Source organism: Limanda limanda, chromosome 11 (genome assembly GCF_963576545.1).
Source record: "Limanda limanda chromosome 11, fLimLim1.1, whole genome shotgun sequence".
Lineage (NCBI taxonomy): Eukaryota > Metazoa > Chordata > Actinopteri > Pleuronectiformes > Pleuronectidae > Limanda > Limanda limanda.
This window is the reverse complement of record NC_083646.1, coordinates 2,619,132-2,690,088: the sequence shown is the minus strand read 5'-3', so window position 1 is coordinate 2,690,088 and position 70,957 is coordinate 2,619,132. Positions and strand designations below refer to the sequence as shown.

General features: G+C 41.7%; 5 protein-coding genes across 5 annotated transcripts; 1 reads left to right on the top strand and 4 right to left on the bottom strand.

The window, feature by feature from the left end:
- Positions 1 to 5,653: 5,653 nt before the first annotated feature.
- arl4aa (ADP-ribosylation factor-like 4aa) lies at positions 5,654 to 8,544 on the bottom strand. The gene is made up of 2 exons (XM_061080639.1): positions 8,331 to 8,544; positions 5,654 to 7,105 (listed from the first exon to the last, which is right to left on the bottom strand). The coding sequence occupies exon 2, from the start codon at positions 7,022 to 7,024 to the stop codon at positions 6,422 to 6,424; it is 603 nt and encodes a 200-aa protein (XP_060936622.1). The 5' UTR covers positions 7,025 to 7,105; positions 8,331 to 8,544; the 3' UTR covers positions 5,654 to 6,421.
- Positions 8,545 to 11,017: 2,473 nt separating this feature from the next.
- On the bottom strand, positions 11,018 to 12,400 carry si:dkey-30e9.6 (uncharacterized protein LOC564083 homolog). The gene is made up of 4 exons (XM_061080870.1): positions 11,972 to 12,400; positions 11,657 to 11,741; positions 11,280 to 11,422; positions 11,018 to 11,104 (listed from the first exon to the last, which is right to left on the bottom strand). The coding sequence occupies exons 1-4, from the start codon at positions 12,398 to 12,400 to the stop codon at positions 11,018 to 11,020; spliced, it is 744 nt and encodes a 247-aa protein (XP_060936853.1).
- A 6,093-nt stretch (positions 12,401 to 18,493) lies between these two features.
- Positions 18,494 to 42,174, top strand: vwde (von Willebrand factor D and EGF domains). Its single transcript, XM_061080869.1, has 32 exons — positions 18,494 to 18,569; positions 19,942 to 20,132; positions 21,539 to 21,770; positions 21,889 to 21,963; positions 22,768 to 22,865; positions 22,947 to 23,078; positions 23,577 to 23,666; positions 23,779 to 23,926; positions 24,840 to 25,054; positions 25,128 to 25,201; positions 25,331 to 25,604; positions 25,767 to 25,963; positions 26,376 to 27,187; positions 28,015 to 28,151; positions 28,435 to 28,599; positions 29,004 to 29,108; positions 29,494 to 29,608; positions 30,391 to 30,641; positions 36,212 to 36,431; positions 36,640 to 36,777; positions 37,720 to 37,932; positions 38,025 to 38,035; positions 38,138 to 38,501; positions 38,754 to 38,849; positions 39,743 to 39,838; positions 39,941 to 40,036; positions 40,317 to 40,412; positions 40,602 to 40,697; positions 41,382 to 41,477; positions 41,570 to 41,665; positions 41,856 to 41,951; positions 42,038 to 42,174. The coding sequence occupies exons 1-32, from the start codon at positions 18,494 to 18,496 to the stop codon at positions 42,172 to 42,174; spliced, it is 5,238 nt and encodes a 1,745-aa protein (XP_060936852.1).
- A 1,440-nt stretch (positions 42,175 to 43,614) lies between these two features.
- seraf (Schwann cell-specific EGF-like repeat autocrine factor) lies at positions 43,615 to 46,623 on the bottom strand. Its single transcript, XM_061080868.1, has 5 exons — positions 46,410 to 46,623; positions 45,498 to 45,593; positions 44,968 to 45,072; positions 44,477 to 44,572; positions 43,615 to 43,727 (listed from the first exon to the last, which is right to left on the bottom strand). Exons 1-5 carry the CDS (start codon positions 46,621 to 46,623, stop codon positions 43,615 to 43,617), a joined length of 624 nt encoding a protein of 207 aa, XP_060936851.1.
- Positions 46,624 to 51,559: 4,936 nt separating this feature from the next.
- tmem106ba (transmembrane protein 106Ba) lies at positions 51,560 to 58,832 on the bottom strand. The gene is made up of 8 exons (XM_061080991.1): positions 58,761 to 58,832; positions 56,278 to 56,470; positions 54,665 to 54,728; positions 54,369 to 54,528; positions 52,632 to 52,772; positions 52,148 to 52,197; positions 51,997 to 52,050; positions 51,560 to 51,700 (listed from the first exon to the last, which is right to left on the bottom strand). The coding sequence occupies exons 2-8, from the start codon at positions 56,456 to 56,458 to the stop codon at positions 51,577 to 51,579; spliced, it is 774 nt and encodes a 257-aa protein (XP_060936974.1). The 5' UTR covers positions 56,459 to 56,470; positions 58,761 to 58,832; the 3' UTR covers positions 51,560 to 51,576.
- Between the last annotated feature and the right edge of the window lie 12,125 nt (positions 58,833 to 70,957).

The window sequence follows — 70,957 nt, the reverse complement described above, 5'->3', positions numbered from 1 at the left end:
CTTTTCAGACTGAGCCAAGTAAAAGCATTTGTTTGCAATATATGTGTTTATATTTCGTTTTTTTCTGCATTTCTACTCTGTTTCTTGTTTTTGCACAAATTGACAAAGCACATAAAACAGGTGGGAGTAACTGTAAAACCATAAAACCTACTGATATGTTACCAGAGCACATGTGTGAGACAGCTCTCCTCCATTCATCATGTTGTTCTTGTGTGCAAACACCAAACGTGACGTAACACTGTAGGAATGATGCTAATCCACAATCTGTACGACTACATAGATAAGAATACTGGTGCCTACATTATTTCTCACGGAGAAATAAGATAAAAATGTTTCCCTGGAATCACAACATCACCGAATCGTTTTAAAATCTAAAACAAATAAGCATGTGAACGTGGGCGTGAGTCTGCGTCTGTGGAGCTGGAGTTCCTCTGGCACCGCTCCCTCTGTCTCCTGGTTCCTGAGGATTAATCAAACCAGCTTCTATTCTCTGCGCCAAAAGAAAAACAGGAGTGCACTTCTCTCGCTCTTCAAACAGCGAGTCCCTCCTCCTCCTCCTCCTCCCCCCCGCTCCCCTTGCAGGTGGCCCCCTTCTCCGCTCCGAGCACGGCTGCAGGCCCGCGGGAGGAATTCACATGTAAATAGGCCACTTGCTCTCAGTAGACTGAGGGAAGAAGAAGAAGAAGAAATGGCGTCACGATAACCTTGCATAATAAGCAGACTGGGAGTGTGCACGTTCTGAAGCGTCTCCTTTGTACGTGCACGACAGGATACATCTAAAAACTCAGCAGAAGAAGAAGCCAACAACCCTCTGGAGGTGGGATTGTGGGAAAGTGCAGACTGAAAACCTCTGATGGGCTTTTTAAATGACGGCTTCTTCTTCTTAACAACACAAATGTGTATTTATTCAACTCCAGAGGAGGTTTACCAAAGGGTTAAAGGTCAAAAAGGTCATGCACCTTGTGGAGGACCTCAAACAGCCCTTTTAGCTCTTATTTATTTTGACCTTATTTCCAAATAAGCACGATTCACCTCTCACCTCAGTTCCTCCAGACAACTGGTTCCAGTATGTGTGTTCTCTTTGTTTTCCCCAGTTTTCAGAAACCTGCTGTTTTCTAACATGGAAGATTAAAAACCTCTGGAGAATGTCAGTTTAGCCTTTAGATTTATAATTTGTCTTTTCCTTCCTCTGTCTCAAGGGAAAAGTTGTGACATAATTTAATTCTTCATTCAAACAACCACAGCTCTAGTCAGTGTTTGACAGCAGCTCTGGGGCTAAGACTCATGGGACGTGTTGTTTTTGAATGCTAACAAAAGAATGATTCTGGTATCCTGAAGAAAAATGAAACACACACACACACAGACACACACACACAGACACACACACAGTTGCCAGAACAGTAACGATCCTCTTCGGTCCTCCTGGGTGAGAGCAGGGAACAGAGCAGTGTTGGAACAGGAGGCCGGACTTGGTTTTGGCAGCTTCAGCGACACAGATATCCACATTGTTTGTCCTCGGCTCCCCAGTCCTCCCGTCTGCGTGAGCTTTCTAATCCCCGACATACCTGGGACATCACACACACACCCACTAAACACACACTGCTGACAAAAAGACAGGTTTTTCCTTATGTTGATAGTCGAAAAGTATTGAAATGTGACTTTATCTTCATTTTATTCTTTGTTTTCAAGCCAGAAACGTCTTGTTTTCTCCTGAAACAACTTGTAGTGGCTCGATTATTATGTTACATTAGTGATGTTTGTTTTAGGAGTTAATATTAAAGCAGAAATTTGTTTTGAGCAGTTTTTATGACAGCTGATCTTGAGGAGGTGAAGCTTGGCATCACCCCGGGAGCCTCAGGGTGATATTCATTTTCTGCAAAGATTAATATTGGCGATAGTGACTGTTGGAGCACGTTCAAGATTTTGGATGAACAAGAAAATCTCCCGGTTGAGTCATCGTGTTATGAAACATCAGCCGTCCTTGATTAAAATGTAAAAAGCAACCCGAGTCCACTTGTAATTCCCGGGAATCCAATTACAGAGCCTCCTGTTATCTGTCATGCGCTGCCAGCGGCTGCTTCATGTTTTGTAAGAACTTGCACATTTGGAATTTTCAGTGCGGTCATTTCTGGAAAATGATGCTGGATGAATTCAGAAAGTGTGGCGTCATGTTTTGTTCTTGATGACAGTGGATTCCTCCATCAAGGCCCAACAGTCCCCTTATGAAACGTTTAAATCCGTTAGATCCGGGTCTTTCAGTTGGATCTGCACCAAACTGCACAAACTCATAAATATCAATCCCTTAAATAATCGTTTTCTACCATGAATAATTCCCTGGGAAAGTGGAGAAAATGTCAAAATAAGTGAATAACATTCCCATCTCTCAATCTCTGGATTCATGCCTTAATTTATCGAATTCTCTCTTCCATCCTTCCACTAAGTTTGGTGGAAATCCATTGAGTAGTTTTTGTGTTAATCCTGCAGACACACAAGGAGCTGAAGTGATTTAAACCTGCAGCTTTGTTCCTGTTCCTCGTTCGACGCCCTGATGGTTTGTGCTCCTGCAGTAAACTCAGGGAGTGTCCGGGTTGAGAAACACGACGTTTATCTCTGGGAGTAAACTTTGACATTTACAGCCAGCAGCTCCTCCCACTTCACAGCTTACATGTTGTTAAAAAAACAAACTCACATTGCTTCACACGTCTTCACCAAACACACACACACACACAAACACACACACAGAACATTTTGTACAGTAGAGAAACAAAGTGTCCGAACCTGAAGAGAAACTCAGACACAAACTGCTGCTCCTGAGCTGCGTTAAAGACACAAAGTCTGGGATTCTTCTCTGGATGAGCTGCTCCGAACAACACATGCACTGCACTGGGCTTTTATTTCATGTCGCTGAAAGCCTCTCGGTGCTAATGGGTTAATGGACGGCCCCTGGACAAGAGGTTTATTCACCCTAATCCACCTCACACCGAGGATTTCAGCAGAGCAAGGAGGGATAAAGGGCGGAGGGGGAACAGGAGAGAAACGTTACAGCAGCACTGGGCGGCTTTTTATACTTTAAATCAGAAGCTTCACACTGATTTCAACTTTAACTTCCACTCACGATTTATGTTTATGGTTTTAATCTAATTTAGGTGAGCGGGTTCGATCTCCTGTGTGGAGCCGACCCACTTTCAGACGTGAACTCTGGAAAAATTGGGTCAAGACAGTTTGTCTTTCGGTTTTGAAGCAGCAGCAGCAGCAGGAGGTTGAATCCTCGTTCACAACAACAGGAACATACAGGTGAGGGGAGGAGCTTGGGTGGAATATGCAGGAGGAAGGAAACGAAGTATGAATCCAACAGTGGAAATCAGGGTTTTGCTTTGTTTATGTTTATCTCATCGTCTCTCCAAGTTGACGTCTGTATGGATCCTGGTTTTCACCCTGAGATATTTTTATTATTCACATCTGTCACGTGTGAGAAACGTCAACAACACGTTAATATCAACATTAACTGACTCGTAGGAGGCTTCAACAACAACATGTGATCCCTGCAGCTTGATGCCCTCCCTCCTGAAAACACCTTTGTTGCTTTAACACGTAAATGTGATTACGGTGGTTTCAGACTCGCCATATTTTTGTTAGACCCGTTAGGCCGAGTCAGCGAAAGCACAGCACAAGTGAGGGAACAGGATTTATGACTCCGAGAGCCAATAATTAACAGTAATCCTCTGGAGGACTCCTCCAGCAGATGTACGGAAATGACCAGAGGTAAATAAACATCGAGCTGACTCACTCACACTCACACACACACAAAGACTCTCTCACACACACACACAGACACACACACTGATAGCTGAAAAGGAAGTAGGGGAAAAGTGTGAGTTTGCTTTTCTTTGCCCTTTGTGTTTCCTTCCTCCACTCGGTAAAACAAAGTCCAGAAAGAGACACCTGCGCTTCCCGACACAAAAACACGATTCATCAACATCTGACACACACACACACACAAGGCATTCTGGGGCGATCAGCTGCCATGTGACCACAGCGCCGCGGGTTCGAGTCCAGCCAGGACCCCTGCCGCTTATCATCCGCTCCACATAGCCCCTCCTCCCCCCCCCCTCCGCTCTGAAACCACAACAGAATACTTCATCCGAGTCGTGGCGCAGCTCCGAAATCTGACAAATGTGTGAAATCCAGAGTTACAGACGTGTCAATTCTTCTATTTTTAAATGCATGACATCGCTCCTAAGATTCCGAACCACACCCCCCCACATCAAAGCTCATAATTGTCACACTGAACTGGGGCAGATATTTTTATGGTGAGTTCTGTTTGGTGATTCAGCCAAACTGGTAATCTGCTTCACACCCTGGCTGTAGGAGGCCGGCAGCTGCGACGGCCGGTTTGAGCTTCACACTCATTAATTGTTTCAAAGGGACGTGAGAGAAGCAAATGGTGTCAGAGCAGACTCACTCCTAAAGAACCCGGTAATGCCCCTGGATGCTCCTGCCCCAGCCTGTTGTACTGGGTCCTCCAGACTGCCCCGACAACATTTTCTCCTCGGCCTGTTTGTGCTGTGACGCCTCAGCGCTGCTCTTAACCCTTCACACAGCGGCAGCTCCGGTAGAGACACGTTTGTTTAGAGCTTAAAACCTGCACCTGCTGATATTCACCACATTACATAACAGGCAAACACTGGAGCACAGCAGATGGGTTTGATGGGGAAAAGCTACAGTAGAAGAAGCCAAGTTTTTGTTCATGCAGCGCTCCACATGCACGTAGACACAGTCACTCGAAGGGAGCTGCGAGTTCTGGGTGCAGCGTGAGTGTGTCGACACAAGCGTTGAGCAAGGCACTTAAAATGAAAGCAAGACATGATAATTAGAGGCCAGAGGGGCATGAAGTGTTCTCCTCAGAAAAGCCATGAATCAAAATCTGATGCAACTGAACAGTAACGTGACGTCAGCAGTTCAGCAGAAAAGGGATGTTTATATATATATATATATCTATATATAAATAAAATCTTAATAATCAGATTCTGCAGTTTGAAATAATCTCAAACTCTCACATGAATTGAAGATTAAATATTACCTTTAGAGATGTCACCTTTCATTTAAACTTCAAAGATTCATTCCACCGTGGAGGGAAAAGTTCATATTCAAACTGTAATGACCAGTTTAAATTTAAAATCTAAAGTCTAGAAGAGCATCAGACTGTCTGAAGTAGTTTATATCGTGATCCAGCAGGGGGCACTCATTATCAATATTGACCTATTCCATACTTTCTTGTTAATATACTATCAGCAAAGTAAGTTGGTGACGTTTTGGTACGAAAATGTTGGACATTAGCAGCGAAACTGTCCTGAACAAGAATCACCACTGCAAAAATTACCAATAATCGACCACTGAGGTCATTGCGAACTATTTTCTATAATCGATTAAATAGATCCTATGAATATTTTCTGGTTTCTTTGCTCCTCTAATGACAGTTTAGTGAAAATCTTTGATTTATAGACTAAACAAGACGTTTGAAGACATCTTGAGGGTTTGTGGAAAACATATCTCTCCACCATTTTCTGGAACAACCAACTAATCGTTAATCGCAGCCTTGTACCTGATTTTCTTGAATAGCGCAGTGGACATTATAACAGCTACCAATGTCAACTTTGTTCTATATCTTTTATTGAGCAAAACTTAATGCATATATGTCTAAGGACAATATGGCCGACGAGGAGCAGCCTTACCGTACAGCAGAATCTGTCGCATTTTGCCCAAACATTTCTTGTAAAGTCCAACACAATATTCTCTATTTAAAGACTGTAAACTTCATTTTAAGAAGTGATAATCTAAAGTGCGTTTTTAAAAAATCAACAGATACAGTATTAGACAGCAAGCAAGTCCATAGTAATGCGGCAATGCGAGATAATACTATTCTTCCTCAAAGAAAGTCCAGTGTAAAAAAAAAATTTACATCATAGAAAACAGTTCATAGAAAACTTGCGTTCGTCTCTCTGGCCCCCCCTGGTGTTACGATGTGGAATCATGAACCAAAGCAAAACCTTCAAAAAGTCCAAACCTTCTCTTAAATTATTTTTGGTAATACTTTTTGGAACAGCCTCTATCTCGTTAAACATAACACCACCCTTAGCACAACTTCCACCACCTTTCCAAACCCCCGAACCCTCCGTTAATCCATATAAACTCTTCATCACATATCCACACATGTCCACAACCTTCTCGTCTTCATACTGTATTCCTTTACGTGTCACTTCCTCGTCAACAGCATCAACACAAGACCACGGGCGGGAATCCTAAAAGTCACGGACTGATAAAACTCAGCGTGTCGAGTGGAAGCTCGATTCCACCCGGGAGACAATCCTTTACGTTTCCTTCACATAAAAACAGAAGACAAGTTCGTCTCGGGACAAAACAGTTATCTCTTTTTCTTCTGCTGCCGAAGCATCTTCCTCCTTTTCTGGATCATGTCGGTGAGTCTTTCCAGGCCGTCCCGGAGTCCGTCTCCGATGATGGCACAGGCCGGCTGCAGGTGCCACGGAGTCGCCGGGCCCAGCTCCTTCAGCGCCAGCAGCTTCTCCAGCTCGTCCAATCCCAGCGAGTGTCTCAAGTCCTGTTTGTTGGCGACGACCAGCAGAGGCACCCCCTGGTTCTCGGAGGTCTTGGCGATCTTATGGAGCTCCGTTTTGGCCTCCTCCATGCGCTCTGCGTCCACAGAGTCCACCACGAAAATGATGCCGTCCGTGCATCGCGTGTACGACTTCCACAGGGGGCGGAGCTTCTCCTGACCGCCGACGTCCCAGAAGTGGAAGGTCGCGGTCCGGTGGCCGCCGAGAGACACTTTCACCTTCTCCGCATTGAAACCTTTGGTGGGAACCGTGTTCACGAACTCGTTGAACTGCAGCCGGTACAGAACGGTGGTCTTCCCCGCCGAGTCCAGCCCGAGGATGGCGATGTGAAACGACTGGAAGATCGGGATAGTGGAAAGGAAGCTAGGTTGTTCCGACAATCCATTCCCCATCTTTCCTCATGGGGAAGGATTTGAGATGAGGGAGGTTTGATCCAAAGAGTCGCTTGTATTCCACAATGATTCAGCAATTACCTGAAAACACACAACACCTGTTATTGTGGGTGAAACACAGAAGAAGCAGCATTTAAAAAGTGAGACAATGCAACAGTGACGTGAGAAACCACAGCGGCTGGAACCACCAGCAACAACTGAGATGATGTAAGTTACACAAACAAACACACAACAAGCGTCTGCTCGCACAGCTGCAGCAACACACTCTTTAAGTCACGATTGTGTCAGGGCCTCAACAAGCAACACACTCTCGCTTCAGAGCTGGATTAAACAACATCATGGGATTTGTGTCGACCACAGTTGACACACAAATAAAGTTCACATCAGCTTTTAGGCAACTTTTACCTCAGATTTAGGTTTTCAGAAGGAAAAGAACATTGATCAAGCAACTGAATGACGACAGATAAAGTCCGGGACTCGATTTTAAACCAAAAAGAAAGCTGAAAGTGTGTGGAGACCAAACCAGAGCTCAGGAAAGCAACAACAATATAGTTTATACATTTGACAATCTAGAACAACTTCATAAAATGAATACTAATCCTGTTTATTGACTCCTGGTTGTGTAAACAGATAAAGGATAATGAACACATTCATTCTTAAAAAACTTTATATGCTGATGATGTGGTGTTTTAAACTTATTCAGCCGCCCTCTAGTGGTAATAAAAACCTTATTAGAGTACAGACGGTATTTGCTGTTGAGGAAATGAAACTGAAGCAAGGACAACATGTCAGGACACTTGAGGAATAACAACAACGTGTCAATGAGAAATATTAAACACTTATTAACGTGAACATCTTTATCTGTTCATGTCACACCCAGAACAAAGTCCACACGTGTGTCATCAACGCAGCCGGAAACACAACGAGGAAGAGACTGTATAAAACACGATATAACCTGGATCTACTATGATATATTCACAATATGATCAATACTATCATGACATTACTCCAACAGTACCTAAAGTAGTACTTCTACACACTTCATATTACACCACCAGTAACATTAGTGTGTTCATTTTAATTCTACATAGTAAATAATGTTCTTAAAGGACCAAAATGTAGAGAATGAAATGAATAGTATTAAGGTTTTATTCCTGTTAGGCCCTGTTGGTGGTACTACTGTAATAAAACACGTTGAATTGTATATTACAGATTCAACTGTGTGTGTGTTGTGTTTGTGTATGAATAAATACACAAATAGACGTGTGAGGTGGAATCGTGCATGTCCATTGAGCAGGTCACTTACCAGAGACTGATCTGAGGACAGTCCTCGGTCCTCGGTCCTCGGTCCTCTGCAGCGGCTGCACCTGGAAAACCAACCCGGGATCCGGCGTCTGGTGTCGGGTCACGTCCTCGCAGACAGGTCGCTGAGGACCGGAGACAGTGAGACAGCGGGTCGGTGAGACAGACAGAGACAGAGAGAGAGACAGACACACACACGCAGCCGGTGTCCTCTGCGTCCAGCGTGCTTCTGCAGCCGAGGACTCTGCTGCTGGGAGTCGGCTCCCAGGCCACGCCCACACAGACACTGCGGACGGCTGTGATTGGTCCGTGTGCCCGCCTCTCTCCCCGCTGATTGGCTGACAGGGGGTGTCAGTTAGAAGTGTGACGCGTCTGCCCCGGGATCACCTGTTGCTCAAGCGTCTCGTCACACTTCACTTTTATGAGTTTTCATTTGAAAATTATGTATATTATATATTACATAAGGTACTTATACTACACTGTAAAATAAACCCTTAAAAGATTCTCTCTTCAATTTCAAATCCCGTCTCAAAACCCATATTTTAAAATCAAACAATTTTAATACATTTTATTTAAAAAAAAACATTATCCAAACATTTCCTACTTATTTTCCTGTCAATCAAAAAATCATATATTTACTTTGCCAACAATATTGATCAGGAAAATAGACTTGAAGTAGTAGATCTATTAAATAGGGATTATATGTTAGATTATTTATTATTAGTTGAACATTAATTTAAAAGTAGAAAAGAGCTGTATTTCAATTATTAGACCTGCAATAAATGATTATTTTCAAAAAAATCAGCATTTCTGTAGAAGTCTACTCCCATGTTCTAATCATCTTTTATAAACTCTTTCATATGAAATCATACAGTCAAATAAACACAGTGGAGTAGAGATGGGTACTTGTACTTTACACGACTGTATTTTTGTGAAAGTGAAAGTATTTCTGGAAATGTGCTTTTTACATTTGCGATGATGCATTTGATCTCAAGTACAAAGCTGCATATTTTCAGCTTTTTAAACTAATTTAAATATATGAAAATACATTTTAAAATTGTAAGTAAAAGAAAAAACTCTGGTATCATTAAATGTTAACATTTAAAAGTCAAATCCGACCGTTGATTCAGCTCAGCCAGTCAGCCTTCCTGTGTTTGTGTTTGTGTGCGTGTGTGTGTTTATCTGTGTGCGTGTCTGTGTGTGTGCGTGCGTGTGTGTGTGTGTGTGTGTGTGTGTGTGTGTGTGTGTGTGCACCACCACCCCATTCAGCCTTGTGTTTTGGTTTGAACTGATTGGTCAGAGAACAGGAAGAGCCGCACAGATCAGGCATGAAGAACAAAAACACTCTGTCTCTGGTGCTTCACAGAACCTCAGTGTCTGAACTCTTCTTCTGTTTATTTACACACAGACTCACAACATGAACAATGTTTCATCAACTGACATTCAACAGATTTCATAAAGTAGAATAATGTCTCAGCTACTTATTTAAATGAAAACAATACAAGGTTTACCTACTTTAAGTTTATATTAGCTGTTGATAAGTTTAATTATAGTAAAAAAGCAAAGAACAACACGAGTTCCTCTTCTAAATGACCATAAAGTATCTTAAGAAGTTAGACTGAGACAAATTATCATGGTTTGGGTTGAAATAAGAACTTAAATTGGAAGCAGGAAACATAATCTGTGTGTATGTTTGATGTTTTCTTAACTTTTTCATCCAATTAACAATAAAACAACAGAATTTAATAAGCTGTTTGGAAAAGGTACTGTTTATTATTGGATGACAGTTACTGAAAAATGTTACTTCACTTGTTTTCCCTGTTCATGCTTCACTGTGAAGAACAAAAGACACAGGAAGATATAATTAGATCTTTAATTATGATAAAAACAAACCCCTGATGGGAGATTTAATGACATTGTTGAGAGTATGAAAGAAAAACACGTGGTTAAAAATAAGTGCAACACATGGCGGCCTGAGACATTTCTTTCATTTTATATTTAGTCCCTGAGTTGAACTCCGAGTCACGGATGACTCATTAGACACATATGTGCATCGATTACACACACGCTTCAAACATGTGCAGGCTTCACATGTTTCTCATTCCTGGGGTTCAGAGGCAGCAGCTGTCCGTCCACCGGTCGGCTTCTTCATGTCGGTGAACTTCATGACTTCTCTCAACGCCGGTCGACCACAGGGATGAGTCTGATTCTCTGCTTCTGTCCAGTTTATGATCACAACCAAACAATAACACAACTTCTGATGGTTTATATTCTGTTTAAAGGTCTTTTATTAGATTTAAACTGTATTGAGATTAATACAAATCATGCAGCTACACAGAAGATAATAAAAACACATTCAGGAAATTGTCTGTAAGTGAATTGTGTTGTAATTTAAGTAGACGTGTTCTAAAGTTAACGGACCAAATATTCATCTAAATGTTAATTTAGGGCACAATAACATTAGAATGAATAGAAATATGGACGGCCCCCCTAATGGCTGGCTGCCTCCTCCAGGTTAGTGGATGGGATGTGAAAAAAGTATGGTTCCTATCACACTACCGTTTGTTGAAGTTTATTTTTGTGATCAGTTTGTCTTTAATGAGTTATTTGATATAAAAACAGGGTGAAATAACATGATGCTGACTCACGACTGGTCAAACTGGTGCATCAGTGGAACAGAATGAATCAGAGTCATGATGGAAGGTTCCAGGATTTTGAGAGTTTCTCTTCGACCCGATCGATGAAGGCGCTGTACGCTCCTCTTCTTCTCCGATGTCTCTGTGAACCAGACACAGTCACAGTGTTGAAAAGAGAAGCTTTAATGTTGATTTAAATCAGAACTGACTTCACTGCTCGAAATGATGAATATCACTGTTTCCATGAGGTGGAGCATTTACCACCTGAGACAAACTGAGACTGATCACTTCAATACTAAAACATTTAATTTACTCACAGTGTAGGAAGCAGATTTTGGAGGCCAGGGAGACTGAGGGAAGACGAGCCTCCTGTCCCATTGAGGCTCTGCAGGTTTAAATGTGTCCATCTTCGTCCTGGTTTCCCTCAAAGTGCAGCGAGTGTCGCATCGTGGGGTCGGCACTGGAACAGAAAGACAAACCATTCAGTTGGAATAACAATTTTCCAGATGTTTTATTGTCTCTTCACTATAATTGTGTGAAGAGGTTTGGCAGGGATGCTTCAGACAGGCAAAATGAAGAAGTTATTTGTCATATATAAGTTAGATTATTATTATCTTGAAACAATAATAATATGAAAAATGAAAAAAAAGTTAAAAAAAAAAAAGTTAAAAAGTTAAAAAGTTAATCTACTTACTTGTGTCCAAATGCTTTAATTTTAAAGTCAGGTTCCCAGGATCCCTATCGTATGTGGTAACTATGTCTGGAAGGTTTTCATCCAGCTGGAGTGAGAGATTTAAGCAAAAAAGTTCAACTTTAAAGTTCCTCCTGGTTAATTTGAATGTGTTTATCTCCACCTGGTGGTGAAAAGGGATATTACAAGTACACTAAAAGCACAGAAGGTAAAATGTGTGTGACCCTGTTTGTATTTTCTTGTTTTGAGTCTGTGTCGATCAATATTTCGTGTTTCAACGTAGACAAAGACAAACAGGAAAGTGAAATAGCCACTAACCGGTCTGAAGTCGTGAGGTCGGGGGTTCACGTACGGTTCAGACGGAAACTTTCCCGTCCTGACGAACTTCAGCTGAGACTCCAGAGCGTCCGGAGGCCTGTGCGATCTGATGAACTTCACACGGTCGATCCTCTCGTAAGTCTCACATGAAACATCAGGCAGAAATCTTCCACTTGTTCCCGTTGTCTGTCGATCTGCTGGAACAGTCAGGGTCTTCCTCTCTTTCCTCTGAGGAACAGACAGAGATCTGTAGAGTTTGAGGGAGAAATCCGGCGGTTTGATGCTCCACACGTCGACCTGGCGGCTCTCCGTCTCCGGGAGCTTAAAGTATTTACTCCTGGCCAAACTCAGAGCTCGACTCGCAGAGAACTGGGCTTTGCTTTCAAAACTGACCAAGGGCACCGGATCCAACAAACCATACGGAGCCATCAGGAGATCTGGACTCTCAGCGTCCTGAGACTTTAAATCTACTGAGTGTGTAGTTGTTGTACAGTTTGTACCAGTGACACAAAGTGTTCAGCCCACAAGAGAGAAGCAGCGACAAAAGACACACATAAAAAGTGCTGCTTGGTAACGAGAAGCTTTCGTTGTCTTTAACAAAAAGACTGAAGTCGAGTTGGCTGAGCTCAGGACGACGTCAACAAAACACAAAACAGGAACTAAGCAACAACAACTGTTAGTCGTACACATCAGGGAAGTCGTTTTACTTGTTCATGTAAAGGCATCAGGGAGAATACTCATGTACTGATGCAGTAGATTGTACTTTATGGTTAAGACAACACCAGTGGTTGAAGTATTAGCAGTACAAAAGTACAAGTTCAATTTTGAGGTACTTTTTAATTGTATGTTGTTTTATACTTTTACATTCCTAAACTTCATTGCCAAAAACACTGTTTTATTTTGTTTTTACAGTTAATTTAAAAACCGTAGTTACAACTGTGTAGATTCACATTATTAATACACAATATTAGATGTGAGCTGTTAATTAAGATAAAGCAAGCTGGCAGTATATAATGTATTTGAAATTATTCCCATATTTAATCAGCACTACAGTATAAGTACTCTGGTGCTACAAGAATATGTTGATGTCACTTTTGCACTCAAGGAAATAAACTTTTTGCTTCAGGAAGTAATTGTGTGTTGTTCTTGAATCTGGACTAACAAAGTGAAAAAGCTTCTGATATCAGAGACTCTTCAGGTTGGTTGACATTACAACAGCTGATCATAATTTATCCACTGTAGAAAAATAACACTCATCATGGTGATATTTGAATTTTTAAGGATGCTGCCTTCTGTTATTTGAAAGCAGGGATTGTGTCTTGTGTATTTCCTTAAGCGAAATCATTTGGATTTGAGAATAATTTGAAGTCTACACAGTAAATGGATTTGGATTTGTATTTATATAGCGCTTTTCTAGTCTGATGAAGACCACTCAAAGCGCTTTACAGTACAGTTTCACATTCACCCATTCACACACACATTCATACAGTGCATCTACTTGCAGCACTTTGTTATTCTATGGGGGGCTATTTAGGGTTCAGCATCTTGCCCAAGGACACTTCGGCATGCAGATGGTTCAGGCTGGGGGTCGAACCCCCGACCTTCAGGTTGGAGGAAGACCACTCTACCCCTCAGCCACAGCCGCCCATATCTTTATACAGTAAAGATATGTGTAGGACCTACGTTCTCCACTAGATGGCAGCAGAGAGATGCTACCGCTGGGAGCAGTCAGGGAACAGATGATATGATTCCCTAGTTCTGCTTGTCCCATGTCCCTTCTGCTTATGACCTATACTGCAGCCAGCCACCAGGGGGCGATCCACACATTTTGGCTTCACTTATATGAAGCTGTCATGTCGTCCATTTTTATATAACATCTACAGGTGCTACCGTTGTATGATACAAAGGCTAAACAGTAAAACTTTTCATTTTTGTTTTAGTTTAACATATATATATAAATCTGTAGCATCGGAGGTCCCAGCTGTGATTTACAGGAGCCGACAGTGAGGAGGGGACATCTTTGTTCTGACAGCTGACACCAGAGGGAGAAGGCAACGAGAAACCGGAGCGCCTGTGAAGGAGCTGACCTCGCTGCCCCTGTAAAAGACCGCAGGAGCCGCCACCTTCAGGGGCTCCTCTCCACCTCCGGCCCCTCAGCGCCGCGGCTGAGGAACTTCTGCCATTGTAGCCGGTGACATTTACAGCTCCGACGATTACAGGAGGCTTGAGTCGGAGCTGAGAGGCCGAGGTGCTGCCGTCGAACCTCAGAAGCGTCTCGGTGTCACTCCGGCTCTGTGATGGAGTCTAATTGCATCGTTGTTTGGACACTAAAATAAAAAGTACTGCACATAAATCACCCAGTTACACGGGGAGGCTTGTAAGTTATGGCTCTGCGACGGCTGGAGGAAATAGACACGAGCTGAAACATTATCCGGAGATGAGCTGAGGAAGCGACTGGTCTGGTCTCTGGACTTTCTTCTGTTCCTCTCCAGCGTCTCACTGTGTGTCAGGACCTCCATCTGGTTTAAATGTTGTTCCAGAGTCGTCGCTGAGAGAAGAAACGATTCTCAAGTCCCTGCGGTCGCTCCTCGTTCTTTTTCCTCTCTTCTTTCATCCTGTCTCTGATAGAGGAGGAGAAAGACTGTAAATCAAAGCTTTGAATAAAAGGAACGACATGTAATAAATATGGAAACACGTGTACTGTGAGTTCAGAAGAACCACTTTCCTTTAAACTGCGTCATAAACTTGTGATAAATCATTTTCAAAGATGCTGATAAAGACAAAATCACAGCTTTGAATTTGTTGAAAAGTGAAAGCAAACACTGCATCTCTTCTGAGAAGCAGCTTGGAAAACTGCATGTGAACTTCATGTTGGGTGAACGTTGCGAGAGAAGAGGTCGAGAGGGTCGTCCACCAACTGGAAGGTCGTGGGTTTGACCCCGGGCTCCTCAAGTTCTGCGGAAGTGTCCTTGAGCAAGACACTGAACCCTAAATGTGAAAATAATAGAATATAATAGATAGAAAAAGTTTTTGAGTAATCTTGCTAACAAACAAACCAACAAATAAGAATACTTGTCCCTCAGAGGTAACCCTAACCCTAACTTATTTTTGTACATTTAATTTAAATTTAATGAGAAGATCTGATGATCGTTGAGAAACAACACAACAGACACGTCCTGCACATTAGTCTATTGATGCTTCTGTGTGTGTTTCCATGTATTTCTGCATCAGTCGGCAGAACTTCCTCTGCTCTTAATCTCTCTGGGTCTGTTACTCTCTTCAGTTCTTCACTTCTATGTGTGGATCAGCGTCCCTGGACTCTGTTGATGAGAGTCAGTCTGGGTTCGACAGACTGACTCTGCCGAAACCCAGACTGGGGGATGTGGAGGCAGAAATAGCTGGTGTCATGACTCAGCTGCTCTCAGGTCACATTTGTTCTCTTACGGAAACAAAACACAAAGTTGTGGACTGCAAAACCGAGCAAATACAAAGTACAAACTCTGTCCCTCTGGCGCAGATTAGATCCAGGAACTTGTTATTATTTTTTCAACATTTCAACATAGTGCATATTTAAAAATAAAGAATAAAGTGAATTTCTGTGAAATAACTAGAGAGCAAGTCTGTAAATTTCCTTTGTCTCCACATGATTCCTGAGGTGAATTCAACAGATTCACGCTCCACTTCAAGATGTAAGTTGTGCGTCCCTGTTCAGTTGTGGAGGTTTTATACAGTTCGCTTTCCTGGTATCACATTTCCCACCCGGCCACTGTGCTGCTGCTTTTTCTCCTATGAGAAATAAATAACACGAAATGAGCTGATAGATTACCCATGATCCTCTTTGTTCAGCACCTTTCTTGCTCCTTTAGCTACAAACTCGTACATGTAACGTGAACGTCTGCTCGACACAGATCGGTGTTTTCCCCTCCGAGAGGCGGATGGAGGTTTAATTGCCGGTTGTGTAAGACGAGGAGTCGGCAGATGGACGAGGAGGAAAGTGGGTTTTGTACCTGATGGTTATTCCAGGCTCTCACCAGGTCCATGGTCTCGGAGATTTACGAGGGAGGGGTTGTGTGTGTCCCTCCTCCGCCTGGGAGTCGAACACACAAGTGTCTCAACAAGACAGTCAGGCACCTTTGTGTTCCACAGACAGAGGATCAGTCTACAACCTGCACAGCTGTCTGCTTCCCATCGGCTGGACTGATCTGCAGACGCTTTACTCATCATTAATCACAGAAGATTGTCTCACTGAGTTTATAGAAACTTTATAGTTTATTGTAACCATTACATTTATCTGAAAAACAGCCGTCCTGCTTATAGTTTTAAAAATAAGTTCTCAGTCCTGTAGAGTTTAATAAACATACTCATGTCACTCAGGTCACTTACTCTGAGACGGGAAAACAATCTGAAATGTGCATTTTAATACAAATATGAGCATTTTGTGCTAATCATGGTAAATTGTGTATCCTTGGGTTCAGCACTTCAGGTCAGACATAACAAGTTTATTATTATTTATTCTTCATTTTCTCCACTAAGGAGGTTTTCAACAAGTTTAATTGTCGGTTAGTTTGTATGTTTGATTGTTTGTTTGACTGTTTGTGAGAAAGATCACACAAAAATGTTTGATGTGGATCCGTGAAGAAGTCATTCAACCTCATGGATCAGATCCTGGAATATGTTTTTCACTTTCTTCAACATTGTAAGAGGAGTTAGGATCCTGATGAAGAATCTCAGCCACATTTAAGGAGTGAAATCTATGAATATGGAAGATTTAGTGCAGCTTGGTTGAATTTAATATTGAGACTGTTGGGTCTTGGTGGAGGTTCTAGTTTTTTATCAGCCTCTTCAACGTGAGTATTGTCTGCACATCAAGATTAAACCAGTTCAGGATCAGAATCACAGAAAGAGAACAGACACAACTTAGAGCACAACTCTTCCCTGTAGACGTTTAATGTATGAAACATCACTTTGTTGAAGAATGGCTGGTATTTGCATCTATTTCTCAACATTAACTGAGTAATTCACCTCAAATGCTTTCACTTTTTTTTACATTTTGATCCATCACTTCCTCCAGATCCCATTTCGTCTCCTGTGCAGATGAGCTTCAGGTCCTTGACAGAACAACCAGCTCCTGCCAGTGAAAAGCCCACATCCGCAGCTCGGCTGCAGTTAAAGCGTGAGAATGGAAACAGGGCACGAATGTGAATGTGAGATCCGACTCGTCCAAACTCTTTGGCTGACGCCGCTTCCCTGAAAGCTGCAGCATGTGGAGCATCTGGTTTACTGGTTTGTCTGGTGACTAATGAAACATCACTGCCTGGCCAGACGTGAACCTCCATGATGATCAGTCCACTTTATTTTCCATCTTTAGAAAGAGAGAAATCAAGGTTTTATTTTAATTTGCATAACAAATAAGTCCTTTTCTGTACATAGTGTGTGGAAAGTGATATTTATTTCTCACCATATATAATATTCTGTAAACTAAAGCTTTTATGAGATGGATTGATGCTGAAGTGTTGTCACAATGTGTTGATTCAGTTTGTTGCTGAAAGAGCAAGTGAGCAAAGAAGGGAAACGATTTTATTAAGATTATAGAACCAGAAATATGAATCTAAGTAGCCAAATATAAAATGGAAAAGTGTAAACTGGAGTGGTGTGTAAGGGATTCATTAAATATGCTCACTTGTAAGGAAAATACTTTAAAATTATTGTCTAGAAAAATGTATCTTCATGGGATGATTCTCCTTAGATTCATCATCTCAACAACAAGAGAACAAAGTGGACAAAAAGAAAAACAGACAAAAGTTACAACCTGAAACTAAAAGAGAGAAAAACAAGATTAAACTATGAATTAATAAGAAATGAAAGAAATACAAGAAATCGTCAAAATCAAGCAACAGTGACATGAAACTGAAAATACGAGTGATTGTTTTTTAAATTACATTGTCCATGTATTATTAATAATATGTATTTATATATTTATGATTTTTGGTGGTAATGAATTTGATTTATTAATGTATTTATATGTATTTACACTGTTTTGTGCATTAGGTTCTTACCAGAAGATTTTTGTGTTTCCATGACACTGTCTCCAATATATTAAATTAATCTACATGATAATAAAAACTGAATATAAAACTCAAACAGACAGATTTTGCTTCTCATAAACACTTTGGATGATGCCTGTTCAGAGTCTTGTGCACTCGTCTCTGCTCGGACCCGGGTCCTGCAGCTCGGGGGCAGATGTGAGCAGATGTGTGCAGATGTTGAGCAGAGGTTCCGGAGGTCCGGGTCCTGTCGCCCCCCCCCTCCTTACTGTGATGCTGCAGCCTGCAGGCAGAGTGAGGTCAGCCGCTGCAGCCCGGAGCCTCCGATCTGCAAAGCTCCACGAAGACCAGCTCCGGGTTCCACCCTGCGTCCTGCCTCTTTCCGGGGGGTTCACACGGAGAAGCTCCTCTGGCTCCGGGTGCTAGAAGGTCTGGTCTCTGAAGGTCTGGTCTCTGAAGGTCTGGTCTCTGAAGGAAGATGAAGCTGGAAACGTTCCTGAAGCTTCTGCCTTGCGTCGTGTTTTTCCTTCCTTACGCACTGCGCGCACAGACAGGTACGTTCCAAACCCGTTACGCACCGTTTCCCTCAAGTTTCACCAGCAAACTTCTCCTTGTGTTTGTCCTCTGGTGTTGATGTTGATGTTGAGTTAATTTCTCTTCAGTTTTTAAAAGAATTGAAGCACATATGAGTTGTAGAATCTGGAATGAGGAAGATGAAGCCTCAGGTAGGATCTAGATCTGTGCCTTTGCCAAATAGAAGCTGACTCACGTCCCTCATCCGTCATGTGGCTGAGGTCCAAGGCCACAGCTCCAGTCTCATGGTCTCAGTCATGTTCTGGAAACAGAGGAGGTCACTTGCTCCTCACCCACCTGGTTCTGTAGAGTCAGGTGAAGCGGACCAGGTCCAGATGGAGGGATGAGGGACGGACGGATGAGGGACGGATGAGGGACGGACGTGTGTGGACAGCTCAGCTCTGACAGCTCCTCTCATGTTCCTTCAGCGTCTCTCGGTCAGTTCACCTCAGACTCAGTCCCGGTGTCACCTTTCACTTGACCTCTGAGGTCAGGGCCATGGGAATCAGACGCTGCTCTGCTCCCTCTCTCCTGGTGACAGCTCGGGGGGGCCCTGGTCTCTCTACTCGGTCAAACTCTATGAAACCTGTCTCCGTCTCCTCACCTCCTTAATCACCGGTCCTCCTGCTGATCTTTAGACTTAACTGACTCATTTCCCTGAAAACACAGGTGACCTGGTCCTGGAGATTTAAAGTAAAACCAAAAGGTTTATTTTTTATCATTTATAAATGATAAATTAGCTGTGTTATCAGCACAGTTACTGATCTATGAGCAGAGATTATGTTTTTACCCCCTAGACGACTGAACTAATTTCCAGGAAACTTCTTTAACATTGTGAGATAAGGCATATTTGGACATTTCCGCAATTTCCCATTAGGGAATATTTCATGTATCTTGATGAAAATGTTTGAAGAACTGATATTTTTATAAATAGAAATTCAGATACAGCTGATTTAAAAATGTTTTTAAGCCTGTAAAGTTACAAATATGTTTATAAACATATAATTGGCACTAATGTGTCTCTGAGATCATGTGAATTCATCAGAGAATCAATGTATCTTCCACAGTTTTGAACTTTGTCCAAACAAACATGATGGATAGCAGAATTGTTTATCATATGACTGTTGAATTCAGTAAAAGTATATTCATATCCTGAACAATAACACCATGCTGTCTCCTTTGTGTCATTGCACTTCATTATGTACGTTCCTGTCTCTGCACCTTGGACCAGCTGGACGATGAGCACACGTCCATTAAAACCTTCCATGTATTTCACCATTGCTTCTGACAGTGTTAGTAAACATCCAGTGTCTCTCTCTCTCCCTCTCTCTCTCTCTCTGGCTCTGCTCGCAGCGCTCCCTCCTGAATGTGCGCCGGGGGGGCACTCCATCCTGCAGAACCCCTACCGCAGCGCCACCTTCAGCTCCAGCTGGCTGCAGCAGTCTGCCCTGCAGGACTTCATCTGCGACCACTCCCTCACTCCGGGCTGGTACCAGTTTCAGATCTTTGACAAGCCGGCCAGCATGCCCACCCAGTGCGTGGAGGTAAATGATTGTTTCTGTAAAAAGGTTTCTCGAGGACGCAGGCGCTGATCAGACCTGGGAGGGAATCTGAAGTGGACAGCTCTGAGTTCCACTTGTCTAAAAGAAGAAATCAGGAAATCAGTTCAGATTTCGTCTGTTTCTTGGCATTTTCCTTGAAAACCAAATTGCATCAGATATTTGACACACTTGTAAAAGGTGTCAGACGTCATGGACATGAGATTTGTATGAATTGTCTTTATGACCCGGAGGATCTCGGTTCTTTGAGTTCTTCAGGTCGTGATCAGGCTGCTAAAAGAAGCTTGAGTGATCAGATCTCGATGCTGCTGAGGTCGATCTTATTGAAACTAAGAGCTGTCCACTTGGGATTTAACTAGATGCAACAATAATACAAAATATATTTACTGATGTTTAACATTTACGTTATTTTATGTAATGTGGGATTGAAACCTTTTTTCCTTATCTATTGTGTTAATGAATGTGTCATTGAATTTCTAAGCTGACGACTTCAATTCTGTTCTTGTTTTGTTTGATCAAAAGCTTCAAGTTTTTTTAGTATAAATTAAAGTAAAACAGCAAGTTCACATCAGGAACCAAAACAGAAGCTGGAGCTTGTTGTACAGTTTTGATTTTTGCTGAAATTGTCAGGCAAAAGTTGCATCAGGGTTTTTGATGTAATGCACGATTTCATATCCCTCAAGTCTTACTTCAGGTAACTCGATGTCTCGTAACTATGGGATGACTGTGACCTTGATTGAAGGTCGTACATTTCTCATGACCCCTGAAATTGGGCAGTAGAATCATATGGTGACGTCCAGACGTGATAAATTTAAAAAGTGTTGATCTATGATTCTTTTAATTTCAAAAACCAACTCATCAGAAACCTCTGCAGACACATCTGTAATCAGCTGTGATGTCTAAGTGTCGCAAAAAAAAGTGTGGACACATTTGACTTTGTTGTCAGGTTATTGTTGAGTGTGTGTACATATATCTGTGAAGGAGAGCTGGAATGTGTCTGATTTCCTGCGAGCGGCCGCTGAGCGGCGCCTGTGGGATCCATCTGAAGTGTCAGCCTCTCTCTTGCCTTCCCGGGGGATCACCGCCCCCCCCCCCCCCCCCAGCCCCCCCCAGCCCCCCAGGGTGATGGATCCCAGCAGGAGAGGGAGGAGAGGAGCTGTGGACGTGTGATGAAGAATAAGGAAACGTCTCTTTACGATGAGGACGTTTCAAACACACATATCCAGACCTTTAACCCTTTTTCGATGTTTTGGATATTTGGACATCGGGACCTCCTAGTTTTGTTTTTGAAATGAAAACATCACTTATATTGGGAAACATAGCAACAATAACACTATGTAATTCAACTGGACTTTGATTCTCCCCTCCTCTGTTTCCCTGTGAACTTCCAGGTGAACCACTGTGGGACCCAGGCCCCGGTGTGGCTCTCCCTGCGTGACGGCGAGTCCCTGCCCGGGCCGCTGGAGCTCCGGCAGCTGACGGCCTGCGCCGCCTGGCAGTTCTTCCCGAGCAGCAGCAAAGACTGCTGCCTGTTCCGCATCCCGGTGACGGTGCGTCACTGTGGAGACTTCTACGTCTACCTGCTGCAGCCCACACAGGGCTGCATGGGATACTGCGCTCAAGGTCGGTCATCTCCACCTGCTGCTGCGTAGGACTTCCTGCTTTCCCTCGACCACGAGTGTGTTAATAATGTTGATTTACAACTCTCTGTTATTGCCCCATCGCTCCATCTCTCCAACAGAGACGTCAGACACTTCACCCACGGCGTCGCTGACCTGTGACCCCGGCGAGCTGGACGTGGGCGGAGCATGTCACAGTGAGGATCCCGCTGCTGTGTTTACGGCCGACGCTTGTCTCCTCGTGTTAGGTCAAACTGCAAAACAATCGGGAGGTCGGGGAGTTGCCATGTGGTCAGGAATGCACCGCCGGCCCCCTCACCGCTCCTCTTAATGAGCCGAGCATGTGTCCCGGGGTCCGCTGGGCCTCGTCTCCATGGCGACGGCCCCTCGGCCGGGCCAGGAGTTATGCCAGGGCAGGTTCTAGGAAGCTGGCAGAGGTGGAGGAGGGAGGTTTAATTAGAGGGAGATGACAACCCAGTCGAGTTCCTCCACCACAGAACCATGAAAACAGTTTCTTTACGGACCGGACCTTCAGCAGAGGAGCTTCACCTCCTCTTCTGAGACTGAGATTATTATTATGATATAATAATATACTTACATTTTAAAGCACTTTTCAAAAAAGAGTTTTACAAAGTGCTTCATTGACATAAAAACAGAAGATTCATGCAGTGCAATTACAAATTTAAACAAGTTTAAGCGAAACAATGTATGAAATAAAGCAACACAATGAACAACAGCCCAGTTACAAGCAATATAAGAAGGACAATGTTTAAAAGAGATTTTTAAAAGTTTCTATATATATATATATAGAAAGTTTAGTACTTTTCAGTTGAAATAAGCTACTTGATGCTTACATTTCTATCCATCCATCCATCCATCCATCCATCCCTCCATCACTAGGTGAACATTAATGAGGATGTTAAATTAGCGTTTCCAGATTTGATCAAACCCTTGTAAGTATCTAAATCCTCCTCCTGCTCCTTCTCCCTCTTCTCTCTCAGCCGAGCAGCCTCCCTCTCCCTCAGTTCCTGTGATCGTGTCGGAGGTCAGCGGTAACTCTGTTTACCTCAAGTGCAGCTTCGACAGCAGCTCCAGCAGCTCCATCAGCTCCAGCGGCTCCAGCAGCTCCATCAGCTCCAGCGGCTCCAGCAGCTCCATCAGCTCCAGCAGCTCCAGCAGGTCCCTGGGCTTCGTGGTGGCCTGGTCCCGTCTGTCCCCTGAGGGCAGGAAGGACGAGCTGAAGCAGGAGACCACCATCCAGACCTCGGCCTTCATCGAGCTGGACGGGTTCAACCTCCGCCTGGGGGACAAGGTCTGACGCTGGGCCCTGGTCGGATTCTAGAAGAACTGTAGTTTATCAGCTTGAGCCCCAAAATAATAATCCTATCTAAATATGATTCAACCAGGTCCTGGACTTACAAATGTATTAAGTTACCCCCACATCTGGACTAAATACAGATGGACAGACACGTATTTGAAAGTTGTTAGATTGAATGTTTAAAAAGATTCTGAATGAAACATTCCGTCCTCTGGAAATATATCAAATATGTTGCTCCTGGAGTTTTAAGGAGCAGAGTCTGGAGCTATTATTGAAATCGGTCAACTTGTCATTTTGTTTCCTTTTATTCATCCTGGATTTTCTAAATTTTCTTCATTACTGTATGTTTCTTAGATTATAAATTCATCACTGCCCAAAATATCTAGGTTTGCACCAGTCACACTGATAAAGAAAAGGGAATTGATGATATGTACATTACTTCAAAAGAAAGACAAACAACTGAATCTCTCTCTCTTTCCTTCCTTCTCTCAGATTTATTGCTCCTGTTCCAGTTTCTTCTTGGAGTCTCCGGACGTCCGCGGAGCTTCAGTGGAAAGTCGGGAGTTCTTTGCTGGGATTAGGGTAAATCCCAGTAATCTGAATTTTTAAAAACTGTGTCTGTGTTGTGTCTCTATTCCCAGTGATAAAGTGTTTATGTATATATTTGCTGACGTTCCTCTTTTCCAACGTGCAGCTGATACCGGAGGTGAGCGTGGTGTCTGAGGATGGGAAGCTGTACGAGCTGCTGGTGGAGAGCACGGTTCCTGTCCCGTGTGTGGGGGGGGCGTCCTCCACTTCCCAGCAGTGCGCTCTGCGGCTGCAGCTCAGCTCCAGCAGCCAAGGTGAGAACGTCTGAGCACATAAAGACTTCTTATAGGTCCTGAGAGAGTCTGGAAACAGGTCCTATAATAAGCCAGTCTGCAGACGACTGCACGTTCCAGTCGAGCAGAGGCTGATTTTTAAAATGTGATTGAGAAGTTGAAACGGTGAATTTAAGATTCAAGATTCAAGATTTTATTGTCAAATGCACAGAGATAATATGAAGCAGTCACTGTCAATGAAATACTTGGGTCACAGGCTCTCTTTAAGCAATGCTCAGTAATTTCAACCCAAAAAAAATAAAGATAAAAATAGAAATAGTATAAAATAGAATAAAAAAGAATAAAATAGAATAACAATAGAATAGAATATCAAAAATTTAAAATAGAAAATAAAGCAAAAATAGAACAACAATAGTTCAATTTGTGCAGTAGTGCAAATATTCAAATATGCATATAACCTTTATACTGAAGTAAACAAAATCAGGGAGTAACTCGGGTTTCAGGACGAGGATAAACACATGTTGGTAAAGTTAGAAAAAATAATTTGCTATCATTTGCCTGAATTTCCATTTTGGAAAATTAATAAATCTTAAGTAACTGAGGAGAAGCAGAGAGAAATAAAACAGAAAAACTCTCCACGTACAGTATTTTGCTTTAGATGAATATACTTTATCAACTGACATCACACAGCAGTGATGTAATGATCCATTAAATTTCCATGTAAATTGAAGCTATCCTCTCCTTTGTACAGATAGAAAAGGTAAAAGTGTGTTTGATATATTTAAAAAATGATTGTTTAAGCTGCAATAAAAACAGGGCTGTGGAGTCACTTTCTTGGACTGTATCTTTACAAATCTCAAAAACAGCTGACAAAGTGTGGGTTAGTTGAAATGATCCATTTTATCACCATGTATAAAAATGAGATATGTTGCAGATGGGGGGTTGCTGGGTGCCGATGTGTCCCTGTCCTCCTGTGTGGTGGATCTGACCCGTGGCCCCTGCAGAGTCGGGGTTTGTAGCCGAGCTCGGATCCACTTCAGCCCCATCACGGACTTTGTCAAAGACGGAAACAGGACGACTCAGATCTCCGTGAAACCCATCGTCACGCAGAACTTCCTGTGGAGCGGATACTCGCCGGAACCCGTTGAGGTAAACGCACCAAACCGTCGATAGCTGCTGCATCTCTGGAAGTATTATATTTAAACTGATGTCTCCTCTTCAGATCACGGTGAAGGACGTCCCCTCGGCCTACTGCTACTCCTTCACTGATCCTCACATGATCACATTTGATGGCAGGTACTTCAGTGTCTCGAGCAGTTAATCAGGGAATATTTTTAATCGCAGTTTAACATAACGTGACATTTTCTAAATCGCAAATATCTAATACGATCTAATGACAGGAACCTGTGTTTTCCTTCCGTACAGATACTACGAGAGCTCCCAGATCGGCACCTTCGTCCTGTACAAGAGCGGCTTGTGGCCGTTCGAGGTGCACGTGCGTCAGTGGGAGTGCGGCAGCGTGGTGCACGCCGCCTCCTGCGTGTGCGGCTTCGTGGCGAGGGACGGCGGAGACGTCATCGCCTTTGACATGTGCAACGGAGAACTGGGGGAAACCAAACCACATCTGTCCGTGAAGAACCGAGACCTGAGCAAGAGCGGCATCCGCATCACGGAGTCCTACCAGGGACGGAAAGTCACGGTGAACTAGAGCAACATTCACACACTTTAACATCAATGTACATTCCTGCCAACTTCCAGAGCACTAATAGATTTATCATAAATATATACGGCTCATCTAACTGTTTCTTTGACCTTCTCTGCACTCAAACTCTGAGGATGATCTCTTATGTCTTGTCTCCAGATGACCTTCTCCTCTGGAGCGTTTGTCCGTGCAGACGTGTCCGACTGGGGGATGAGTCTGACAGTCAGAGCCCCCGGGTCCGACCGGGGTCACACTGAGGGTCTCTGTGGGACCTACGATGGACAGTCGGACAACGACTTCCACGCAGCAGGGGGCGCCACACTGAGGGATGTGCACGCTTTCATCTCCGAATGGAGGTCAGTTACTTTTTAGGATGTCTGAGCAGAATCAGAATCAGAATCAGAATCAGAAGGTATTTATTGCCAAGTAGGTTAACACCCACCTGGAATTTGCTCTGGTTATTGGTGCATACAATGAACATAGAAACATAAAAACACAATAAATACACCACACATAAGAAAAACAATAATAATAATAAAAAAACAATATATATTTACTCACTATTTACTTCTTATTTACTCACTTTTTCTAATATTTATACAAGGTAGCATTTATTTAGACATAAACATATCTATATACAAATATATAAAAGACAAGAGATATAAAAGTGAATTTCAAAATGCAAAATGCAAAACAGTGAAGGATCTGTGAAGTCGTCTCTCTTTCCTCTTCGCTGACATCTTGTTCTCTTCACTCCCCCTCTGTCAGACTCCCTCCAGGAAGCAGCCTGTTTGACACGCTGCCGTCCCACCTGAGCGCCCCGAGCCCCCGCAGGTCCTGCACCTGTCAGGCCGAGCCGCGCCCGGCGTCCTCCAGAGCTCGGCTGCAGACCCTCACCGCCTCGGACCCCACCTGCTCCCATCACGGCAACGTGCACGTCCTCAGCGTCATCCCCACGCTGGACGTCACGGCCGAGTACATCGGCTCAGTGGAGCTGCTCAAAGGCAACGAGAGGCAGATGCTTCCTCCGGGTCAACAAGCCCACGATCACCGTATCGGCTCCGAGAGTCAGCAGCTCAGAGGGCGGCGGCAGGCCCACCGGTACGTTCCCAGCTCCCCTCACCAAAGCCTCAGCCAGTCGGACTTGGAGGGATTCACCTACTTCTTCCCTGAAGACCACGAACCAGCAGCTCACCTGGACTCTTCCCCAACGTGGCCGACGCCGTCTGGCCTCACCGAGCCTCAGGCCCGGGCCCAGTGCCAGAGAGCTGTGGCTCAATCCAGCATCGTGATAGGCTGCGGCCGCCTGATAGAAAGGTCCCTGATGGACCACGTGGTGGTCATGTGCGTCAGCGACCTGCAGCTGAAGGACGAGCCGTCGTGGCTGAACGCGACGCTACCGCTGCTGGAGAACGAGTGCGAGAGGAGGCTGGTGGAGGAGAAGAGGAGAGAGAAGGAGCACCAGGAGGTTCTGGCCGCCCTCAAGTGTCCCGGTCTGTGCAATGGGAACGGACAGTGCTCGGAATGGGGTTGTGTTTGCTTCCCAGGATTTGGGTCCTACGACTGCAGTGTGCTGTCTGGTAACATACTGAACACACAACAACACAAACTCAATACTGAAGCTCATATCAGCTGGGTTTAACTTATCGATAAAGAAGTTTTCTGGTACAGAAATGCCAAAGATATATCTGAGGTGGTTTAGAAAAGATCCAAAGTGAGACATCACAGTATCTAGAAATATATCTGTGGAGAAGGAGATCCCATCTGAATCCACAGTATCTCAGCTACACGTCGGTCTAAGTAGCAGGTTTGTAACTGGCTGAAAAAACGACTTTCCATTGAAAATCCACTAAATTCTGACTCTTATAAAAATCTGCACCAAATTACACACTCAAAGATTTCAGTCCCTTAATTGTGATGTTTTCTTTTCAACGAGATCCATTCATTCTTCACTGGGAAGTTGGGTTAAATGTCCAAAAACCAAGAGATATCTCAATATGTTGAACAAAGTGATAAAAAAATGCTAGATTGACTATTTTTCTACAGGTTTTCTCTCGGCCCTTTTCCCATCCGTCTACCAATTTTCTTAGAAAGCCGTTTTGTAGTTTCTGCGTCATCCTGCTGAAAAACAAACAAACAAACAGACAGAGGTAAACATTATCTCCTTGGTGCAGGTAATGAAACCAAGTTGCTTGAAAAACAGGTGAAAAACTTTAGTTTAAATGTTATTTTCTTGAGCTGCAACAACACAAGATCAACAATTGAAGTTATCTCTGTTTCCAGCCTTGTTGTCGTTCATGTGACAGTTGCATGCACACGTCTAGCTTCCCTTTGACTTCTATTGAGACAGACGTGTGACTGTATTAGTCTCTACTCGTCTTGACTCTTTGTCGTTGATGTTGTGAAGACCAGATCCCAGAGATCACGGAGCTGGAGAAGGAGGGTCTGTGTGATGTGCGACAGGGCGACTGCTCCACGGTGCAGGTCTACGGTCACGGCTTCAAGGACTCGTACGAGCTCAAGTGTGAGTTTGTTCAAGAAAAGGTACGTTTCCTGCTTTGGTCTGTTTATTTTTATTCTATGATATCCTGTGCATGGATTTTATTTTAACTGTTTGAGTGGAATCTCAGTAGAAGTTCTAATTATCTGTGGTTTACAAGCTGGTGATCTGAACCACAGCTTATTTAACACTAACACAAAACGATTTGCTGTTGGATTAGTCTATTTCTCTGTCTTACGACCAAACCCCACTTCATTCCTCTTCCCTGGTGTCTTCTCTGATGGCTCTCTCTCTCTCTCTCTTTTCCCTCCTGTGTCTCTTGTCCAGTTTGTGGATGGAGACTGGATCCTGGACGAGCCCCATTTCATCCTGGCCACCTTCCTGGATGTGACGGCCCTGGAGTGTGCACTCCCCCTGGAGGTCAACGGACACCTCGCAGGCCTGGACCAGGAAACGGAGATGAACCGACCTCTCGCCCGCTGGCAGATCAAAGTGAGTTTCTGTAATACACAGGGAAGCTAAGAGTGATTTATTCTCTTATTCTCTCTGTGCAGGATCTATATTAATGAAAGCTCCCACAGTAAATCTGCAGTGGAGCAAGTGGAAGCTCACAATTGTGACATTTTGTGTCTCAGTTGTGGAAAGTTATTTTCTCAGCATTTTGAATCAGTATATTTAAGTATGGTGTGCTGATCTGTTTAGATTAGATCTGTAGATTAGATTTGTTAAATATCATAATAACATTTATCTCTGACGACTGTTGCAGGACGACAGGATCCTCAGTTCATCCCTTGTAATATTTGAGAGGTTGAGAATCAGCCTGTCTGAGTGATTGTAGTTCAGTTTCTTTGCTTAATGCATTTTCTTCCAGTTTATCATCTTTCCTCTGACGGCAGGTGTCCAACGACGGCTACAGCTACAGCAACGCTAAGATCCTGACTCTGTACGACGGAGCCTGTCACATCTGCAGCCTGAACTCGGAAGTCCTCTGCACCCTGAGGGTAACATCTCATTTCAATTCATATGCGGATCAAAAAGGAGAAGCTAAAGATTGTCTGTTAGTCTTTGTCCTTTAACCTTATCATCCTCAACAAGTAGATATTTATATATATTTTGGAGACGTGATCTTGTTATCACAGCCATGTTTTCTGCTTCAGCTGTAAATTGTAGCAGCACATTCATCGATCAGGCTGTGATTTAGTGTTGCAGAATGTGTGAGGTTTTCATAAACACAGGAAACAGCATGTGTTTAGTTTTTTATGTTCTGAGGGAGGCCGGGGCTGAAATGTTTGATAAGTGGCCTCTAAGCATCATGTTTCGAGAAAGAAACACAGAACATGTGTGTTTTCATATATTTATATAACAATATCTTGTTTTGCTTCCCAGGAGAAAACCTGCAACATTGAGGGCCTGTGTTACAGCGAGGGCGAGTCCAACCCCAGCAGCCCGTGCCTCACATGCCGGCCCGACTCCTCCAAACACACATGGTCCATAGCAGAGAGTACGTGCACAAACACGTCTGTGGCCATAATCTGTTTAGTCTCATAGGTTCAGATAAAACAGCAGAGAGAGAAAGTCCAAACTAAACCCCAGGTGATGTAGAACTTTTTGAACTTCCTCGGTGGAGCTGAGGCTGGATCTCCATCACGCTGTGTTCTGTGGTCGTGGTCGCTCGGGGCTGTTTGGATAATTTGTCAGCAGCTCGGTGCAGATTGGAACCATTGAAGTTGCTTCGCTCCCCTGGCACTGACAGAAGAGCTCACCTCATTGTTACACTTTCTGACCAACTTTACTCCTTCAACTTAAAGTAGGTCACACGCTGCTCTGCTCCCTTCACAGGAAAATCCACCGTCGACTTCACAGGAGTTAGAGGAATAATGCTGACAGGGCAAGGTGCTGATCAGTGATCAGGCGGATTTTATCAGCTCCTTGATACATATATATATATATATATACTGTCATTCACTCGTTTGATCATTCATGCGTTTAATCAATTATTCATTTATACTATAAAAGGTTAAGTTGGACCTGTCCTGGCTGTTTGAGGTTAACACTTATGTTTGAGAGTTTAGAGAAAGACAAGAAAGGTAACGATTTCTGTTTCCTCTTTTTTAAAACAAGCAAAAACACCACAGCTCACGTTTTTACCACAGAATGTGAACAAAGATGAATGAAGCATCTCCACCTCCAAGAAAAATAATATCACAGATTCGTATGCCACCATCTTGCGAGTTTGACGTAATTTGGACTAATTCTTTCCACTCCTTTGTATTTCCCCGTCAGAGAACAAGCCTCCGGTGCTGCAGCCGCCACCGTTTCCTCTTCGCTCATTCCAGGGTGAGAACTTCATCTACCAGCTCCGAGCTCAGGACTCCGAGGGCTTCAGCTTCAGCCTGATATCAGGTCCTGAGGGAGCGTCTCTGTCCCCAGCTGGTCTGCTGATGTGGAAGTCCTCAGCTGAGACCTCTGGCACACGGACCTTCTACTTCTCTATGATGGACGACTGTGACGCGGAGACCACAGCGTCTGTGCAGGTACTGCTGGCTTCATGTGTCATGGAGTCTAAACATCACAAATATATAATAATATGAATACAAATAAAACACTAGGGCTACGTTGTAGCACTAACGGGCCCAAGCACACGCGCGGTTCCAACTCTGTTGCGGTCGGGGAAGACAAAGTGTTCAATTACCAAGCACTCGTCTCCGCTTTGCATGCGTTTTTTTTTAACTGCGGCAACGATAAACGCTTCACTTCCTGTAGCCAGCAGGTGGCGCTGTGAGTAATGGTGTCTTTGTAGATGTCATCAGGTCGCGACTCTTGTCGTACATGTCTAGTTTGGACTTGATTGAACCAAATATGCCTGAGATACAGAAGCTTGTGTTTCGATGGCGTGTAATCAAACTTTGACGCCAGGCCACGGTCACACGCTCTAACGAATAGTTGATCTTTTGATAACTTTAGTACTCCATCTTGTTGTGATGACACTCGCCTAAATTTTAAGTTGATCCGATGACAGCCCTACGACAAGTACATCAAAGTACAAATGTGGAATATGGCCAAAATGGCCCCTAAATCCAAAATGGCGGGCTTTCTGTTGCTTTTTTCATTATGCACTGAGAGACTTTTTTGTGCATCTGGTCATGATACACAACTGTCCTAATTTTCGTGTGTTTATCGGTGAATGCTAAATGAGGGGCTTTTCCGTAGGTGGCGCTGTTGAGCTTTTTTGACACGCCCATTTCAAATAACTCCACAATACGTCAATTTTCACCACTTTCTAATTTACTGCAAACTTTAGAAACTTTTTGAGCATTGGAAAGCCCTCAAAAAGCCCTTTCACTACGCTTAGAATAATCCTTACAATTTCAATAGGGCCGAATACTAGTTGTAAAAAAAAGCTTACTTCCTGTTGCCAGTAGATGGCACCATCACTATTATTACGTACAGATCTGTTTAAGTAGGAGCTCTGATGTAGCGTGAGCTATTTTGTGTCAATTGGACAATGTTACAACAACTCAACTGTCACACTGATCAGTAGGTTGCGCTATGACCATGAACTAATATTAATATATGGAGCTGTTCAGGTCACGATTGTGATCATAGGTCAGTAGTTCGGATAATGCATAGTGGATTTACAAAGTACTTCCTGTTTCATGGCAAATCAGTAGGTGGCGCTATGACACTGAGGAAATATTGACACATAGAGCTGCTCAGGCTTGGACTCTGATCATGTGACAGAAGTTTGGTGGTGATAGGACAATGCACAGTGGAGTAATGACAACATCGTATCCTTCGCCAAAGGAGACAATGTTGTCATAGATGTGCGGCGAAAGGATGATCTGTTGCCGCACATCAATGTTTACACGGTTTGAGGAAATGTCACAATTCTGACCATGGACCAATGAGTTGACTGAGCTGTTCTGCACCCAGGAGCTGTTCATCAAAGCATAAAACATGTCACTTCCTGTAGCCAGCAGGTTGCGCTCTGATTTTGGGGGGGGGGCTCTTTTTACACACTTTTTGTGTAGTTTGAGGGAGGTTGAACCTCGAACTCCGAAGTTACAGTAATTTCGGCCTGAAAAAGCCCAAAATGGAAATGCAAGTCCTCCGAAATACAACAGGGCCTCCCACCGCTCGGTGCTCGGGTTCTTTAAAACACATTCATATCAGTGTAATTATAGATTTCTGACTTTCCAAAGTGAGAACTAAATATGTGTGATAAAGGAAGGTCAGTGTTTGATTGACAGCTGATCTCTGTGCGAAGCAGAAACGTCACCACCACGAACAAACATGGAGACAAAAGAAGTTAAAGATTTACACACAGAATCAAAATCACTGCTTTTAATGACTCAAGTCTATTTGAGTTTACAGAACTTAGCTGTGGATCCAATCCAATAAACCAAAACTCCAGCATAGAGCGGCTGAGTGAATGTGGTCTGGACTCTGTGGAGGAGAGTCATGGTGTCAGAGACGCTGTAGAAGGACAGAACACCTGCACTGTGATCCAGGTACACTCCTACTCTGGAGGACTCAGGACCTGACACTGGAGTGTCGATGCTGTTGTAACGAAAGATATAACTGTTTCCATAACAAGATAATGACCAAGATTTATCATTGTATCCAAAGACAAATTGAAGTGAGAGTCCTGCTCTGCAGATATTCTTGTATGCGACTGCTACACGAACTGCTCTACAGCTCCTCCCCACCCCCAACTCCACCTCCCAGTAACAACGTCCAGTCAGACTCTCTCTACTCAGGACCTGAGACCAATAAATGAATCTGTCTGGGTGATCAGAATAAGACTGTTCTTCACTCGTAAATGTTACTTTTCTGTTTCCCTCAGATAATAACAGATATCTGTTTGCTGTGTTTGGATCCATTGTGATTTCCTGTGAATATTTTAAGAAGTCAGCTCTGGTCTCCGGCTCTGGTTCTCGCAGTAAAACATCCACTTGAGACACAATCTGTAAAATTCTTGTCCTTGTCTCACTCAGAATGTCCTGTAGTCGACCTCTGACCTGTGACACAGCTGCTGTCACGTCCTCAAAGTTCCTCAGAGGACGGAACCTGATGCTGGATGAGTCTGTAGATTCACTGAGTGGTGACAGTGAGGGGTAGTTGTGTAGAAGCTGGTTGTGATCCTCTGTGTCTGAGAGCTGCTTCAGTTCATGGTCTTTCCTCTTCAGCTCAGTGATCTCCTGCTCCAGTCTCTCCTGAAGCTCTCTGACTCGACTCACTTCAGTTTCCTGCTGGGATCTGATCTGCTGCTCCACATCAGAGCTTCTTTTCTCCAGCAGACGGATCAGCTCAGTGAAGATCTCGTCACTGTCCTCCACTGCTTTATCAGCAGAGCCATTGACGGCCTCCTCCTCCTGTTGAAGCAGCTTTGCGTCTTTCTCTGTGTCCTGGACTCTCTGCTGGATTGTTTGTCTCCTCAGCCCGAGCTCTCTCTGCCTCTCAGTCCGTTCTGCTGCAGCTGACACTGTGTCGTGGTCTTTATGTTCATCCACAGAGCAGAGATAACAGATACACTGCTGATCAGTGCGGCATAACATCTTCATCACCTCGTAGTGACGAGAGCAGATGTTCTCCTGGAGCTTCTCCGAGGGCTCCACCAGCTTGTGCTTCTTCAATGCAGCTGACTGAAGATGAGGCTGGAGGTGTTTTTCACAATAAGAGGCCAAACAATCCAAACAGGACCAGTTTAGTCTTACCTCTCCTCAGCAGCTGCTGCCTTTATGTCAAAGCGGTTAGTGGAGAGAGCGATCAATGACCAAGCGCAAGTCTCCGCATTGCGTGCGTTTTGCGCACTGCAGCAAGGATAAACGCTTCACTTCCTGCGTCTGTCATGCACCGCTGGACCACGCTCACTAATCACACATTAAGTTAGACCCCATAGTGAAAACTTTATCTTAATCAAATTTAGTTTTGAAATGAGGCTTACATCCTTTCGGCAGTAGGTGGTGCTATTGCTTTCACTTTACTAGAATCATAGATCTGTTCAGGTCAAAAACACTTGTTTCTCTCTTCAGATCTTATAAATCTTTCACCTTTACATGTAAGACATCAAAGGATTATAACATCACTGACACTGTGGCATTAAAGCCAACTGAAAACAAATATCTTAATGAATCCTTTGAAGTGTGCTTTTATATGTACAGCTGAGTTGAGCTGTATATTGTAAAGCAGCCAAGAGCTGTTCATCAAAGTTTAAAACATGTCACTTCCTGTAGCCAGCAGGTGGCGCTGTAATGATGAGTCAATATTGATATAGATCTGATCAGGGTGGGACTGTGAATGTGCGAATGAGGTTTGAGGCTGAAAGAACAATGCACAGAGGAGTTATAATGAATCCCTCTTTATTGGCGAAAGCCCAAGAACAAGTTCATCAGACGTATTTGTTTGTCACGAAAAGACAAATGTCCCTATCAATTTTTGTACATGTCGGCCAATCTTAGTGCCGGGGCTTCACTTTAGGGGGCGCTAGTCAGTTATTTTGTCACGCCCATTCCTTAAAACCATATAAATGTCTTCAGGGGGGTGCTGTTGTTACACAAATATATTTTGAGGGAGACTGAAGCATGAACACTGAAGTTACAGCAATTTCGTGTTCAGGTTCTGGAGGTGGAATGAAGCTCAGCTGAGCTTTTTGCTTTCGGCCAGCACACGACAACAACCTGCTTCTATAAGCTGCAGAGGAGGTTTTAGAAAACAACATAGAAACGTGATTGTAAATGTCTGATTGTACTTTGCTCTTAAAACCATTTTGTCAATAAAATGTGGATAGAAGACGATTGAAAGAAGTTAAATTACAAATTGAATTAAGTCAGGATTCCTGTGTAGATGTCATCAGGTCGCGACTCTTGTCTTATGTGTCTAGTTTGGACTCGATCAGACCAAATATGTCCGAGATACAGACGCCCGTGTTTTGATGGCGTTTAATCAAACTTTGACGCCACGCCACGGTCACACACTCTGATGAAAAGTTGATTTTTTTGATAACTTTAGATCTCCATCTTGTTGTGATGACACTTATCAAAATTTTAAGTTGATTTGATGAAAGCCCTACGACAAGTACATAAAAGAAAAAATTGGAATATGGCCAAAATGGCCACTAAATCCAAAATGGCGGCCTTCCTGTTGTGTTTTTCATAATGCACTGAGAGACTTTTTTGTGCGTCTGGTCATGATACACATCCGTCTTTTTTTCGTGAGGATCGGTGAATTCCAAATGAGGGGCTTATCTGCTGGTGGCGCTGTTGAGCTTTTTTTCCACTCCTTATTCCAAATACTCCAGAATATGGAAATTTTCACACATTTCTAACTTACTGCTAAGTTTAAAACATTTTTGAGCATGTTAAAGCCCTCAAAAAGCCCTTTCACTACGCTCAGAATAATCCTTACAATTTCCCTCCCACCGATTTCGGTGCTCGGGCCCTAATTATCAAAACATAGAGACATGGTTTTGCTTTGACTATATAAATACATTTTTAAGTCTAAAACACATTTACTCTGGAGGTTGTCGGCTTGTCAGTAAAATTTTGGTGATTCCAAAAGCACCAAACAAGCGTCTGCAGCTTTTTACTCTCTGTTGACGTGTTTTACTGCTGCCGGCCACTAGAAGGAGCTGAGGGCATGTTTTCTGGTTTCTAATGTTTCTAGTGAAGGTTCTGTGTCACAATTCTATACTTCACACCACATATTGATTCTCTGAACATTGTTAACACTGAAAATGTGAAAAAATATGAGAAAAGTAGATAGAATCAAGTTTTAAAACGTCAAGAAACTCTTTTTTCTTTTTATTCTGATAGGTACTGATAATTTAAAGTCTTCTTGTTTGCTTATTAGTATGTTTGTTCATTTATTTACTTGTTTTTTTCATTATTTGATGTATTTTGATTTCACAACCAATGCTGCTTTCCATCTTTTGCTTTGTCACGTGTACGTCCATAAACCTGCCTGAGTGTCCAGAAACTCTAAACACCGCACATGTGTAATACCAAAACATTATTTCTACATCGTAATCCAGGGAGACTGAAGTCCAAATAATGAATCAAATAAAAAGCCGTGCATATAAGACAGAAATCTTTGTTTCTCCCAGGTGTCTGTGCGATCCTGTGATTGTCTCAACGGAGCTTCCTGCGTTTCCAAAGTCAACCTCCCTGTCGGCAGCGGAGAATACGTGTGTGTGTGTCCCAGTGGATTCAGAGGGGAAAGGTGTGAGGTGGATATCGATGATTGTAAACCGAACCCCTGCAGACTGGGTCGCTGCATCGACGGACCGGACTCCTTCTCCTGTGTCTGCCCACCGGGGATGACAGGTACGACTCTTTAATAAAGTGGTGGCCTTAGATCAGCAGGACTAACTGTTGTATGAGGGTTTCCTGGGAGTGAATGTTGAAAAAACAGCTGTTAACTTGTAACTTTGTGATCCTTTAATATGCTGAACTATTTTCTTTTCATTTGTAATATTTTAACCTTGGTTTATAGGTCCCACTTCATGCTGCTTTGTGTTCCCTGTGTTTTCAGGCCGTACGTGCAGAGAAGATCTGGACGAGTGCGTCTCTCGGCCGTGTTTCCCTGGAACGAGCTGTAACAACACGCTGGGCTCCTTCGTCTGTGGCATCTGTCCACAGGGATTCACCGGGGATGGAAGAAACTGCTCTCGTGAGTTCTCTTCCTCAGATTTTGTTTTTGGAAAGCAGTAGTTAAATTTCTCTCAAAACTTTCTCCAGCTCTCAGCTCCAATCTCAGAGTTCATACTAAAGAAATAAAAGCTTACAAAGGGTTTAAATATATAGTTTCTTTAAAGAAAAAATAAATGATATTCCTTCTCTACCCAAACTCTGTCGTTTTTGGCAAATAATATGTATCTGTAATATGTTCTCCCTATGTATATGTGATTTATGTATGTATGTCGGTGAGGCCTATACGTGTATACTTGTATAAGCTAATGGATGACCTACATTTCCCACAGGATTAATAAAGTATCCATCTATCTATCTATCTATCTATCTATCTATCTATCTATCTATCTATCTATCTATCTATCTATCTATCTATCTATCTATCTATCTATCTATCTATCTATCTATCTATCTATCTATCTATCTATCTATCTATCTATCTATCTATCTATCTATCTATCTATCTATCTATCTATCTATCTATCTATCTATCTATCTATCTATCTATCTATCTATCTATCTATCTATCTATCTATCTATCTATCTATCTATCTATCTATCTATCTATCTATCTATCTATCTATCTATCTATCTATCTATCTATCTATCCATCCATCCATCCATCCATCCATCCATCCATCCATCCATCCATCTATCTATCTATCTATCTATCTATCCAATGAAAATTAAGGAAATAGAAATGTGATTTATTTTCATCAGACGTGTTTACGGCAACAGATCTATTGATGTGGGATTATGTGATCGTTATATTATATACCACAATGGATCTCAATGGCACAGATCACAGTCTTAACTACTCAGACAATATACAAATTCGTTTTTGGTTGTGTTCATTTTATAGGAAAACAAGTAAACTCTTGTCGTCCAGTTACAGCCTCTCGCTTCCTTTTTCGTCTCCAAGGTAACGCTGAGTCCACGGCGAAGGTTGTAAACACACAATCAAGAGTCCCGCAGGTTTTCCTGAGGCCCAAACCCTCGGGTCCGTCTCCGTGCAGCAGGTCGCCGTGTCACCCGGGGGTGCAGTGCTTCGACAGCACCCACGTCTCCGCAGGGTTCGCCTGTGGACCCTGCCCAACGGGTTTCCATGGAAACGGACGAACGTGTACAGCAACAGGTGAGAGTGAAGCAGTAAAAACATTGATGGGACAGGAAAATGTTTAAGTTTTAAATTTTAAGTCATATCCTCTAACTCCCAGTGTTTTACAGGTCAGGGAACAGTCACCAGATCAAATTCCAGCAAGGAAACGAGTCCCACCACCTCCTCCTCTTCCTCCTCCTCCTCCTCCTCCTCCTCCTCCTCCTCCTCCTCCTCTTCCTCCTCCTCCTCCTCCTCTTCATCATCTCCCACCTCAGCCAGACGACCCTCAGACAGGAGGTTCAGACCAGAAGCCACCATCTCCACCGTCAGGAGAGTTTCTGCCACCGACCGGAGGACGACAGCGACTCCACAGAATCAAACTGGAGCAGGAGTGTTTGTCTCCACTGTCCTCAGAGGTCAGCCCAGTGGGGGGGAGCTGACCCCCGCCCTCACCGCCGGGGTCAAGTGGGGGAAACCGTCTCACCGCGTGACCTGCGCCGACGCTCCCTGCTTCCCGGGTGTCCCCTGTGAGCCCAGCGCCACCGGGTCCTTCAGGTGCGGACGCTGCCCGTACGGTTTCACTGGGGATGGAGTCGTGTGTAAAGGTAGAGATTCTAATAACAGCTTATGAGAGTATTAATCGTGTGAAATATTTGGTTATATGTTCACTAGAGTGAGATAGGAATTCAAATGTCTTTGTGCTTGAGATTCCCTGACTTTTATGTCAGTTAAATTCAAATTACATTATATAAGTGACACAACATTATTTACAGGTGAAGCCGATTGTTCCAAATTCAGCAACAGAGCAAAGTTTATAATCACGCCTTGATAATAAACATGTGATTTACGTGTTTCAGCCGTGTGCAGGTATCAGTGTGGGAGGAACATGGAGTGCTCTCTGCCCAACACCTGCACCTGTAAGGAAGGTTACACCGGATACAACTGTCACATAGGTGAGGAGAAGACAGGTTGGATTCATTTGAATCACATGTTGTTCCACGAAGCTAAACCTCAGAGTTCACTGTACACAAATTGTGATCAGCTATAAAAATAATAAAAATGTGGTAAATATCTTAATTTATGTTTATATCCATGTGGATAAGGCTCATATTGATCATTGAGCTCAGGTGCAAAAGTAAATGGAGATAATAAGGAGAGCATATTATATCAGGTTCTGAAAAGTCCCCATAAATACTAACTACATAGAGTGTCTCTGTATAAATTATCTGTTAATGCAGGGAGTAAAACCACAGACAAAGATTAAAGTACGATATATAATGGGACATATAGAGAAACACGTGTAGATGCATCGCAGGAAACATCTAAAATTAATTGTTATTATCAATTTTAAGCCACTTCTGAAGATGACTCATTTCTCCTCTCGCAGCCGTGTGTCGTCCTGAATCACATGTTGTTCAACGAACCTAAACCTCAGAGTTCACTGTACACAAATTGTGATCAGCTATAAAAATACATGTGGTAAATATCGTAATTAATGTTAATATACGTGCGGATAAGGCTCATATTGACAAACCATTAAATTCAATCGAGCTAATATGCAAAAGTAAATTAACCCAGGTTAGATATATACAAAGTACATGAGGAAAACATGTTATATCAGGTTCAGACTGAATAATCGTCATTAATACAAACGACTGAAGGTGTCTCTGTCTTATTATCTGTTAATACAGGGAGTAAAACCACAGACAAAGATTAAAGTACTATATGTAATGGGACATATAGAGAAACACGTGTAGATGCATCGCAGGAAACATCTAATATTAATTGTTATTATTAATTTTAAACCACATCTGAAGATTAAACTGCCTCATTTCTCCTCTCGCAGCCGTGTGTCGTCCTGACTGCAGGAACCAGGGGAAATGTGTGAGACCCAACGTGTGTGAATGTCCTGCAGGCTACAGTGGACCCACCTGTGAGGGAGGTAAACCCAACTCGGTTCACTTTGCTGACACACAAACATACATACACTCACAACACAATGATGAGTGTCTTTGTGTTGCTTACATTCCGTGTCGTTGTGTAGCGAGCTGCGAGCCGACCTGTCAGCACGGAGGAACCTGTCTGGCCAGAAACCTGTGCACCTGCTCCTACGGCTTCGTGGGACCACGATGTGAAATCAGTGAGATGTTACTAAACTATTATTACTTTGACCTCTGACATTACAATGTCTATAAAGTGCAGTATGTGAACAGTATGATGAATAGTTTCTTGTATTGATTCTGAATTCCTACAAACTGGAATTGAAATTAAAAAAATGGAATAACTCAAATCTAAAAATAACCAGTGCTCACACATTTAAAACATCTGTAACTTCAGTTCTCTTGAATTCAGTTGATTTAGGTTGTGTACTTGTATTTAGAGGTTTCTGTGTGTGTGTGTTAATCCCGTGTGTGTCTCAGTGGTGTGTAACAGGCACTGTGAGAACGGAGGCGAGTGTGTGTCTCCTGACGTCTGTCGATGTAAACCCGGCTGGAACGGACCGACGTGTAACTCAGGTAGAATCATGTGTGTTCACTCTCTGAATGTTTTTATTTAAATTAATCATTTTTATACACAGGCTGCATTTTCCAGGCGTCACGAAATTTGATATTAAAGTGCAAGATATATATCATATATACTGTAGATTTGAAATAAAGGTTTTCAGACTGAGGTTGTGTAACTGTCACTCCTCTTCTTCTCTGCAGCTCTGTGTCGCCCCGTGTGTCTGAACGGAGGAACCTGCATCAAGCCCGACTCCTGTGCTTGTCCCAGCGGCTTCTACGGCTCCCAGTGTCAGATCGGTGAGTTGTCATGTGTAATAACAACAGACACACGTTTGTACAAGATATTTGAAAAAGCTAAAACTGAACCTGTCTCCGTTTTAATGACTTTGAGCCTGAAGAAGGATCTTTGAGTTGATTAGATGATGAAAACTCTTCAATACACTAATCAGGGTTCCTGGCTTATTTTGTTTGAGGGATTAAATCTTTAGGTAAATCAATTATTATTTTTAGATCATCATGTTATTGTTGAATCCACCAGGACTTAAATTAGCTTCCAAATTGGAAGAATTTCATGAATCTGGATTTAAAAACAAAGTTAATGGAGATTCTTCCATAATGATTAAAACAAGTAGTTACAAAGGCAAGAATGATACTATTGGAGTATTTGATTCTTATTGATTTTGATAATAAAACATCAGATTTAAGTGGGTAGACATTTCTATTTCCAGTGATTATTCCCTGTCATCACAGAGGTTAGAGGTCAGGGCCCGGTCACACAGATCCAGATCTAGTTAAAGCGCTTAGCTCTGAATTATTACATCACCTCAGCGCACCAGGAGAGGAGCTGAGGAGAAAAGTCAATCACTTACAACCACTGGAGAATCTCTGTATTACCCATGATCCTCGGCTTCCTGAACCTTCTAACCGTGTCAAAGCAGACGTCTCTTGAAACCTCCAGTTGAACGTTGTTGTGTGTTTCAGCCGTGTGTAATCCTCCTTGTAAGAACGGGGGTCAGTGCATGAGGAACAACGTGTGCTCCTGTCCCGAGGGCTACACGGGGAAGAGGTGTCAAAAGAGTGAGTGAGTTTCCTGCCCACCCCCCCCAGCACGTTGCTGCAGAGATCATTGTCGCCTGCAGCTCACAGTTCAGAAAAACCATGTGTTCCAGGTGTGTGTGAGCCCATGTGCATGAACAAAGGAAAGTGTGTGGGACCCAACACGTGCTCCTGTGCATCCGGATGGAGAGGCAGCAGGTGCAACATACGTGAGTGTGTCTTTAAATCACAGGTGATATAAAGATCAGAACTTTGTGTGTTTAGGTTTAAAATCAAGATTTAAACCGGCCACAGGCTTGTTGAAGCTTCAGTGTAAATTCATTTTAACCAGATTTCATGTTTGTGCTGAGACTGTTGATCGAGCTGCTGCTGTGTTCTCCTTCCTCTTCTGACTTGTAGCCGTGTGCCTGCAAAAGTGTAAAAATGGCGGCGAGTGTGTTGGACCCAACACCTGCCACTGTCCCCTCGGCTGGGAAGGCCTGCAGTGTCAGACCCGTGAGTGAATTCCTGATAAAAAAACAAACAGATTGATGTGTTTATGAATAATTAAATCATTGCTTTGATATGAATTCCCTCCTCAGCGATCTGTAAGCAGCGCTGCCTGAACGGAGGGAGGTGTGTCCTACCAGATTACTGCCACTGCCGTAAAGGCTTCAAAGGTCAAACCTGCACAGTGAAGGTCAGTGGGAGGCGACCTTCATGTAATCTGACTCAGTGAAGCTCATTGGGAAAAGTAACCCAACGGCTCTAACACCTCCAGGGTTGAAGGTTCTATTCCCTCAGAGGTTCTGCTTTCTCCCATTTGTGCCTCATGTAAAATAATTGAATCCAAGCATCCATTTGTCTGAAAGGTAGAAGGAGGAAGTTTTTATTTCTCATGGTGCAACAGATGTAACGTTTTTTTTATCCAGATGTTTAGAGGAGTCTGGAGATTTAGAGACTGTTTAACGAGTTTCTGGGTTTTTATTCTGGACAGAAAATGCTTGGCTCTGTTACTTGATACATGAGGCGCAGACTGCAGCTACAAAATAAAGACTCAACAAATACTGTAATACTGTAACATGGAGATAAAAGAAGTTGTGTGAAATCAAATTTTATTGAATTTTGTTTTACATCTTCACAGGCATCACAAGCATGATGGGAAAGAAGAGAGAGAGAGAGAGAGACGGAGTGAAGGAAGGAAGCTACAAAATGCACAAAGCAAGATGAGGCACCACAAGTTGTTGTATGTATGGGTGTGTGTATGTGTGTGTGTGTGTGTGTGTGTGTGTGTGTGTGCGTGTGTGTGTATTTGCATGTGCTTGAATGTGTGTCTCTGTGCACACTTGAGCACGAACAGAGGGATTTGATGTGTTGCACTTGTCTTTGCGTCCCCGTGTGTTTCACTACCTCAAGGCTGAAAGTCACACACATCTGGTCCAGTCATCAGCAGAGATCTCACACAGATGTGAGATGTGTGTGTTGGTGCAGAAAATTGTGTAGACAAAGTAAATGGTTCATTCATAAGATGGAGGTTATTACTATTCCCACCTAATTATAGTCTTGTTTTAAACGTTTGCCAAACTGATGATGTTTGTTTCTGACTTTAGAAAGAATAATAAATGTAAGTGTACTTTCTCATTCTGCTTAATTTAGATGACACACACGTTTATATGAATATGTTTGAATTTAGCTAAATTACATTTGTACGTTTTCTTTACTGCTCTCTTTAATATATTGTTTGATCAGGCCCAGTTAACTTATGGGCTGTCACTTATTTACACTGATAGTAAATCTCAGTATTAACGTAATGACCACCTGTTTGATTTAGGCTGTTTGTTAAAAATGTTTTCCCAGCACCAGGTTACACTGTGGTACAAGTCTCATTTGACAAAATAAAGAAATTGATCTATTTCTATGTTGTTTTGTTCTTTTAAATGAGCTTCAATAATTCGTGCGATTAACTATTTTATTAGTTTAATGACATAAATCACAGTAAAGTAAATAACATGTTTGCACAAACAAGAACAAAACACAGACTTGGTGTTTAAGATAAAAAAAAAAAGAAGAATTACATATCACACGGTTTTTTAAAAATGTAAAAACGACCAATGTGTAGCTTAAACCACAGAGTCCCAGATTGGGCCCCGTTGACCTTTGACCCCCGGCCTGAGTCCCACTAGTGTAACTTCTTCCTCTCCTCGCAGCGAAGGCCGGAGTACGGCGGGCGACAGCGGCACTTTCCAGGAGAAATACACTTCCCTCCGTTCAGGCAGGGCTTCGTGCACACGGCTACAGACAAGAGGGGAAAACAAATGTGTAAATCACAGTTGCAGTTGGCCTTATCAACAAGGCCCAGGACCCCCACCTGACTTGGACTCTTATCCCGCACCCACGTCTCAATTCTGTGTTACATTAACACACATAACATAACATAACATAACATAACAGTATATTGCATATTGCACATCCCCATTTCTCTCCTGCTTTGCATTTTACTTTTTATTTAACTTTTTATATCTTGTATATATCTGTTTTTGCATTTTACTCTTTATTTAAATTTTTAGGTCTTGTATATATATATATTTGTTTTATATACAGTTATTTCTTTCTTATGTGAAGTACTTATTGTGTTTTTATGCTTTATGTTCAATGAATGCACCTATTTACCAAAGAAAATTCCAGGTAGGTGTAAAGCTACTTGGCAATAAATCCTTTCTGATTCTGATTTAAAACCCTGAGAAAGTGGAAGAGAGTTTACAACTGATGTAAATCCTGACATCGCAAATCTAGAAACTGGCCAAGACGTGTTCCAAAGTCTCGCTTCGGTCACATCTGGAAATATCAGACTCAAACTTCCCTAAATAAACACATGAGAATTTATATTTGTCTCGTAAGTAATAAGTATTATTCCTCTCAGTCAGTTAGAGACTTCTCGGGATCTCAGGAATGTACGAACAAACGGAAAAGAGGTTGAACAGGTGGGGAGGAAGAAGATATAGAAAATAGCTCATGGATGTGTGGGAGCAGTTTGAACTCACCAGTGTGACAGGCTCCGCCCAGCCATCCCTCCGGACAGCTGCAGATTCCTGGAGCCACACAGACCCCCCCGTTCCTGCAGCCTTGAGGACAACTCGCTGCAGGAGAAGAACAAATGACAAGAGACATTCTCAGCAAGTCAGGAACCACGTTGGAGTCAGATACCGATGAAGACGAGCGCTGGAACCTCCTTAAATCGCTGTGTCATATGGAGTTGGAATAGAATTGTGTTCTGTGAATGTTCTGCTTCCATCTAGATGCTGTACATTTGCAAAACCGAATTTAATTTACTGCCCAAACCGGCTTGATTATCATGAATAAGCTATAACATGCCGTTAATAACCATTACCACAGATAGATGTTTATGAGGAAGAGCGTTAGAAATGTGTGAGTGGGCTGATTCTGACGAGGAGCTGCAGCTGAGACACAGGCTCCATTCAGACACTTTGACCCTCGGTGTTAACGGGGTAATTAGATACGGATATAAACAGACCCTCTTGGCATTTGGAGCCGCTCCAGCTCGAGGGGCAGATGCACTTGGCCACTCCGTTAACAGCAGTGCACTCCCCTCCGTTCCAGCATCCTCCATCACACGTCACTGCACAGAGACAAACATACAGATCACACCCGTCAGCAGGGAGGTGGATAACAGACTCATGTCCTCAAGTGTCTTTAAGCAGGATTCACTTCATATTTTACCATTTTTTGATTAGAAATTGGTCCTTGTTTGACTTGCGAGCCCTTAAATGAAGCAAAGACTCTTTGTCATTAGTTGCAAATGCCTCCCAGTAGTTATTAGATTTGATTTTAATTTTCAAACCACTAGGAGATCAAATTATCACAAATCAAAAATAAAGGAAGTCTGGAGAAGATAACATAATTTGTGAATTTCTTTCTGGTTTCTGTCCAGGACCTTCCAGATTTATTTTACGACCCAATCAGACAGATGAATTTAGAATGAATCCATGACAACTTCCAAATCCCACGCCCACTGTTTCATTCACCCCTTATAAACCTTTGTACCTTTGTGACAGTATCTTCCTCCGAATCCTGGGGGACATCTGCATTTTCCAGGGCGAAGACAGTCCCCCCCGTTCTTACATTTGGGAAAACAGTTGGCTGCAGTCACACAAGAACACATGGGATATTTACACTGCTGGTTAGAGTCTGGTGGGGGGGGAGTTTCAGTCACAGAGTATTTATGACATTTTTTTAAAGGCATATTATTATTATTATATATTTTTGGCAGATTCTGCAGAAGGTTTAGTGACGAACACAAGTAAATATTCAACAGTCTTTCTATGTCTTTTAATAATTATGTTCACATCAAGGTAGAGCCAGGTTTGACCTGATTGAGCAGTAAATTCATGTTTGTTGCATTAAAACAGACTTTAAGTGGGAAGCATATGATGTAGAACTGCAGGGATTAGTCACCTACTAACATGTATTAAACACTGTATTAATATTCACTTCTTTCAGTCATTTTCAAGCAAAAAAAAAACAAACATTTGCCGCATCCAACTTCTCAAATTAAATAATTTGCTGCTTCTCTTTGTTTTATGTGATTATAAACTGAACACATTTGGATTTTTGGACAATAATTAAGTCAAACAATCCACCTGGAGATTCCAGATAAAACACTTAAGGAGTAATAAGGATAAATGTTTTTTCATGCACTCTCAAGTTTGATAGTCTACAAATAAAGTTAGTTTACAAGTGATGGAATATAAACTCAATATTACATTGAAAAGTTTGTTCCTGTACTATTCCTGAATCTATATTCTCCTGACGACCAAAGTAAGTAAGTACAGTTACACCTTCAGAATAAAACCATATTTACACTTTATCACAGTTTTCTACCAGCACAGGGCTCACATTTAGAATTATGTTTTTTAAATCACATTATAAGTATTTGTATTAGATGTGAATCCTCACCGAACTGGCAGGTCTCCCCCTCGTAGCCTGTGGCGCAGAAGCATGTGTGGTTGCGGATGCAGACCCCGGCGTGTTGGCACGGAGGGTCGCACTTCGCTTTGGGGTCGAACACGAATCCGAGCGCGACCCCCCGCGGAGCGTCCGAGCCCGCGGAGCAGACACCGACCACGGCCAGGAGGAGGAGGAGCGGCCCGCAGAGACCCACGGAGCCCATGATGGAGGTGTCCGAGCCGGGAAGAGAGGGAGAGGAAGAGAGAGGAGGGAGAGAAGGAGAGAGAGAAGGAGAGAGGTGGAGGAGAAAGGACCGAGAGTTCTCCACTTCACCCCGGAGGCTTCAGGAGGGGAAAGGGCGACACCTGCAGGTCAGAGCCGGGGGGAGGTGGAGGTGAGGCGGGGCGGGAACAGGGTCCTGTGGAGGAGGGAGGTTATGGAGGAGGTGAAGGAAGTGGAGGTGGAGGTGGAGGTGGAGGGAGGTGAAGGAAGTGGAGGTGGAGGTGGATGGAGGTGTAGGAGGTGAAGGAGGTGGAGGTGAAGGAGGTGGAGGTGGATGTGAAGGAGGTGAAGGAGGTGAAGGAGGTGAAGGGGGTGAAGGAGGTGATGGAGATGATGGAGGTGGAGGAGGTGATGGAGGTGGAGGAGATGAAGGAGGTGGAGGTGGAGGTGGATGGTGGTGTAGGAGGTGGAGGTGAAGGAGGTGGAGGTGGATGTGATGGAGATGATGGAGGTGGAGGAGGTGGAGGAGGTGAAGGAGGTGGTGGAGGTAGAGGAGGTGATGGAGGTGGGGGAGGTGAAGGAGGTGGAGGTGGAGGTGGATGGAGTTGTAGGAGGTGATGGAGGTGATGGAGGTGAAGGGGGTGAAGGAGGTGATGGAGATGATGGAGGTGGAGGAGGTGGAGGAGGTGAAAGAGGTGGTGGAGGTAGAGGAGGTGATGGAGGTGGAGGAGGTGAAGGAGGTGGAGGAGGAGGTGAAGGAGGTGAAGGAGGTGATGGAGGTGATGGAGGTGATGGAGATGATGGAGGTGGAGTAGGTGGAGGAGGTGAAGGAGGTGGTGGAGGTAGAGGAGGTGAAGGAGGTGGAGGTGATGGAGGTGGAGGAGGTGATGGAGGTGGAGGGAGGTGGTGGAGGTGATGGAGGTGATGGAGGTGATGGAGGTGGAGGTGTATACATGGCCTCCTGTTATTTACACTAAACTTAGCTTCGGCTAAAACAGTCAAAACTTAGCATAACAGACAAACTTTTGAAAACTATTCGTAGTCTTACATTACAGGTCCTTTATTTATTATTATTGACTATTAATTTGATTTCCACACAAGTAAAAGTAAATTATGTATATCATATGTAGCCTATGTTTTTTTATCAAAAGCAAAGTTGGCTACTTTTTCAGTGTATTACTCATAACTTGCTCATATTAAATATTTATATAATAGTATTCAGAGGTGTAAAGTAACGAATTACATTTACTCACGTTACTGTAATTGAGTAGTTTTTTCGTGTACTTTTTTTCATTTTACTTGTACTTAAGTAAAATTTCATCAAAGTAAAGTTACTTTTACTTGAGTACAATATTTCCGTACTTTTTACACCTCTGATAGTATTGAGAGGTGACACAGATATTTCACCTCACTATTGTTCACTTGTTACAGAAGATTTTAATATAAAGTCTTTGAGAGTATTTTCGTTTATGTAATTCTGCAGATTATTCTTATTTAGACAGGTTTTGAGATTATTCCTTGAAATCACTTTTATTTATCCATATAGCGAGCAGCATTAAGCATAACGTGGAAGTGTATTCTATTCAGTAAGTGAGACCTGGTTTAAGACATGTGTTCATATAGCACACATGTGGAAAAGCCATTTCCTTTTACATGGTTCCACGAGGTGCTGGGTCTATATGAGCTGTGGGGTGGGAGGGAAGTTTCTGCTTTAATGGGAATAACACGACCAGCAGCGGATGTGTCTTCTCCCAGAGCCGCTCTCCAGTTAAACCCAGGGGCTGGAGGGAAAGTGGTTTTCCATACGAGCCAGTTTTTCTTCTGCTCCACAAAATATCCAACTTTTGTCATTTTTCCCGAGCTCTTAATGTGCCATCATGTACAAAGACAAGTTCATCCAAACAGCATCAGCCTGTAACTTCTAACTTCCATCAGGCAAGACTTCAAATCACTTCTCCGGCTCTTTCATCCTGAGCCACTGCTGCAGAGAAGCAGCTTCAGAGGCTGGAATAACAAAATCTGTTCAATCTGTTGGATCGAGTGCAGCACACAAACAAACAGAGGGGAGAACCGGTTTGTTGAGTCCAGTCTTGGCAGAGAGACGAAGCTTTAAACTCACTTTCCAGGAAGCTTGGATGGAGATAGATCGACTCTGTGACTTCACAGTGTAGATCCAAAACAAGTGACCAGGCAGGGAAGCAGGGAAACAGAATACTATCATATTTATGAACAACAAAAGGTGCAAAAATAGAAATTTGATGGATAATGCTGATACAAATGACATACTTCCTATTTTGTGTCATACAATAAAACTTTCATCGAAATAATATGCATCGTGTGGAACTTGAAATACAGCAAGTAAAATACCTTCCTCCAGATACAGACGGAGAAGTTTGTTCAGTGGTTGTGGATGTGATGGTTTTGTATTTTTGTGTATTTTTCTTCCTCTCGTCCAAACCACTGACCTGGATCTTTAGAGAGGAAGTGAACTGGAGCTTTAGAGAGGAAGTGAACTGGAGCTTTAGAGAGGAAGTGAACTGGAGCTTTAGAGAGGAAGTGAACTGGATCTTTAGAGAGGAAGTGAACTGGATCTTTAGAGAGGAAGTGAACTGGAGCTTTAGAGAGGAAGTGAACTGGAGCTTTAGAGAGGAAGTGAACTGGATCTTTAGAGAGGAAGTGAACTGGATCTTTAGAGAGGAAGTGAACTGGAGCTTTAGAGAGGAAGTGAACTGGAGCTCTAACGAGTCCAGCAGATGTGATCACAGAGGAAACGTTTTGTGCTTTTAGCTCCAGCAGCTCGAGTCTGTGCAGAGTAACACAGGGACTTACAGTTCAATACGGTCTGGATGATGTACAGCAAGTGGATTCATATAAAAAATACAGATTTGGAAACAACATTTTGTGATGTGTATTGTTTGATATGTAACAATAGATGGCGACTTTTATTTCTTACTGACAACAGCTATGAAAACCAGGTCTAACTGTTTTTTTTTATATAATTAAATGAAAAGTCTAAATAAATCAGATGTGGCTCATCGGTGTGTGGATATTTACTGGATTACACCACTAGATAATATCAATGGTTTCTTGATGCTAATGAACTGGAGTTTGTTGGTTGTTTTGCCCTCTAGTGGTGAGTCAGTGGTTGTTGTTCTGTCCATTTATTCAACAGTTTAATCCATAGCAGATTATCTGGTTAATGTCTCTGTGTCCCTCTGATTATTGGTCCACTATCACCGTCTGGTATCCGAGAAAAGTAATAAAATACAGTTACTCAAGTAGTATTCTCAGGTATTTGTACTATTTCATAGTTATTACTTTGCTGCACTGCATTTCAGATTCTTTTTGATGTCATGACTGTTACACAACTGTAGTTGCTTTTAAATTCTAGATTTTAGGAAAAAATATAAGCTCATAAACGTGGATTACATTTTTTATTCATAATTATTGTAATTATCTGACGGATATGTAAGTAATTATATATTTAAACAACAGTGAAATGACTTTGAACTCTCAGTTTTTCAGCTCTTCATCAGGACATGAATGATGTGTAAAGAGGATATTACAAAAACACACAAGAAACTGAGCAGACCGACAGTGGATCATGATTTTATTTTCAGCTTCATGCATTAAGAAGAAGAAAAACATTGAGGTGATGTTAAGCAGTGTCTGTTAGGAAACATCAGGCAGGGTTGGAAGCGACGGTTACAGTTTTCTCACGCTGACTAGAAATCATATTTACAGCCAGTATAACCAGTGTGATAACTCAGACCAGCAACTTGGATGGAGGGAACCACATGTGAGGGATTCCTCTCCCAGCACAGACAGAAGTGCAATAGATATGTTCAGCGTTACAGAGCTACAGACTCCTTCTGTCAGTAGAAGTCATTAAATCATTTAAATCATCAGCCAAGCCAAACAACACCACGTTATAAAAGTGACAGACAGAAGCCATGAATTAAAAACCAGCACTCATAACAAAATACGATCAGATAAGAGATTCAGATTGGATTAATACAGCAAGGAAAACCAAATTAAAACTTGTTAATAGGAAAAAGTTATTACCAGACCGAACACAGCTCTGGAAATTAATTTTTTTTTAAAAGCAAACCAGAAGGAAAGTATATATTTCATATTTACACATCCTTGAATTGAATCGTCCACTGTCATGCTCCCACATTTCCTTTGAGATTGAAAATATCCTCCCTTTTAAAAATAAACGTTTTTTTTTCTTGAATGTAAATGTGATGACTTCACAATTGTCACATTTGCTTTAAAATTACCCTCTTAAAACATAAAAATAACTGCTATTACTGTTAGTAGTAGCGGTACTGCATGTACTCAAGCTGAAAACAAAGGTAAAACGAATGATAAAGACGACACCTCAAACATATTGCACTATTACAATACCAAGAATTTAATTGTACTGGAAAGAATAGAGATAAAACTGCAGCAGGAAGGAATGATGAAAAGAGGGCAGAAGAAAGTGGTTCTATACTGTGCCCCCCCCAAAAAAAGTTGAGTCCCTCTCACATGGTTATTCTTTATCAAAAGGAGGTTGAGAATATAAGGTGGGCGACAACAATCACAGCATTCCTGTCACATTCATTCAACATTCTTATCACTCTCTGTAGATAAGGAATGGGTCTAAAGTGCAATCGGATCTGAAACCACTGGAATCCCCTCCACTGATGTGAATATTAAACTACATCGTTTGAAAAGTAACACACAATATCTCCTCTCAACATCATATCTGACGTGCGGATGGGGAAAGAAACAGTGGTTGGGAATTTTAAAAATGGATGAGCCACTGGGACAAATTTAAGAAATGATATGATGCTGTCCTGTAATCCGTTGACACTGTGCAAGAAGTCAAACCAGTCTATCTCCGAGGAGCTTAGTTACAGCAGGGTGTGACACCGGGGGGGGGGGGGGGGGGGTCTCTCGCTGGCCCTTACTTCTGGTAGACCTGCACATGCCCGTGCAAGGAGGTGGTGTTCCCACCGCAGTCCACATACTGGTACATCTCCTGGGAGACCTGCTCCGCGTGTCCGAAGTACGTGGTCGTCACGGTTACCCTGAAAAAAATAACCATACAGTCAACGAGTGAACAGATAAACAACAGAAGGAAATGTGCTGAGTCATAGAGGAAGATCGTCTCTTTAGTCGGTTTAACTCTTGGTTTATGAATGTGAGCTTATGAGGTATTTTGTGTGTTTGTTAGCAAGATTACACAAAAAACTACTGGACAGATTACCAGGAAACTTGGTGGGAAGCTGTGGTGTGAGTCAGCAATTGTTGGTGCAGATGTTGGTCTTTAACATGATAAAATAACTCACAAAACCTAATAACTTATTTAAAATGTCATACTTACTGCATCATGACCACTATGTTGTGGACTTTAATGGTTGGCATAGTGCAGTAGTCACTGTAAGAACAGAGATTAAGATTAAACATGATTATCGTTAAAATCGTGCAAAGTTTCAATAGTTAATTATTTAGGACTTTTATGTAAAAATACTTACAACATATAACTCATCTCATCAGCAATGGTGGTTGGGACTGTGTAGTCGATCTGCAAGGAGACAATTTATTAAACATTTGATTAAGACAAATAGCAACATATTGAACATTTAATCAAAATATCACAAATGTGTTTTTTGTTAATATCTGTTAAATCAATTGGAAGTAGTGAGAGATGGTAACAAGATTTGTAACGTGACTAGTCTGAAGGAGACGGAGGATTTAATGATCTTTAAAACATCTGTTTGAAGTCTGGATTTTATAGAAATATCATATTATTTTACAGTCTGAGAGTCAAGTGGGACGAGGTTTGCTTGGTTTTGTGTAACAACGAGCTGCTGTGTGGGTTTCACAAGATTCAGTCATATGTTCAGTGGATCAGACGTTTACTTCCTTCAGTTCCATGAAACCGAGACAGAAAGAATCTGTTTTCTCTGTGTGTGTGTGTCTGTGTGTAGTAAGTGTGTAGTTAGTGTTTCAACCCACCTGCTGTTCATCCAGTGGAATGATCACCGTGCTGTTGCTGAACTTGGCCTTGCCGATCACCGTCTTGGAGAACTGCACTTGGGCCGTGATGTTGGTCACGGAGATGGCGTAGTAGTTGTTATTGGTGATGTTCAGAGTGTTCTGTGGAAAGAGGGAAATAAGGTTTTAGACTCTGGCAGTGGAATATAAGGATGAAAGTGAGAAGCAGAAACAAGCTATAGACACAACACTGTCATTATTATCACATTTTGGCTATATTTGATGAACTGGTCTTCAAACAGTGGCTTAAATACACATGTAGAAGACACAGAGCATCATTATTAATCATTTTCGGTCATGTTTATGGTCATTTAGATAGATAGATAGATAGATAGATAGATAGATAGATAGATAGATAGATAGATAGATAGATAGATAGATAGATAGATAGATAGATAGATAGATGGATAGATGGATAGATGGATAGATAGATAGATGGATAGATGGATAGATGGATAGATGGATAGATAGATAGATAGATAGATAGATAGATAGATAGATAGATAGATGGATAGATGGATAGATGGATAGATGGATAGATGGATAGATAGATAGATAGATAGATAGATAGATAGATAGATAGATAGATAGATAGATAGATAGATAGATAGATAGATAGATAGATAGATAGATGGATAGATGGATAGATGGATAGATAGATAGATAGATAGATGGATAGATGGATAGATGGATAGATAGATAGATAGATAGATAGATAGATAGATAGATAGATAGATAGATAGATAGATAGATAGATAGATAGATAGATAGATAGATAGATAGATAGATAGATTACTTTATTCATCCCCGAAGGGAAATTAAGTCGTCATAGCAGCCGGTATATTTGAATATAATAAAATACAATACAATAGAATAAAATAAAAAATATTGAGGTAGAAAGAATAAAAACAGAAACACAAGATAAATAGGTAGATAAGGTGCAGTGGCAAGATGATGGTAATAGTACTGATGATATGATGGTAATGTTATTGTTAGACAGTATATAAAAATAGTACAGTATATATAGTATATAATATAACATAATATATATTTATATATGATAGTAATTATACCAATATAATAGCAGTATATAGTAGTAATGGCAGCAACAGTATATATAATAATAGTAAATATAATAATAATAAGAGAATCTAAGTCCAACTTTCACTCTCTCTAATCTCTCCATGAATCCATGAGGGAAACATTTAGCTTTTAAATAACTTGATCATGTAAAAACAGGGTGAGAAATCATGACATCTGACTTGTCAACACATGTCGGACCCCGACACCTTTACACCCGGATCACTACTCCACACCACAGGTTCCGAATGACATCAGAAGCACAAGATGGCGGCGCCCATGTCCTGGATGTTTTGGCTTAATTTTTTATACATTTGGAGGAAATGCACATGTGTTGCTCATCTTTACTTACAGAATATGGTTTTGTTTTAACCAGTTTAACTTATTTGCAAAGACCCGTCAGCAAGCTGTGACTTGTTATGCACCACCACATGGTTGTAGTCAGTGGTCAGAGTTTGGGTTAGCTTGTTATTTGCTAATCGACAAATAAGAAATAGGGTTATAGATAAATTACAATTCTCTCCAGGACGTGTGACACCATCAGTCTCGAGCCCTGAGTTGAGTTTTTTGTGATCCCCATGAAATGCAGCATTGTGTTGTAAAACTACACAATCTTACTGTAATGTTGAGATAGACGATCCTCTTGTCCTGGTCGTAGGAGACGTAGGCCGACTTCACGCCCACGTAGGAAACATCGATGGACCGAGGGAAGAGGAAGAAAACAGCCAGACCCGACAGCAGCAGGCACAGAGCCACGGAGATTGTGACATATCGTTTTCTGCGGGACGGAGAGGAAACAGAACCTGAAACCAGCTGATGACCTCAAAGTCTGGCACGCGACTGTGTGTGCTCACGCAGTTTCATCACACAGCTGCTCTCACGGTATAGATCTGTAGAAAGGGACAGTGACTTACGTCCGGCTGGGCCGGAGCCGCTGGTCGCTGTACGGAATCAGAGCCACCAGCTGATTCTCTTGACCTGTGGAGGTATTCCACAAAAAGAGAAACTATCACTTTACTATCAATGATTTATTCTTAACCACTTTGTGTATTGATGAATCAGATCCTGGGCTTGATGATTTGTAACACCAGTACAATAGCAGAAAAAAAAAAAGAATGTGTAGACTCCAGATAAAGGACAATGGAGGTTTCATATTTAAATAAGTCTTAACTTTATCTTTAAAATTTGGAAAACACCTTTATTCTTTTTGCTCGTTATTATGATGGGTTTTCTGTTTTATAGACATAAAGGTCTGAAGATCTATATATTCGTAGCACAGTATTATATATAGAAATAGATGCAATGAGATTTTGATTTCTTCTTCATGTGAACACATTTAAATACACAAAGTTGTAGCAACTTTCACTCATATTCAGAGTAAAATGATGAATTGAATGTAAAAGTTGAGCTGTTTTGCTGCATTAAACAACTGTAAGAGGCCTCTACACTTGTACAAATGAAACTTTAACTTGTTAACACTTATCACATGAGATATTTTGCCTCTTTAAATACCTTTATTATAAAGAATCAAACTCTGACCCTGGTTTTGTACATATCAACATGTGTCTTGTAGTTTTCTGTCCTCATGTCACAGAATCTTTCAGAGTGAATCTGGGGTTTTTAAGAACACAACTCTTCATAAAGTCTTAAAACTGATAATGGTTGAAAGATAAGATTGCGTCTCTTATCCCACGGCCGGGAGGTTTGCCACGTTCCAGCAGTGGGAGAGAAAGTAAAGATAAGAAGCTTCAGGGAAGAGATTTGTTGTTTGATTGTTTGTCAGATCGTTTGTGCTTGTGATAATCTAGATTAGGGATGGGGGGGAAAATCGATTCAGTTACAAATCGCGATTCTTGTGAATGACGATTTTAAATCGATATGCTGCCTCCCAAATCGATTTTAAAACATAATTATTGGTTTATACCTGGGGGGATATATGGGGGGAGCAACATCACCCCAGAGCATGTTGACCAGCTCTTGTTTTTGCACAAGAATCTAAACATACCCAAGCACTAGCTTTGCATCGCCTACATGCAAACAACAATAGCCTACTTTTTGTTTATTTCAAAGTTTATATTTTAAGTAAACTTTTATCCATTCTATTTAATTTACCTTTTATTTAATGTTTAAAAGTAGCCTAAGTGGCATACATGTCTTAATCTGTCAGTTTGTGTGCAGTTGACAGGGGCTATACAATAATAGGGCACATTTTTATTTATTTTCTCTATTGGCTGCCCGGCAGTTATTAAGTTAATGTTAATATTTGAAATAAAACTGGTAAAGCTCTAAGTGAATTTGACTGTGTTGTATTTGAAGGTATGATTCAACATTTTTCCATGCTCCAGAAATCCCAGGAAATCGTAATATCGAATCGCAATACTTACAGAATCGCAATGCCCACAGAAATCGCAATACATATCGTATCACCATCTAAGTATCGTGATAGTATCGTATCGGGAGGTCCCTGCAGATTCCCGTCCCTAAACTAGATTAGACGTGAACCAGCTCACATCTGGAAGGTTTTTACCTCGTGGGATTCGGCCGGTGCCCTGACAGGTGGGGCAGGTCACGCTGTCCCGGCCGGTGAACTCCACGTACGGGAACTGGGACACGTCTCCATTTTTGCCGTCCTCCTCCTCGCCGGCGCTCGTCAGCGCGTCCTGACTCTCGCCCTTGAGTTTGGCCAAGTGTGACTGGGACTTGCCCATTGCTGCAGCTGTCTGTGCACAACACGAAAAGATGGCGTGAGTAGAGAGGAAGAGAGAGGAAGAGAGAGGAAGAGAGAGGAGCAGCAGGACGTGCTGACCAATCACGTGCGTAAAATTGGACCTGGATAGATTCTAAGAAACTAATCAACTGTGGTGAACTTTGCAAGACCTGAAAACATCCCCTGTTATACCTCGTTAACAATTCTGTCATAACTCTATTGACCTTGTAAGTGGGCTGAGGAACAGATGATAGAATTCAACCGATGCTTAATTTCTCTACGATTTAATCCTGGTACTTGTGTAGTATCCTTCAAATTCATGTTTTCTAGTTTAACTAACAGGAATTAAAAGTGAATATGGTGAATTGATTATCACATCTCTAGTATCACCATAATATTCGTCAATATAAATACAATTTAAATAATAAAGAAAATCAAGTCTTAGAAAACACACATAGATTATTTTTGTGCCTTTATCCATCTGTTCATTAACAATAATACTGGATAAGAAATGGATTAAACCAACTTGTAGTAACATTATGCTTCTGCAGTGGTTAAATTACCTGTAGTATTCAGAGTTAGAAAGTTAATACTGTCTCATAGATTCACAAGCTGCCCAATGTATATGCAAAATTAGACTGAGGTACACATTGATATATTAGTAATCATAATGTAGTAATATGGACTATTCTGAAATTACTACTTTTAGTTTAGTTTGAAGTATATTTGGTATACTTGTACATGTGGCGCTGCAATGATTCTCTAATCAGTCAATCAACAGGACGTTCGTCTTAATGGAATAATTGTTTTATTATTTAATAAACCTTCCTTTCCTTGTACTCAAATATTGATCTACAATCTTGAGGTACTTGTACTTTACTCGACTACATTTCTATGAGGAAATACTATATTTCTTAAACCTGTAAAAACTTCTCATGAACACACTACTTTGACATTTAAATTACTGATCGCAGATTATTGAGTTTCAATGTATTTCTACTACAGTGACTCTCACTTCTCAGATGCAATAATGAATCACTTAAAATACTTTAACTGCATATTACTGATGCTACTCAGGCACTTCTGCAGTAAATGGGATCATGACAGTGGAATAATTGTTTTTATTATTTAATAAACCTTCCTTTCCTTGTACTCAAATATTTATCTACAATCTTGAGGTACTTGTACTTTACTCGACTACATTTCTATGTGGAAATACTATATTTCTTAAACCTGTAAAAACTTCTCATGAACACACTACTTTGACATATAAGTACCTGATGGCAGATTATTGAGTTTTGGTGTATTTCTACTACAGTGACTCTCACTTTTCAGATGCAATAATGAATCATTTAAAATACTTTAACTGCATATTACTAATGCTACTCAGGCACTTCTGCAGTAAATGGGATCATGACAGTGGAATAATTGTTTTTATTATTTAATAAACCTTCCTTTCCTTGTACTCAAATATTGATCTACAATCTTGAGGTACTTCTACTTTACTCGACTACATTTCTATGAGGAAATACTATATTTCTTAAACCTGTAAAAACTTCTCATGAACACACTACTTGGTCATATAAGTACCTGATGGCAGATTATTGAGTTTTGGTGTATTTCTACTACAGTGACTCTCACTTTTCAGATGCAATACTGAATCATTTAAAATACTTTAACTGCATATTACTAAAATATACTAAAGTAAAATACTTTTACTGCATATTACTGATGCTACTCAGGCTCTTCTGCAGTAATGGGATCATGACAGCAGGATTTGCAGTGGGGATGGATTCTTCTGGATCCCTGGTGGTGGTGCTGGTGCTGGTGGTGTTACTGGGTGTTAGGCCCCTGCAGCAGCTGATGCTAACAGCTAACAGTACACAATGTGAGCAGACCAACACACAGATCATAATGAGAGTGTCTGTGATGTGAAAGCACACATTGAGCAGGATGTGTGTCTGTGTTGTGTGTCCGTGTCCCTGAACACAACACGGATCACACAGCTCACACCGCCATGCTGCTGCTGAGTCTCAGCCGGGAACACGACGTCCCAGCCGGGGGAACACGACCTCCACACCCCGCTCTCTGCCTCCATGACCACCAACGAACCATGCATTTATTTATTATATGATTCTATTATCCTCCGAGAACTGTTTCCAGAGTAAATCCGGTATTTTTTAATCTGGATTTGACGTGAATCCTCGGAGGCTTTGCGCAGATCGGATGTGTCAGCAGCGAGTGAAGCAACACACAGCTCTATGGTTCATCTTATTTATCTTTATCTTTATTTATCATCTCACCTGGTTTATCTTTTATTTCGTCTCTGTTTCCATTCGACTCGTCTCCTCCGCTTTGTTATGGTTGTTTCTCCCGAGGACTGAAGCCCCGCCCCCTCCGCTGCTGATTGGACGGGCTGGTGGGAGAGGGAGGGTCCGTGGTGTCCAGACTCCAGCTCAACGTCACTGACACACACACACACACTGACACACACACACACACTGACATACACACACACACTGACACACACACACTGACACACACTGACACACACACTGACACACACACTGACACACACACTGACACACACTGACACACACACTGACACACACACGCACACACACACTGTCACACAAACACTGACACGCACACTGACACACAAACACTGGCACGCACACTGACACGCACATAATGTTACAACACAGTCTGCAGACACACACACACACACACACACACACACTATGTAATGTTACAGCAACACACTGGTGTTTAAGATAACACAGTGGTATGACATCACACTGAGCACAACATGTACCCTCCTGATTCATACTTTTACTTGAGTAAAAAATACTAATAAAGCTGCAAAATTCTAAACTTTAAAGTGCAATCAGATAAAAAGATGCTTTAAGTAACTAAAGTAAAGTAAAAGTACCAGTTAGGCAGAGTCCCTTCTTTTAGTACCTATAGTAAAAAATACAAGTACAAGTCCTGTCTTCAAAATCAGTAAAAGTACAACAACATAAGTACACTTAATTTATCAAATATAAGTACTTGTTAGACCGAGTCACCTCTTTCAGTGAATACTATTAGAAATGTGCCTTTATTTACTCAAGTCAAAATTCTTTATTACAAGTAGAAATTCTTAATTAAAATATTCACTTGGGCAAAAAGTACAATCACATAAATACACTTTCTTACTGAAGTATCAAGAGTAAAGGTGAAGTTGGTGTACTTAATAGGCTGCCACATGTTTATGAATATAACAATAACGAGTTGTCCGATTTATTGTAGTAATATACTCTGTTTCAAGTAAAAACTCTGTTCTCCGAATGTCACTTTGATGTATAATTCATATAAATACATGTAAAGTAAGAAAAGTATTTTATTCTAAAGACGTGCAATTAAGATGGTCTGAATTAAATTAGTTAACTAATTGAAATATTTGATTTTAAGGCCACTGGCGTCAGGACAGCATCATAAATAAAAAAAAGACATTTATAGCTGTAAACAAGATATTGAATATACAATAAAAACACTATGAGTCCTTCTCCTCAGAGCAACTGGACAGAGCTGTCACACATACTGGGATCCAGACGACCTTCATGATGTGTGTTGGTGGCACTTCCTGGAAAAGTCTCCTCAGCTGACAGACAGATGTCAGAGAAGTTCCTGCCGTGTCCAAGTTTTCCCACAACCGCTGCATTGTCACCATTAATCAGCAGGAATTTGCCGTGTTATTAGATTACACTGGTCAAAACAGACGCTCCTCTGTGGAAACTGTCCCAGAGGATTAAACCACTGGCGTATAAACAGAACAGTTAACGTTTCATTTGGACAGTTATTTGTTTTGCTCTCACTACTTTAAACCAACGTTTGGGGACAAGGGTATTTTTCTAACCTTAATATCTTATCTCACGAAAAATATTACAGTGAAATATTTCACCTCCAGGAAGGTGAATCCTATTGTGGACTAAGTAAATGTTTATTTGATAAAACACCTTTCACAAAGCAAAGTCACAAAGTGCTTCACACAAAGCAAAGTGGATAAAGATAAACACACATTTGGGAAACTAAACAGTAGGAAACCAGACAGAGGACATTTTGAATAAACACGTTTTCAGTTCCTTTTTGAAGGCTTCCACAGATCAAATTGCAATTAAATATTTATTTTCCTCCTCCCCACACATGGCACCATTCTTACTTATCTTCTGCTTTTTTATTTTCGGTTGTTTCATGCCATCTCAACTTCCTGAAATTTGTCCCAAGGTCTGAATTATGCAAATACATGTTTTCACTCTGCAAACGATCCAAACCAAGGTTCAGTTGGATCCGGATAGAGAACAATTCTTTAGATTCGACTAAAACTTGGTTTGAGACACATTTCACACCTGTTTTCCTGGTTCAGACTAAACTATAAAGTCCAGAACCAACAAGGTAGATAACACAGAAAGAGATAAAGACCCAGTAGACAATAGTAATATCCATGTTGTCTCCAGCAGCCAGAGGATGGCAGTGTGGTGCCACGTGTGAGTGTCTCACTCAGCAGCACCGAGCCAGAGAATCCTCTCGACGACAACATCAAATTATAGCAATAATAGATTTATTTCAGTCGGTTTAATCTCCGTGTATCGGAGCAGCCACTCTGAATAATGCATAGCCTGGCAAGCCGAGGGAGAAGTACACTTAGAAAAAAGCTAATCGAAGCAATAAACTGTAATGCCTGAACACTGACCCGGGTCAGGGAAACACTGGCAAATATCAATTATTGTTTGTTTTGAGTGCCAGCTGGATCTTGTTTCAATATTTAAGACCAAGGATATGGGTTCTGTATTTTTTCTTAATACTTTTACTGTGATTGTTAAAGTCACTTATGAGTCGTTGTGTGCAGCGACCATCTGACGGGAACATTAAAAAATGTGCTAGAAATAAATAGCAAGTGCTTTTTGACGGTGGTTGGTTTTAACAATAACCGACTTGGCATCGGCAGCAGGTTTGTTAGAACGCCAGCGCTAAATGACCGACTTCAACAGTGGGCCTGAAGATCCCCTTAAATAGGGATTTGCTACTTTAGAGGAAAAATATGTTTTTAATTAGGTGCACTCACAGTGTTTTCTTAATATTTTATGACCAATATATATATATATATTCTGTGAATTTCCTTTAATGAACAGTGAACGAAGCGGAATGTGTGTGTCCTCCAAAAGACTGAGGGTGCAGATCCGCTGCCGCTGATTCAAGGCTTTGGGATCGGAGCATTTCCTCTTCAATTATTTACTGGGCTGGAAATTACCATGAGCTACGTCCAAGCGGGTGGTGCTGGATTTGTTACTCTGCAATTTGGAAAGTTACCAGCCATTGTTCAGAGCTCCGGTTGCAGCATCTGAAGGAGACATTCACTTTGTTTTCTGTGATCTGATCTGAACCATTGTGGGGAAGTTTTCCTGTTTTGTTAATCTTTCTTAACACTCTGGGTTTTTGAAATGTTGGTTTCCATTTCCTGGTGTGTGAAGCAAACAGGGTCGACGGTGCTGTTGCTTTGCTCTGGTGGAAATTCCAGTTCTTGTTGAAATGGTCTTTTCACCTATTTCCACTTTGTTGTTGGTTGTTGTTTTTTGTGTTGTTTTTCAACACAAACATTACCAAATGGTTCTGCATAACAGATGGGACGTTGGCCAATAATTAAACCATTAATGTTTGGCACAGATCTACATAAAGAGGCAGAGTTTTTAATCGATAAACATTTCTCTCCTGAAAACCACAACACTTTGTGTGTTGTTATTGTTTCTTGCACTTGGTTTTTGCATCACATTCTAACAACAAACCAAACAGTGTCTTTCTTTAGAGAAGACAGACGTCCTAGTGAATCCATCCCCAGAGAATCCATCCCTAGAAGAAAATACGCAATGTCAACGTATATACTTCGTTCTTGCCTGTGGGCAAATGGCTTCACTTCCTGTCCTGCTTATCCACACAGTACTCTGTCTTCCCTCATCTCACAGCCCCCCCCCCCCTGTCTGTGCAACTCACAGCACCAGTGCATCGGTTGTAGTACACAGAGAGGACTAATTCATTTTGAGGCAGACGCATGAAAACGCCTCAGCTCTCCAGTCTGAGGAGGTGGAGGTGAGAAGTGGCGGCGCTGGTCCAGTCGGAGTCTGTGTAAGGAATCCGCCTGCGTGTTCACGATAAGAGGGAGCGACTGGCGAGGACACGTCAGCCTACTTCAGGTGTCAGCACTTCAAACCAGAGGCTCGGCTTCTCAGGGAATGTGTAAAACTCCACATTGCAGAGGTGAAGTGGAGGATATTCAGATTTTGTAATATCTGAAAGAGGAATGAATCCTTGCAGCGGAGACTGACTGGATTCCTGCTCTTGAATTCCTGCGGCTGTTTTCTTCCCGTGGCTCACGAGAGCATCCACTTTATATTTAATTGACAAGCCTCTCATGGTACATTACGGCAATTTACAGCAGTGCAGCAAAGGGCCACTCGAGTTATTAGACATGATCAGACATATAATACCAAATACCACCGAGCTTATTTGACGTGATTAGAAATTACTGAGCTTCATTGAGAGGCGATCACATATCAGTCCCAGTCGTGAGATGTTGGACGGTGATAAACTGCAGTGACTGAGCTCTTACATCCCATAATAACATCCTTGTAAGTGAATTGCAACACACTTGTCTGCTTTGTACAATCTGCTAAAATGCAGTTAAAGGTACAAATATAATTGATACGATTCTCCTGATCTCATAATAAAGTAATAACAGTAATCAGATGTTAAAATAAATAAATAGGTCTGACTCTGCCTTGGCTGGTGGCAACATAAATATCATTATCATGGGTATTTGTCTGCCTTCAAGAATACAGCCAGCGTATAGCATCATCCTGGTAATTATCATAAAGTGGGATTACACAGCACAACATCTTTGCTATTTTTAAAAGGATTCTCAGTAGGAACACACACACCCAACAGAGACAACATAAAAAGACTGCAGCATGAGAAAAATAGCATATATAACCAAATTTAACAGGGATTCATCATGGTCGGACGCAGCAGGAGGAGGATTTATTCCTGCACAGGACTTACCAAACATTCTACGCAGCAGAGAGAAGAAGCGAGCGTTGATAAAAGGATGAAAGAAATCGGCCGTGCGCCTGCACATTATGTCTGATTTCACTAAATATGTAGAACAAATCGAATCTGCAATTTGCAAATGAGTGGCGTTTACCGTTAAGTGAATTAAATTAGCGGAATTTGCGATAAGAGGGTTTCCAGGGTTTTTGAGTTTTTTAGGGATTTGACAGCTCATTTTTCCTCATCTCAATTTCCGGGTGACATTAAATACAAGCACATCTGCTGCTTGAACATGTGAAGAACAGAGATGATCTGGAAATATGACGGTAAATTCTTGAATGGGAACATTAATCAGACGTTTGCTGCTTTAAGTCTGTTCCACTGTTGATGCTAAAAAGTGACCTGCACTAATTGATGCTAATTGACGTAGAGAGTAAAGACGCTGTTCACCTGATTATTCAAATGTTTGATTGAGCTCGACTCAGCAGAACTGGAGAATCAGTTATTGTTGTCTTGAATGCACCTTTTGCAAATGGTAACAGACATACAGAGATACATACAGAGATTCTTGGTGCCTGGACATGAAATATACAAAGATCTGTAGTTCGTTGTAGTTCAGATAAAAGAGCTTGAGCCTCAGTCCAGCAGGAATCCAGCAGGAATCCAGCTGGGCCACTATCTGCTTCCAGGCACATGACCAACACTCATCTGCTGTGACACCACAGCGACCGGACAGACCCCAGCAGGGCGTCTGTCAACTCATTCCAAGCAGATCCGCCGCCGTGCCCGCTCAGTTTACAGCGTCCAATTGTTGTCTTGTGTAGCTGACCCGCGACTCAACTCTGTCCAGCTCCGCCAGCGATGTTCACATCTGTCTGGCTCCGACTTAAAGAAGAATCCTCCTCCTTTCCCCCTTTGAACAGACAGATCTTGTTAGATTTGGTATTAACTGCATGTTGGTGAGTAACAGATCTGGAGCAAATCCCCATTGTGACCACAGAGGTGTTGTCGAGCCGACTGTCCACTCACAATGCATTTCAGAATCCAAATATTTGTGGCGTCTGCCCAGGTGGCTTCTTGAATCACGTACGAGTCTCTGTCACAAATTGCCAGCACTTTGTTAGAGGCTGGAGGCCGATGGTTATTTCCCGCCCTGCTTATAAAGCATGTCATCTTCGAGCACCATGCAGCATTTCTTATTAACTCCTGCTGGAATCCAATCTGATGCTCCGATGCTCTATTTTAAAGAGAGCACTCTGGTTGAAACACCAAAAATATATGTACATACATATATAAACCAGAGGGTTTTACAAAAAGGATCAGATCGTAGATAAAGGAACGGGAGGATGGAATAAGTGCGCCTGTAATTCAGCGTATATATTCTTATGTCTTCTGGTAATGCTCCAGTCAGGATGTAAGGCTGAACTAAAGGGACCATAACCATTCTTTATGTATGTTGAGTTATTTTATATACTGAGTTAGCAGCAGTAGTGTGGGGGGTGCACAGGCCACCATGCGATTCCACTATCTTTAGCCATCTTCATTCATCCTCAGCGGTGTGCAGACTGGGGTATAATTAGGTTCCTGCACAGGTCAAGGTCAATTATCTTTCTGTTTGTCTGGAGAACATTTCATTAATGTTGCTTTGGAGCACAAAAAGAAAGATACAGGAGACGTCTTCATTTCAACTCTGAATCTGAGCTACGCTGCAAATTGCGAGAAAAACAACAATTAGCCCCGAACATTTTAATCCACGTTATTGAATATGTTGCGTCTATGAAAGTTCATCTCTCACAGAGCTATAACCACATGGAGCTAAACACTGGCTAAAGACTCTGTTATTCTCAAACATCCGTCAGTCAGAGGTAATTATGTGTAGATAACCTCAACATCACCATAACAAAATCTCTACAATGGATTAACCTCAAACATTTTCAGCACATATTCATAATTGTAAGTCTTATAATAAACTGAGGGTTTTTCTATTGGCTTTTGTAAGTAAACAGCAATAAAGTAAAGCTACTTATTGAAGGCATTTTCTTTACAGAAATCATTCTCTGTAGTTGAAGTGATGAGTGACATCACAGAGGTCGTGTTGAGGTCTCAGCTGATGGTTTGACTGGAAACTGAATTCTTGGCAAAGTTATAAAAAGGTTGTGATCCTATAAGGCTGCTGATGACAGTTTGAGTCACTGGGAACAATCACTAAACAGCTCTATTCTTTCTGAGAGGCTATTCTGGTGACAGCATGTGATGCGTCCGTCTGCAGTCACTCTAATCCGCCTTGATCACCTTTTAATTTACCAAATTGCATTTTGATCAGCGAACAGGATCAACAGGACAACACCGGTCACAGAGCTGATGCAGAGCTGGCCGGGTAATTATGTCATGTTTGGCTTATCTGGACTCAGGGAAGTGGTGCACATGTGACACAGGGGCTGTAAAAGTCATAGAATACCCGATTTGTCAACTTTGTGTTATAACATCATGTGAAGAAAATTAAGAAAAGCTTCTGCTGGAGAAGAAACTCAATTATGACCATTTATCCACTGAATTCAGATAGAAATAAGTTGTGGTGGAAGCAGTTTGGTGTGAATCTTTTTTCTTTCACTGCTCATGAATAAGAACAAGCTGATGTGTGTTTGTTAACAGAGCCGGTGACATCCTGTGTGTGGTGACTAGGGTTGCAAAGGGGCGGAAAGTTTCCACGGGAATATTAAGCTCGGGAATTTTGGGAATTTTGAAAAAAGAAAAACTATGCAAATTAAATGCTGAGCAATAAAAACATCATTCAAAACACTATTTTAAAGATGTATGGAACGTTGAGTTTCAACCCTCCAAGGTGCATTCTTCCATCACATGCACAGATAACTCCCAGCATGCTTCACTCTACAGCAGGGCTACTGAGGCCTGCTGTAGAGTGAAGGACTAGTCAGGTAAGTTTCCATGATATTACTGGGAAAATATATTAGCATGCTGATTGAGGATTGTTCATCTGTTCATCTAGCCTATTTCCATTCATTTATCCATCAATTGTAAAATATGTTTACAGACGATTCCAATTGTTTGGCTAACTATTTATATCTCTGGCATTGCATTAGTGTTTTTTTACAAACTTTTTTCTCATCTTATTCTACAGAACAATGCCACGTGCACTCTCTCATGTGTGGAGACATTTCACCTCATCCAATGTAGAAGGAAAGGCTGTGTACATTTGCAAATACTGTGCAGAGACCTATGTTAAGAATGACACAACGATGCAGAAGCATATAGTCAAGTGCCCAAAGTTTCCTCAGGGCTCAAATCAGCCTATGACAAAACAAAATGTTTATATTTATGTCTGTATATGACAAGGTAAATACAGTTAGTATAAATTACCCACAACATTTCCAGTTTATTCCCATTAATTCCCGTTAATTCCCGTTAATTCCCGTATATTCCCGTTAATTCCCGTTAATTCCCATGGAAAGTTTCCAACTTTGAATATTCCCGGAATTTTGCAACCCTAGTGGTGACTGTGGTGAACTGACTCTGTACTTGTCACCTCCGTCTGAAAGATTTGGTAAACTAATCTCCTGTAATATTACATTAACTGGGACGAGCAGCGCCAGCCCTCGTGAGCTGCCCAAATAAACTTCGGTTTTACTGAACTGATTTTGCCTGAGCTGGACTGACAGTAAACACAGCATTTAACGCCCTGGATTAGTTAGTGTGGTTAACCGCAGAGGGATCGACTTCTGGAGGATGCAGACGCCGAATCTCTTCTGCGAGGGCAGTAAGTTGTCAAAATAATCTCAATTGTGGGTCAAATCTTGCAGCAATATACATTTAACTAATTGTAGATCCAGTTTAAATGTTCTGAAATGGTTATGTAGGATCACAAAATGCTACATAACCATGCAGGCATTTTAATCTATTGCTAAACTGGCCACTTGCTTGTGGCGTGTGCTTCATTAATCTGAGGGCATTAGTGGGTTGTGGGTTTTAATAATTGATCAACATTCCTGTCACCACAGATGCAAAAAGGTCATTTTGTTCTTTGGCGCTGGAGAAAACGTCTTCGTACAATGAAAGAAATGTGAGTGAGTTTTAAGAGAGTTCACGCTCACAGTTGATGAAACCTAGTGGATGTGTGGGGGGGGATCTCTCCGCCTTCATTTTTGTTTGAGACTCAGCTAAGAGGCATAGCAACGGCACATTGAGAAGCTAATGAGCTTTACGCACAAACACAAACACGCTTTCACACTGAAATGTGTCGACTGTGGTTGAGAGCATGAACGCACAAGAAAAGTATATACTCTCAATAAAGCACGCACACACACACACAGACACACACGCACACACATACACACGCACACGCGCTCACATACATTCTTGCCTGTCAAATCATATTAACATCAGGTCAGGCTTCCTTTTTTTTTTAGCTTGTTGCTATGGCAGCAGTGAGAGAAAAATGGCCGTCTGCAGGCATCTGCAACAACAGGGTGAGAGAAGATTTGGTGTAAATACTGAAGAACGCTCTTCACTGCTGTGCTTAATGTAACGTGAGAGCGTGACTGAATAATAACATTATTAACCGCTGATGTTTGTTGAGTGCTAATGATTTATATGGAATGGCCTCATTTTCTCCTCATATAAGAGGTCAGAACCTTTCAGGCCTGAGCGGTAAAAAGCCCAGATTAAAAGTTTATTCTGATAATATCTCCCTGTTGTTATCTAGGTGATCTCATGAAGCTGATGATATTATATTATAAGAGTGATTTATCTCAGGTGTAATGTTGAAATGTATTAATCACTGTTTCTTCTTTTTATCCAGTGTCTCTTTCCTTTAAGATGATCGTGTTTTGCTCTTTAAATAAGATATAACTGCAAAAGTGCAAACTTCCTTCAAGCTCCAACTGTCCACTAGGAAACCACATTTAATATCTCTAAATCCAGATATTTATTTGGATCGAATTCTACACACACGTGACAGTGTTGAAAGTAAAACCTCCTATGTAGAGTTTAAGAAAAAGTTTTAATAATCCACATTAATATAACAATAATTCTACATATGCTTCTTTTACTTCTGGCTCCACTCACACTGGAATCAATGTTTTAACTTTGTAAAATCACACATGTTGTATCTGAAACACTCTGCCCTGGGGAATCTGTCAGTCTAATCACATGAGTGTCATCTGGTCAAACTCCTGACTATCTATCTAGGTCCAATTTTGCCAATAATGTTGTCTACCAAAAATTTGGTAATGCCACGTTTCTTTTTTCAGCAATGAGATGAACTGCAGGGTTCCAACTTCCAACCAAGACTTTTATTTCATACCCTGGAAGCACAAGATGTTTCCACGAGCAACACGAGCACAAATCAGGATTAAAATACTTTTAATCAAATAGAATAAACATCTTTGACCTTTCACTCGTTCTGGAACCTGTTTCACTCTGGATTCCTCAATAGATGGATTCTGACCACACTGTAGAAGCTTCCCTGTCAGGAGCCAGGAAGTTGAAGTGTATGTTGGACTAACGTGGAGACACATATTTGGTTTGTGGGTCGACAGATAGTTTGGTTTCCCCCCCTCCTCTTATTATTTTCAGTGGTTTGGCAGAGTGGTCACTAAAACATCCTTCCTTTCTGACCTCGTTCTGCTTCAGATAATGATCCTGACCCATATCTGCTGCGACTGTTCGTGGACGGGTTTGTTTAGGACAAAACAATCGTGTTTGTTTCCAAAATGAAATTTTAATCCAAATGTGAAACCAAATGAGATTAAATCAAAAACGGAGCTGAACACCGCGCACACCCACACAAATATAAACCACATTTCAAATTGGATTAAACAAAGATAAAAACAGTTCAATATTATACCAAGCTTTATTAATAATTGAGTGATATATTGTCATTGTCTTAATATAGAAAATATATTGTTTTATATGATTTTAAACCGTACAGCGGTAAAAATACCTGAAACCCAATGTAAACTAGATCCAGACTTTTATTTGTATCTGCATGTAATTCGCACACATATTCGATAATATGTCTGAATTTTTAAATCAAGATTGATACACAATTCACTGAGGAATTAATGTTGAAAAGTGTCCAATCTTGCAATGATAAAGACGCAGAATTTGTTTTTCTAAATGTTTTTTTCTCTGACTCATAACATCCTTCCACTAAAAGTCATTGAAATCTGTCAAATTGTGTTTTCGCTGTGAACAAATAAACAAATGCAGATGAAAACAAAACCTCCTCGGCGAAGGTAATAAAACATCTTCTCTCACTTTAACATTGTGTAAACAACACCGTGATCCAACGTTTTATTTTTCATTTCTTTAAAAAGAGGGACAGAGTTTCATGTGAAGGCGGAGCTGTCATCACTCATCTCTAGAAAGTGAAGCTTCTGCTCACATGGTTGTTTAAAACATGTCACCAACAAACACCTCAGGAGATTTAAGTTCCCGTGTGTGGCAGATTCTCCTTTTTCCTTTCACCACTTTTACCTCAGCGTGTTTCTAATTGCAGTTTGTTTCCACACCAGCACTCAAAGAAAGGAAACAACTTGCAATTCCCTAAAAGTTAGCTTCATATGCACGGGTCTGTTTTTATCGAACGCCTTGTTAGGAGCAGAAAATAAGGAAATTGATGCCGAGGTTTTGTAAATCATTTGACTGGTGAAATGGGGAAAGAGCAGCAGGCTGTAATTTCAGAAGGCAGGTGACTGTTGAAATTGATTAGACATGCTTTGTGATTGTCAGTGGGCTTGAGAGCCGGTGATGTGGGTTTATTCTTTACACCCACGTGAAGCAGTTTGAATGTCGAGACATCAAACGCACTACTGGCACCAGAATGAGCATTTTTAAATATTATAGAATTGATTACAGGGTTTGTGTCAGGCAAAGACATTTCTTTTATTTTAACCTTTTCAAATGAGGGGGACAAGTTAAAGCATTTGGTCAACAACAGCTTGTTTTCAAGGAGAAATCATTAAACTAAATATTCTTTCTTAGCTCCCCCCCCTCTTCCCACATTCATGATCAGACACACACTGAACATAGAATATTCCCATGCACTTAAACATGTTATTCATTGAATAATTCATGTTTTTAAAATATGTTTTATCTTGTTTGTTTCTTCTCCTCTTCTTCTTCCTCTTTAATGTCACATAAAATAATGGTGATCAAAGTTTTACTACATTTAAGTTGGTTTAGACATCTACGTTACATCTATCCTTTAGAATTAGGAAATTGTGTGTGGATATATATAGATATCCAAGGCCTAATCCTATAGAAATTTTATACTTGATCTACATGATACTTAATATTCTGAGCAAAATGTGCTTTGTGTACAAATAAGAGTATGATCGAAATGTCCTATCGAAATGTCCTAATTAGTTATTGCATTAATATCCAGAAAGGTTCTCACACA

Excerpts from the sequence above, each read along its gene's own strand:
- arl4aa (XM_061080639.1), bottom strand. The coding sequence starts at position 7,024 with ATGGGGAATGGATTGTCGGAACAACCTAGCTTCCTTTCCACTATCCCG.
- si:dkey-30e9.6 (XM_061080870.1), bottom strand. The coding sequence starts at position 12,400 with ATGGCTCCGTATGGTTTGTTGGATCCGGTGCCCTTGGTCAGTTTTGAA. Across the intron at positions 11,423-11,656 it reads ATTAAAGCATTTGGACACAA|TGCCGACCCCACGATGCGAC; the intron begins GTAAGTAGATTA and ends TTTCTGTTCCAG. Across the intron at positions 11,105-11,279 it reads CAAAATCTGCTTCCTACACT|AGACATCGGAGAAGAAGAGG; the intron begins GTGAGTAAATTA and ends TCTGGTTCACAG.
- vwde (XM_061080869.1), top strand. The coding sequence starts at position 18,494 with ATGAAGCTGGAAACGTTCCTGAAGCTTCTGCCTTGCGTCGTGTTTTTC. Across the intron at positions 38,502-38,753 it reads GGATGGAGTCGTGTGTAAAG|CCGTGTGCAGGTATCAGTGT; the intron begins GTAGAGATTCTA and ends TACGTGTTTCAG. Across the intron at positions 40,413-40,601 it reads CGGACCGACGTGTAACTCAG|CTCTGTGTCGCCCCGTGTGT; the intron begins GTAGAATCATGT and ends TCTTCTCTGCAG.
- seraf (XM_061080868.1), bottom strand. The coding sequence starts at position 46,623 with ATGGGCTCCGTGGGTCTCTGCGGGCCGCTCCTCCTCCTCCTGGCCGTG. Across the intron at positions 45,594-46,409 it reads GGGGGAGACCTGCCAGTTCG|CCAACTGTTTTCCCAAATGT; the intron begins GTGAGGATTCAC and ends GTGTGACTGCAG. Across the intron at positions 44,573-44,967 it reads CGGCTCCAAATGCCAAGAGG|CGAGTTGTCCTCAAGGCTGC; the intron begins GTCTGTTTATAT and ends CTTCTCCTGCAG.
- tmem106ba (XM_061080991.1), bottom strand. The coding sequence starts at position 56,458 with ATGGGCAAGTCCCAGTCACACTTGGCCAAACTCAAGGGCGAGAGTCAG. Across the intron at positions 54,529-54,664 it reads CGGCTCCGGCCCAGCCGGAC|AAAACGATATGTCACAATCT; the intron begins GTAAGTCACTGT and ends TCCGTCCCGCAG. Across the intron at positions 52,198-52,631 it reads TTCCACTGGATGAACAGCAG|ATCGACTACACAGTCCCAAC; the intron begins GTGGGTTGAAAC and ends GTCTCCTTGCAG.